Raw genomic sequence first — 72089 nt, 5'->3', positions numbered from 1 at the left:
TGGTCTTCAAAGCCCAATCTGGGCAGACTCTGCGTAGCTTCTGCTTAACTGGTCGGGCCTCAGGGTCGCGAGGGATCCGGTGTTGTACAATCTCAGAATCGATTCCGGGCATGTCTTCGTAGAACCACGCAAAAACATCTTTGAAATCTTTTAATAAATCGATTAAACGCTCACATTCCTCCAAAGACAATGTGGACCCAATCTGGACCAAGCAAGGATCTTCCCTAGTACCCACGTTAATTGATATGATTTCATCTGTACAGGGTTTAACATGCCTCTACTCCTCATGATCAACCAAAATTTTCAAAACCCGAGGAATTTCTTCCTCTTCGTTTAAGTCGAAATTTTGAAAATCAAGATCAGTACAACAAACCAAAGGCACAGAAAAGTAGGCAAAGTTCATAACATTCTCATTCAAAAGGTCCAGATCCTTAGTTATAGTGGACTCAAAAGAAAGCTGAAAGACAACCTGGATAAGACTTTGGTATCCAGGTTACCATTCCCAAAAGTACCAGACTCAGAGTACTCGAATCTAACTCCGACTCCACAGACTCAATGGAATCAAATCCGAACTCACTATCCAATCCAGAACTGCTGATGACGCCTTTTTCGAACTTCCAAACTAGGCGTGGAGCCTCAGATACATCCACGATGAGACTAGTGAAATCTGCTGCCGGTGTAGCCCCAATCATTAAGATAGTGAAACTATCTCCCAAGTTGACAGACTCAGCTCCAGCAGTAGAACTCGTCAATAGGTTAGCCAGTGCTTTTCCCAACAGCTCTTCTTCTTCCATATCAAGGCTTGTAGTTCTGCCTTGATTTGTGCTAGGGCTTAGGTTTGCCTGCTCATCCCTTTCTTCTGGTAACTAGTCTCCGAAGAAAATCTCAAACCCCGAATACCTGGTTTTTGTCTCCCAATCATACCAGGGCTCTGGAAATCCATAGAAGGGGAAGCCTTTCCCGTGGTGAACAAAACGTCCATTCAAGGTTCCCCGCATTGGTTTGTGGACTAACTCGTACTACTTTCCAGCCCTCTTTGCTTTCATCCTTCCTCACAACACCTTCTCCTTTCTTTGCCAATCTGTAGCGGCAGGTTTGTATCCCAACCCAAAAGTGTGAGGGTTGTGACTCATCTCTTTGGCAACAATACCTCTCTGCCTGCCACTTCTACCTAATCCTAATCCAGGAATATGTCTCTATTTGTTCATCATGTAGATGGGCTGAGCGCTCACATAATTTCCATCATCCTCCGCTATGATGGTTTGGACCAGCCGAGCCTCTGCCAGAGAGAAGCCAGAAAGGAACACGTCCTCCTCCCCATGTATGATTTCCAATAATGGCGCGGTAGTTCCTTGGAGATGATGGATCGTAGAATTGCCGTACACAGTAGCAATCCCATCTTTAAAGGGGCACTTTACCAACAGATGGACCGTTGATGACACCACTTTCATCTGAAGCAGCCAGGGCCTTCCCAGTAGTAAATCGAATATGGCCAATACATCCATTATGCGGAATTCCATCTCATGTACTGGCGGGTCGATTAGGATATGGCTCTTGAACGTTCCCATAACATCCCACCTCGTATTGTCATAAGCCCGGACGGCCTAAGTCGTAGGAGAAAAGTCAGTCGGCCTCAAATCGATGGCGTAGGCAGTCCTCACTAGACATACATTGATCGCCGATCTGGTATCTACTAACACCACCGGAATCCAATTTTTCTGACTTTCTAGGGTTATATATAAAGATCGGTTGTGGTTGGCACCCTTAGGTGGTAACTCCTTATCTATCAAAGATATCACTGGCGTAACGTCCCCATATGTAACCAACGATACCAATTGGTCAGTAGTGGTGTCGATAGGCAGTTTGGTCCAGTTCATTGCCTCTAACAATGCTTACTTATGCTCTCGAGAAGCCATTATCAGCCCCTAGATTGATATGTCCGCTTGAATCTTCTTCAGCTATTTCAAGGCCAGGTTTTCTTTAACATCCTTTTCTTTTGATCTCTCAAGCTCTTTGTTAGAAGACTGCGGCTGATCTAAGGCCTTGGGTTTGAAGTACTGACCACTCCGGGTCATGTGATTAATCTCGCCACTATACCAGGTATCATCAGGGGTATCATCCTTTCACCATTCGTCAATGTATGCATGACTTAAGTTATTGTCTTCCCACCACTCTCCTGCAGTCATGGCCGGGCTAGCATCAGGTTTTATCTGGAGCATGTTAACATCACCCACCCCATCATCATACCACTCTTCCTCCACCACAACTCTGGTTTTTGCATCCCAATATTTTCAGAGCTTCCTCAACATCCTTTTCCAGTCACTGGGCTCCCATTCGACCTTTTTGGTAGCTTGGACATCACCTACCATTGTCTCAGGTTTTTCTTTCCCTTTTCTTTTTCCCTGCTCCAGAGCTATCTTTGTCTGGATCTCTTCTACCCTTTCCTTTTGAAATTGTTCCAATGCTTGTTCTTTCTCCATCAGAGGTACAGCCTCAGCCTTGCTACTAGCACCAATTTCCTCTTCCTTTCCAGTCTCTCCTATCTATTTCTTAACATCTGACTCCTCCTCACTCAACCACTCATCGCTTGATTCCGGCTGGCTTGGATCCCACCATCCCAGTTGTACACTACTTGTATCTTCTTTTTCAAAGAAGTAGAGGTTATCTAGATCCTCTTCCAGCTCGGCCAGGTCTTCTTCTAGTTCGGCCAAGTCATTAAGGCTTTGTTCAGGCCAATCGTTCTGATTCTTCCCTAACCGGTTCTCCTCAATAGTGTTAATGCTGAGAAAGTCCAGCAATATGACTATTGGCTTCGGCTAATCGACGGCCATGATGTATAAGCTGGGGTCGTACTCCTCTGCAAGTGAGGCCCCTTTCTCTATGAATTGGGCATCAGGCAAGCCCATCCCTAGTGCACTTTCTGTCTACTCTGTTTCTACTACCACGGGTTCGGGTTAGGTTGGTGGTGGTGTTAAATCCATCACGCACATGTCCGTGCCTTCTGGAATAATCACCTCTGATTTGGGTAGATAGGATGAGGTAATTTAGGCGCTGGGGTTAAAGGAGGGTGGTAGTGTCTGTATTTGGTTAATGTTTCTAGGTGGGGGGGCTTGGTTATGTATAGGAAGCAAGTTGGTAGTTACGTCTGGTTTGGAAGGTGGCAGAATAGTGCTACTGCTAGCATTAGTACTCCGAGAGAATGGCCTTCTGACAAGTTCACTAGTTTTGTGGATGATACCCTTCTTGAATGCACCCTCAATCTGGACCCCTAACTCGTGTAGGGAAGCAAATGTGGACAACGGTGCCTCTATCATTCTCTGCAGCATATCTGGCTCAAGGTTCTGGACCACCAGCCGGACTTGCTCTCTTTCAGTAGGTCTATTTTTCATTCTTGCCACTTTTGCCCTCCATCTGGCAACAAAGTCAATGAATGATTCTTTGAGGTTCTGGGTAGTAGCCTCCAGCTCTCTAATGGTTACCTCTATTTGAGTTTTATAAGAGTACTGGTTGACAAACATCTTGGATAAGTCCTCTCAGTTCCATTTTGTAGAGTCCTCCAACTTAGCGTACCAGATGGCCGCCACATCAGACAAGGTTCTCCTAAACAGCGACAATTTCTAAGCCCTATACAAGCCCATTGGACTTAGCACATCTGAAAACAAGTGGACGTGCATAATCGGATCCCCTCTTCCATCGAATCTGTCGATGTGGGGCATCTTAAATTTCTCCGATAATATGATCGAAGCCTTAGTGTACCCGTCTTCAATATTCGGAATGGAGTTAAAGCCTTGGGGCTTTTTTAATGCTTTCTCTAACCTAGAGATTTTGACCAAGGCCAGATCGATTTCATTGATATCAAAAGGAAAGATTCCTGCGGGGGATCGAACCAAAGGCCTATAAACTGGAGCCAGGGGGAAACATTTCCTAAGAATCTGGGATTTGGGAATTTTCTACTGTGGAGGTGGATCCGGGTTTGGCTGAGCAGTTGGGATCGGATGCACGATTGATGTAAATGCCCCAGATGTACGTCGTAGATCAATGATGACTTCGTCCTGTGCGGCCATCCTTTGGTCTACGGTATCCATAGTTCTCTGGAAAGTCGTCATCATGGCAGCAAATTCCTCCGTGTTCTGTGCCATTGCTAGTCTAGATGAGTTAAATGCTGGTGAGCTACTTGAGTGAGAACAGGGTAGGTGTTTGCTGAATGCTTTGTGCCGATGTTGCTGACTGTCTGTTCCTTCTTTGTCGAGTGACTAATGGAAGTGAGACTAACACAGGCTGGCCACTAACAAGGTCTCGAGCTTTGCAAAGCCTTCCAAAGCGAGTCCATACAACTTGGGGAATATTGAGTCTTTCTGAAGCTATGATGGTAAACTATCTAGCAAAAAAAAAAAAAAAAAACCATCGATCAAAACGGACGGCACTTCGGCCCAATTCACAACAGATAAAACATAACTGAAGAACCCTAACTCCCACTGAACTCTGTTCTCAAACTCATACTGATATAAACCATCCTGTACAATCTCCCTGTAAAAGCACAAGCCAAGTAAAAGAAACAAAACACCCTTATCAGGGGGGTAGGGTTATCCTGTCTTAGATTTTTGACATGATCTAGGCTGCACTATTTCAAACAACAAGTTCACAACATCCTGCAAATGGATGGCATCCTGTCCTAAGTTGGAATAGTCACTATAGCTTCACTATATGCAACTAGGTCAAATGGTTGAAAGGGCACCTCGGCAAGATTACCTAATATACCTCTCACATCTAACACTGACAAGTGAAAGGAGGATCAAGGGGTACAACGATAATCTAGATCCAAGGGTTGTGTTTCCAACATGGCAGAGCCCATGACTGGTCAGCCTTCTGGCAACCCTTTTAGGTAAGCCTTCGACAAAACGTCCAAGAATAGTAGATGGAAAACTGTAACGCCCTCAAAATAATAACAATAAACCCATCAGATAAGACATGCATTTACATATAAACTAACCACATTCTTTCATTCATTAGAGTTCCATTACATAAGTATTACATGTTAACCTCATAACAAAATGCCCTACGGGCTTACAGCTTTCCAAGTTAACACTTGGTTACAACAAAGAGTTCTAACTCGTTTACACATTAAGCCCTTGGCTTGAAATTACATGTAATACATCAAAAGTAAAACGACAAAACTATGCCCGCCACTAGCCTCCCAGCTATGTCCTTGGAGGTGGCATGCTTCCTGTACCTGAAAATGATATTCCCATATAGGGTGAGCCACAGCCCAGTAGAAATACACTAAACCAACCATGGACAATGGCTAAAACATTAGCAATTGATAGTTGGTCAACACTGATACAATCACATAAATTACATATTTATGTCAACGACTTACAAGTCCCAATTACTTTTCATTTTCCCTTTTCAATAGATAAGCATGCTAGCTCTATTATCATTTCCACAGATATGTATAAAAACTATATCTCACATTCTCAACAGATATGTATATCAACAATATCCACAGATAAGCATACAAGCTGTATCCACATTCTACAACAGATATGTATATCAACAATATCCACAGATAAGCATACAAGCTGTATCCACATTTCACTTCACAAAGATAAGCATATGAGCTCTATCTTCACTTCTCTAGACAAGCATATGAGCTCTGTCTACGGAGTTCATCCCCTATCTCCTCCCAATACCTATCCGGTTTAGAGGTACATCCCCTATCTTCCCCTAAACCGCGGAGTACATCCCCTATCTCCTCCTCTACACATAACGTATATAAACACATTGGTTCTATATACAATCACACAATACATACAATTAATGTATTCTATCAACTGTCAAGTTCCATGACACATTCCATTGATTAGTTTCCGTTTACTTAATCATCATGCATTGTCTACAACAATCACGACTATCCTCCACCGATAGCCCAAAGCAGTTATTTCTAAAACAGAAAATAAATGCACAAATGGATGTTCAATCAACATTTCATTTCCTCATTTCTCACCAATTAATTATCCCAATTAATTAAACAATGTAATTAGGCCATTTTCCATAATTACCATTTTAACCCTTAGGTCCCATTTTCATCAATGATTCAACAATCATTCTATTTTTTTTCATGCCTAACATGCATCTAGGTTTATTATGAATCAAACCCCAACTTTTGTATAATTGCACAAAAGCCCCAAACTTTCACAAAATTACCAAACCAAGCCCAACATCTCAAAATACCAAAATTTAAAGACAAAACCCATAGAGAGGAGTAGGATATCCCTACCTTGAAGTTTAAGCCAAAAAGGAGATGAAGACTCCAAGACCAACCTGCTCCAAATCCAAACTTTTTCAGATTAAATCGAAGCTCTCAACGCCCTCTATCTTTTTAACAAAGGCCCTAGGCTAGATTTACACCTTAGGGAGATCAAATCTTAGAGAGAGTGCAAGTTTAGAGAGAGAGAGTGCCGGATTAAGGGTTTGCTCAAAGAAAAGAAGTGAAAAAGTGATGTTTTAGACGCTGCTGTCCGCTGATATAAAACACTCTCGCTCGAGCGAAGGATTGGTCGCTCGAGCGACCAGACACAGAAAACTCTCGCTCGAGCCAAGAAGTTCTCGATCGAGCGAAGAAAAACCCAGACCGCTCGAGCCACGAAAATCTCGCTCGAGCCAGAAACTACAACTCTCAGGTCCAGAACCGGGGCAACACTACTCTCGCTCGAGCGACAGACTCCTCGCTCGAGCGAAGGACCAAAAATCTGGGCAGCAACACTAGGCTCCCAAACACAACCAACCTGTAACAAACCTGCCCAACACATCCCATACTCAATATACAAAGTAAAAAAGGATGCAAACAAGATAATAAACAACATCCAACATCCACGGACACATGTCCGGATCACTGTACAACAAGGGTAAACCCGGGATCGCTATAACCTCCCCCCCTTAAAGAATTTCGCCCCCGAAATTAAGCACAAGTTTTCAAAAACAGATTTTCCTCCATTTTAAACAATGTTACAATTTAACATTCAACAATTCGACCCATTACCGGTCATCCCATCCCTTTAACAAGAGACATATCACAATATGTAAACAACATATGTATTTTCAACATGCATTAACATTATGCACTATCTTTCCAATTTCAACAATATATTCAACACATATAATGTTACATTCAACTTCCATATGAGGCAAGTTCCAAAACATACTTCCAATAACCAAAACATTTTCAATGTTTCACAACTTAAGACATATATAAAAGCTCTTAAGTTCAACAGAAAGTAAAATTTAAATACAAGATTACATATCAACAAACAAGTCCGGATATTTCTCTCGGACTTCCAACTCACGTTCCCAAGTGGCTTCCTCCACTCCGTGATGTTTCCACAAGACTTTCACCAAAGGAATGGTCTTGCCACGCAGGACCTGATCCCGCCTATCCAAGACCCGAACCGGTCTCTCCTCATACGAGGCATCCTCATCTACCTCTAAATCGGTCCAATCCAGCACATGTGATGGATCTGGCTCATACTTCCGAAGCATACTCACATGAAACACGTCATGTACTCCGGACAACTGCGGCGGTAAGGCTAACCGATAAGCAACCTCACCAATCCTCTCAAGGATCTCAAAAGGACCAATAAACCGAGGGGATAACTTCCCACTCTTCCCAAACCTCATCAAGCCTCGCCTAGGTGATATCTTCAGAAAGACATGGTCACCTACCTCAAACGCCAAAGGTCTCCTCCTACGGTCGGCATAACTCTTTTGTCGACTCTGGGCTGTAACAAGCCTCCTACGGATAAGTTCAACTTTCTCCGTCGTCTCCCTAACCAACTCCGGACCCAACAAAGGTGCATCACCCACCTCGGCCCAACAAACTGGAGACCTACACGGTCGGCCATACAAGGCCTCAAACGGTGCCATACCGATGCTAGACTGAAAACTGTTGTTGTAGGCAAACTCTACCAATGGCAAGTGCCTCTCCCACGTCCCACTGAAATCCAGGACACAACCCCGAAGCATATCCTCGAGGATCTGAATAGTACGCTCGGACTGCCCGTCAGTCTGAGGATGATAAGCCGTACTAAAGGTCAACTTAGTGCCCAGTGCACTCTGCAAACTCTGCCACAACCTAGCAGTAAAACGAGGATCTCTATCTGAGACAATCGTCACTGGGACCCCGTGCAATCTCACTACGTCCCGAATATACAAGTCGGCAAGATGATCTACTGAATCTCTCACGCGCATAGGAATAAAGTGCGCCGACTTAGTCAACCGGTCTACAACCACCCAAATAGCATCACTACCCCGTTGAGTCCTCGGAAGACCTACAACGAAGTCCATAGTGACATGCTCCCACTTCCACTCGGCTATAGGCAAGGGTTGCAACAAACCCGCTGGCCTCTGATGCTCGGCCTTCACTTGCTGGCAAGTAAGGCACTTCGATACGAAAACAGCCACATCTCTTTTCATACCCCGCCACCAAAACTGGCGACCCAAATCCTGATACATCTTAGTACCTCCCGGATGCACCGTAAGGCGCGAATGGTGAAACTCTCGGAGTACCTCCTCTCGGCAAGACTTCGGTACAAACAAACGGTTTCGGTATCTCACACTCAGGTCGGGATACACCGTCAAACCCTTCTCAACTTTCCCACTGGAGATCTTCTCTCGGAGGGATTCTACCTCAAGGTTACCTCTCTGTGCCTCTAACACTCTAATCACAAGTGTAGGCTGCGCAACAACAGAAAACAAGGCCGCAGCCTCAACAGATTCGCCCAGTAGCAAATCAAACTCGCCAAGTGCTCCCAACATCTCCCATTCCCGGATGGCTATACTAGCAACATCACTAATGGATTTCCTACTAAGGGCATCGGCCACAACATTGGCCTTTCCCGGATGATAATGTAACTCAAAATCATAATCCTCGATGAACTCCATCCATCTCCTCTGCCTCAGATTCAAGTCTCTCTGTGTAAACAGATACTTCAAACTCTTATGATCCGAGAATACCTCGAACCTCTCACCATAAAGGTAGTGCCTCCAGATTTTCAAGGCAAAGATCACAGCTGCTAACTCTAGGTCGTGTGTGGGGTAATTCTTCTCGTGTATTTTCAACTGACGTGAGCCGTAAGCTACCACTTTCCCCTCTTGCATCAACACACAGCCCAAACCCTCTCGTGAGGCATCACAATAAACCGCATAACCCAACCCTCTCTCCGGAATAATCAACACCGGAGCGGTGGTCAATCTAACTTTCAGCTCTTGAAACGACTTTTCACAAGTCTCACTCCACACAAACCTGACTCCCTTCCGAGTCAGCCTAGTCAACGGTGACGCTAACCTGGAGAAATCTTTCACAAACCGACGGTAATACCCAGCTAATCCCAGAAAACTGCGGATCTCAAATACACTCTTAGGCCGTGCCCAATCTTGCACTGCCTCAACCTTGGATGTATCAACAGACACCCCTTCCCCGGATACCACGTGGCCTAAGAATTTGACTTCCCCAAGCCAGAACTCACACTTCCCAAACTTGGCATACAGTCTATGGGCTCTAAGTAACTCAAGCACCACTCTCAAGTGTGCCTCGTGCTCCTCCTCAGAAGATGAATAGATAAGGATGTCATCCACAAAGACAACCACAAATCGATCTAAGAACTCCCGGAAAACCCGGTTCATCAAGTCCATAAAGACTTCCGGTGCATTGGTAAGCCCAAATGGCATCACCAGAAACTCATAATGGCCATACCGCGTACGGAATGCCGTCTTAGGAATATCTTCCTCACTGACCCTCAACTGATGGTAACCCGATCTCAAATCTATCTTAGAGAAACAACGGGAACCCTTCAACTGGTCAAACAAATCATCTATACGGGGCATAGGGTACTTATTCTTAACAGTAGCCCGATTCAACTTCCGGTAGTCTATACACAATCTCAAGGCACCATCTTTCTTTTTAACAAAGAGTGCCGGTGCTCCCCACGGTGAAACACTAGGGCGAACAAAGCCCTTATCGAGCAATTCCTGGAGCTGAACTTTCAACTCAACCAACTCTGCTGGAGCAAAACGGTAAGGTGCCATAGAAATCGGCGCCGTACCAGGCACTAAATCAATAGAGAACTCTATCTCTCGGTGAGGTGGCAAACTAACAAGATCTTCGGGAAAAACATCCGAATACTCACAAACCACCCTCGGTAATACATGCTGGGTCTCACCACTCTCACCACTCTCACCACTCTCAAAACTAGCAAATAGACTACTAAGCTCACTTCGCCCTCGCGAATCATACCCCGGTGGCAAAACACTACCAACCCGGTCTCCCAAGAAATGGAACCACTCCCCGCTCAAGGTACACAATGTAACCCTCTGGCGGTAGCAATCAATAACAGCCCGGTATGACGATAACCAGTCCATACCCAAAATAACATCAAAACCCTTCATGGGCATGACAACAAATGGAAAAGGAAGCCTATAGTCGGCGACCTCTATATCACATCCTCTAACACCCTGTTTCAGAATCAACTCACCACCCAAAGGCGATACCACACAAATAGGAGATGCTAACTGTGCTAACTCCAATTCCAAAACAGATGCAAATGCAGCAGATACAAAAGAATGAGATGCACCCGTGTCTATCAACACATTAGCAACCGAGTTGCAAAACAGAAAAGTACCTCTCACTACTGATGGAGCCGGTACTAAATCCTGCGCGGTAACAGCATACACGCGCCCCGTAGGCCCCTGGTCTACCTGCTCACCTCTCGGAGCAAAAGACTGCTGCACAGACTGGGATGACGAAGCTCCCGGATTGGCCCTCGAGGCCTGCACAGACTGAGCTGGCTGAAAACCCTGCGTCTGCCTAGAACCAGACGCTCCCGAAGTGGCACTCAACTGTGGGCAAAACCTCTTCATGTGCCCAGGTTGTCCACACTGATAACAAGTCAAGAGCTGCCCCCTGCCCAAACTCTGACTCTGCGGTCTTGCTGAAGAAGAAGCAGCTTTCTGACCCCCACCCTTCTGCGGGCAAACAGATACCTTGTGACCCAGCTGGCCACACTTGTAACAAGTGAATTCTCCCTGACTGCCTCTCCCCGAGCCTACACTAGGCACTGGAAAGGTCGATCTAGAGACTGCACCCTGAGACTGCTGAGGGTTATTACCCTTCTGTCTCCTGCCATCACTCTGACTATCCTGACTCCTCTTGGAGCTTCTCTGACCCTCATCCTCCTCCTGCATCATAAGCTCCATATGAGCTGCAGCGTCCACTAGGTGTCTATACTCTCGAATATAAGACCCACCAATTCTCAACTTGAGGCCCCGCCTCAACTTCCGCTCAAACTCATAGCAACGACGTTCCTCAGACGCCACCAGTTCAGGTGCAAACCTAGACAGACTGGTAAAAGTAGCCTCAAACTCGGCCACTGACAAGCCCTGCTGATTAAGCCGGCTAAACTGATCCCTCAGTTTTTCCCTAGCTGCTGCTGATAAAAACCTCTCCTGAAAAGCATTCACAAACGCCTCCCAAGTACCACCAACACGAGCTTTCTCGTACTTCCACCATTGACCCGCATCTCCCTTCAGTTGGAAGGATGCCAAGGTCACTTTCAGTGCTCCGTCCTCGATGCCAAGCATCTCAAACGTCTTCGTTGTCTGTTCGAGCCATTCATCTGCCTTAAGCGGCTCTTTAGGATCCCCGATAAACTCGTCCGGATTACACCGGAAGAACTCCCTCTTCAAGAAGGAAGGCCCTGTCTCAGCTGCCTGATTCCCAGCTCTAAGAATACCCAAAGCTCCTGCTATCTCTCTGGCCAAGGCACCCATAGCCTGCTGACCCACTGGCTCGGCCACATCGGCCTGCCCAACTCCCTCCTGCACTGCCGGAATCTCACCCGGCAACGGCGCTTCCTGCCTCGCAGGTCTACCACGCCTAACACCTCTTCCTCGTCCTGACATCCTAGAAATTAAATCCCATACCCACATAGTCACATAAGCATGTTATCAAATAAACACATAGCATATGGTACTACATCTACATCTCTATCAAGCGAGACAAACCCATTGTGATACTAATCACTTCCCACGTACCCAAAGTATTCGAACCCGGTACGCTCTGATACCAAGTTGTAACGCCCTCAAAATAATAACAATAAACCCATCAGATAAGACATGCATTTACATATAAACTAACCACATTCTTTCATTCATTAGAGTTCCATTACATAAGTATTACATGTTAACCTCATAACAAAATGCCCTACGGGCTTACAGCTTTCCAAGTTAACACTTGGTTACAACAAAGAGTTCTAACTCGTTTACACATTAAGTCCTTGGCTTGAAATTACATGTAATACATCAAAAGTAAAACGACAAAACTATGCCCGCCACTAGCCTCCCAGCTATGTCCTTGGAGGTGGCATGCTTCCTGTACCTGAAAATGATATTCCCATATAGGGTGAGCCACAGCCCAGTAGAAATACACTAAACCAACCATGGACAATGGCTAAAACATTAGCAATTGATAGTTGGTCAACACTGATACAATCACATAAATTACATATTTATGTCAACGACTTACAAGTCCCAATTACTTTTCATTTTCCCTTTTCAATAGATAAGCATGCTAGCTCTATTATCATTTCCACAGATATGTATAAAAACTATATCTCACATTCTCAACAGATATGTATATCAACAATATCCACAGATAAGCATACAAGCTGTATCCACATTCTACAACAGATATGTATATCAACAATATCCACAGATAAGCATACAAGCTGTATCCACATTTCACTTCACAAAGATAAGCATATGAGCTCTATCTTCACTTCTCTAGACAAGCATATGAGCTCTGTCTACGGAGTTCATCCCCTATCTCCTCCCAATACCTATCCGGTTTAGAGGTACATCCCCTATCTTCCCCTAAACCGCGGAGTACATCCCCTATCTCCTCCTCTACACATAACGTATATAAACACATTGGTTCTATATACAATCACACAATACATACAATTAATGTATTCTATCAACTGTCAAGTTCCATGACACATTCCATTGATTAGTTTCCGTTTACTTAATCATCATACATTGTCTACAACAATCACGACTATCCTCCACCGATAGCCCAAAGCAGTTATTTCTAAAACAGAAAATAAATGCACAAATGGATGTTCAATCAACATTTCATTTCCTCATTTCTCACCAATTAATTATCCCAATTAATTAAACAATGTAATTAGGCCATTTTCCATAATTACCATTTTAACCCTTAGGTCCCATTTTCATCAATGATTCAACAATCATTCTATTTTTTTTCATGCCTAACATGCATCTAGGTTTATTATGAATCAAACCCCAACTTTTGTATAATTGCACAAAAGCCCCAAACTTTCACAAAATTACCAAACCAAGCCCAACATCTCAAAATACCAAAATTTAAAGACAAAACCCATAGAGAGGAGTAGGATATCCCTACCTTGAAGTTTAAGCCAAAAAGGAGATGAAGACTCCAAGACCAACCTGCTCCAAATCCAAACTTTTTCAGATTAAATCGAAGCTCTCAACGCCCTCTATCTTTTTAACAAAGGCCCTAGGCTAGATTTACACCTTAGGGAGATCAAATCTTAGAGAGAGTGCAAGTTTAGAGAGAGAGAGTGCCGGATTAAGGGTTTGCTCAAAGAAAAGAAGTGAAAAAGTGATGTTTTAGACGCTGCTGTCCGCTGATATAAAACACTCTCGCTCGAGCGAAGGATTGGTCGCTCGAGCGACCAGACACAGAAAACTCTCGCTCGAGCCAAGAAGTTCTCGATCGAGCGAAGAAAAACCCAGACCGCTCGAGCCACGAAAATCTCGCTCGAGCCAGAAACTACAACTCTCAGGTCCAGAACCGGGGCAACACTACTCTCGCTCGAGCGACAGACTCCTCGCTCGAGCGAAGGACCAAAAATCTGGGCAGCAACACTAGGCTCCCAAACACAACCAACCTGTAACAAACCTGCCCAACACATCCCATACTCAATATACAAAGTAAAAAAGGATGCAAACAAGATAATAAACAACATCCAACATCCACGGACACATGTCCGGATCACTGTACAACAAGGGTAAACCCGGGATCGCTATAAAAACACAGCGACTTCAAGTAACCATGCAAATGCAATGCAAAGAACAAATAAGTGTAGATAAAATTTCACATCACGAACTTCAAGTCAAGTTCTCTAAATCCCCAGCAAAGTCGCCAGAAACTGTAGCTTGCTTTTCGTACTCCTTTCGGATACGACTAGCCCTACAGTTCGAACTTCCATGGTTCTAATCTGATTTCATAAATGCAATGTGAAATAGTGAAAACACAAAAAGAGTCCAAATCTAGCAATTCTTTTGGAAAATTGATTTGAATCAAATGTCAAAAATGGACTGTTTTGTCATATTACAGAGTTGTCACCTAAATATTTTTGGAAAATTTAGGAAACTTGAGACTCATGCCGAAGGCTACTTACTCGTCATTACCAAAGTGCCTCGGCTCAGGAACTTAGGTACAAGAGGGAAAGGTCATGAATTGAGCACCCTACTGTAGACACCCATTTTTGACCATCCTCAAGACTTGGACGTCATCGTTTGAACACTCGATGATTATCCATGTTCGTATTCGTCTTGAGTTCTCGGAGGTTTCGGCCGCGCGTCTTGCCTCAAGATCTCTCGACTTCCCTGTTTTGTGCTTGGTTGTGGACCAGGCACTTGAGTGTTTGCCTCTGAAGGTAGGAAATGGCTTGTTCGCCATCCCCACACCTCACCGGCCATGGCTTGAGGCCACCGGCCCTGTTTTATTGCCATCGGCCATTAGTGATGGCCGACCGGCACTGTTTTTGGTTGACCGGTCATTTGTTTTGGTTGATCAGCCACCTTTTCTGGCCGAGCCGTTTTCTTGAGGACGTTTGAACCTTTTGAACCCCTCATTTTAGCTTCTTGAGGAAGCTTGAACCTTTTGAACCCTTGGTTTTAACTTCTTGAGGAAGCTTGAACCTTTTGAACCCTTGGTTTTAGCTTCTTAAGGAAGCTTGAATCTTTTGAACCCCTCATTTTAGCTTCTTGAGGAAGCTTGAACCTTTTGAACCCTTGCTCTAGCTTCTCCAAGAAGCTTGAACCCTTGTCTAGCTTCTCCAAGAAGCTTGACCTTTGCTATAGCTTCCTCAAGAAGCTTGAACCCTTCTAAGCTTCCAAGAGAAGCTTGCACCTTTTGCTCTAGCTTCTCCAAGAAGCTTGCACCTTTTGCTCTAGCTTCTCTAAGAAGCTTGAACCTTTTACTCTAGCTTCTTGGAGAAGCTTGAACCCCCTTTGTTCTTCTATAAGAGGGAGCCTCTCCCTCATTAGCAAGGGTTGAAGAAAATTGCTAAGGCAAGAGACATACATATCTTTCTATATCTCTCTACTTTGAGCTCCAAATTGCTTGGTTCTTGGCCCCTTTGCACACCAACTCTTAGCCCAACACCTCCATCATCAACCTAAGGATCTTGGAGGCCATTTTCAGAGGTTGAAGGTCTGGTTTTTGGGTCTCAAAGCCACTGGTTTTGCTGAAGCTACAAGGGTAACACACTTTACCCTCTTTTGGTCTTTATCTTGCTTCATCTTTTAGCCATACTTGAAAACATTTTTGAGCTTTGTTATAAACTGAAAAAAGTCTTATTTTGAGCTCCTTTTGAAGTTTGTTTGAGAACACTTTTGTGTTTGGGGTTGTTTACCCCCTCTTAGGCCTTGTTTGGCCTCATTTTTGTGCTTTTTTTGTGAGCTTCGGGACCACCTTGTATTGGCCTTCCCACCACTGAATTCCAGAGGGATTTCAGTGGTGGGGATGGTGTTTTGAGGTCCTAAGAAGGAGAGAGGTGATCCTCTCCTTTGTTGTCTTGTTTACTAGCATTTTTGGCCCTTCAAAGGAGCCCTTATTTGCACACTTCTTGAGCTCGGTTCAGGCATTTTTCAGTGAGTTTTAGGGCCTTCTTCAACCTTTTCTAGAGCTCTTTTTGTCATTTAAGGCTTGCCTCTTGCATGTGTAGAGCAACCCCTTACATGCCCTTCCAAAGGAGCACGTCATTCTAACATGTGTTGACCATGTTTCAGTGGGTTTTGGGGCTTTATTTGGCATGTTATAGCTCTGAATTTTACTGGTTTAGTTGGCTCTTACATGCTTCATGTACTTGCTTTGCAAATCCTCTCATTTGCTTTAACATTCACCTTGTGTTTAGACCACCATGCTTACATGTTTTGGCTTAACCTCATGAAGATTTTAGCTTTGTTTTTGCATGCTTGAGGTCTGGTTTTGGTTGTTTTGATCATATTTTCCATGATTTGTATAGCCATCATGCATTTTAGCTTGCTAGCTTTGGGTGTATGGGTCACTAGCATGCTTTACTTGGCTTATTCTTGTGATTTGGCATCATTGGAGATCATATTTCAGTCCATGTTTCATTCTTGTATGCTTGCAATTTCCATCCTTTCAATGCTTTGAAAAGTTGATGTCTTATGCTCCATGTTCAGGCCATTGTGTATGCATGCTTGTGTGTGTATTTTCATGCCTTTGTCGCATCATTTTGACTACTGATTTGGGCCTATTTGAGAGCTGCCCATATTGGTTTAAGACCATCCCTTGCATGTTGTTGCATGCTTGCCTTGCATGTTGTTACATACTTGGCTCATTAACATGTTGTTGCATGTTTAATTGCATTTGGCATGCTTGAATGATTGCATATCTTGTCCCTTTACATGTTGTCACATGTTTGCCTTGCATGCTTGAATGTCCATGTTGCATGCTTGAGCTATATTGCATGGTTTGGCATGCTTGTTGCATTGCATTTTGCATGCATGCCTTGCCTCCTGATCAACCATGATAGAGGTTGGGTCCTTTATGTGTTTTGTGTGCATTCCATTTGACATTGAAATTGCATACTTCGGCTCCCTTGGCCATCATGCATCGAAATGCGTGATTGGTGGCCCGAGGACCGAGGTCCACACTCCCTTGAGTCCATAATATGATGGGGAGGGTGGTCGTGCAACATTTTGCTTTGAAAATCCTATGCCATGCACTGTCTGTCCTCTGTTGCAGCAAAACCAGTGTTCTGCAGGAAAAAATGGCCGGTCGGCTACTTGCAGTGCCAACCGACCACCAAAATCCAGCCGGTGGCTTCATTAATGGTCGATGACCAGTTACAGATGGTCGGTGGCCTTTCCATTTGGTCGATGACCTCTCAGCATGTCTCTAAGGCAGTTTAGAAGTGTCATAGAGGTTGGCACTATTTTCAGAGATGCAAAACAGTGCAGATAGAGGCAATAGTGGCATGGCAATGGATTTCCGGGCGAAACCAATCCGAGCTTGCATGCATCCCTCTTCCTGAGGCCATTTTACTGCTCTAAATAGTTTAATTAATTTGTTAATTAGTTAAGGGTTTGTAATATTTAATTAGCTAGAGTAGTTAATTATTTATTCGGTTTGTATTATTTATTCGGACCCTCCGAAAGAGGGCAAATTATGTAATAAGCGTGCGTGTGTGTGATGCATGTCTTCCAACCCCACGCCTTTCTCTCTTTTATTTACCAGCTTACAATGGTTAGATTAGGGCATGTTTCAATTAGCATACTTATGCTTGCATGTTTGCATCATTCACCTGTATTGCATGCACCGAGCTCGGCGCATCATACTAACTGCATTTGTATTTCAATTCTAAGTTGAATACGTGTTAGCTGTAGCATCATCATATGCCATCTTAGAATAGCCAAGCCTATTGTAGTTGCATCTTGCATGTGTTGCATTAGCCATCTTAACATGAACTAGGATCATGCATTTGATTGCTAACTAGTTTCTGTTTTGGCTTGGAGTACTCGGTAAGCATTTACGCTTTAGCATCCTTGCATGTGTGTGAGTGTTGCCATGATAGTATGCTTACCATGAGGCTATGTGCTTATGTGATATATCTGCCTGAATGCCTATGGGTGAAGGTTGGATTATCTGAATTGGAAAAATGCATTGACTGTGAGTTTTAAGCCCACTAAATAGTGGCAAAACCATGTTTTTCTAAGCCCACCCGAGGGTGGCAAAATCTACATTTTAGCCTACTTACAAGTAGCAAACCATTTTCAAAACAAACATAAAATGTTTTGTTCCAATTCAGGCGACCCAGTCTATACTTGTATGCTATGTGCATCACTTAGTAAATCTAGGCTAATAACCGGAATAAGACCACATAACGTTTTCAAAACTCGATATCATGGTTAGTAGAGGCCGATAACGGGGGTGCTCATAGCTGACCTTCCCCAATCGTACCCAAGTTCCTAAGCCGAGGCAACTTTGGTGATGACGGACACGTGGCCTTAGGCAACGAGTTAGGGTTTCCTAAATTCCCCCAAAAATAAATATTTAGATGGCGACTCTGTATCTGGCAAAGCAGTCCATGTTTGGCACTTCTTTACAAAAATTTGTTTTCCACAACGATTTGTCGGATTTGGACTCTTTTGTGATTTATCAATCTCACATTGCACATTGTGAGATCAGATTAAGAACCGTGACAATTTGAGTCCGAACTGTAGTGAGCCTAACGAACAAAACGGGGGATTCCCTCCCGGGACGTTCGGAGACGTCTACAGTTTCTGGCGACTCTGCTGGGGAGTTAGAGAACTTGACTCGGACTCGTGATATCTTGTTTTGACTACACTTATGTGTTTCTTTGCATTGCATTTGCATTGGTGCGCCTAGGACACTATGTTTGCCATCTGTTATTCCTGAGCGGTTAGCTTGAGGCTCCGTGCCACAAGGTTGACCGGTTACGGGCTCTGCCAGTATGGGAACACAAATCCCGATTTTACCGGGGCACCCTTTTTGACCATTCGACCTAGTGTATATTCGAAATCCGTAGTGACCATTCCAAGCTAGGACAGGTTGCTTACCCGATTATAGATTGTTTGAAACCGCTGCGTGCGTAGTGAAACCCTAGCTCCGAATAGGACAGGGAAACCTTACCCCAACATAGGGGTGTTTTGGCTCTCACTTGTTTGCTATGTCCTCTAGAGTGTATCTCTACAGGGAATGCATGTAACAGTTTACAAGTCTGGGTATCAAGCCTGTGGGCATCAGTATTTGGGGAATCAGTTTTACCTAAGGGTATCGGTTTACAGGCTAAATTTTGGGCAGAATTCAGTAGAGAGCACAATCGTTCAGCTATGTGTATACCTGTTCTGTTGAAATCAAGCTGAGATACTGTCTGTTTTCTCTTTTGCAGGGTAGTCCTAGAACTATAGCTTCAGAAGGCTCCGACATTCCTCGGGTACATTGAACATGTGTTGATAGACTTTGTCAGGTCGGAGATTCAGTTCAAGGGCAAATCAGTGTTCCTTCGCCAGAGGTAGGGTAAAAGGGCCAGTCTGGCACAGATCACCAGTTCAGCAGTTACCAGATCAGTGGTCCTTATCCACCCCACCAGTGAACAGTCAGGCTGAGGTCTTAGTTTTTACCACAGAGATAGAAATACCGGTCAGTCAGCCGGAACAGCAGAACATGGCAGGGATGGGGGAAATAATGCGTCAACTCCAAGAAAGTATGAAACTCATGTAGTAGGACGTTGTCCTCCAAGCGGAATTTGCCAAACAGCAGGCTGCGATCATGGCCCAGCAGGCAGAGCTAATCACCAGGTTGCAACAGCAAAACTGAGCATCTGCTTCGCATCAAGCTCCTCCACCACCAGGGGTTCCGACACCCGAGGAAACACCAAATGTCCAGGAAGGTACGGACATTTCGACAGGGCCAGCTTCGCCCCCAATCTTACCCCAGCTGTCTAAAGCACCAATCAACCTACCGGACTCTCCCTTTGAGTTCGAGGTATACCATACATCGTTGAAGTTGAGCAAGCTTGAAAAGTTGTTCAAGAAATCCCAAGGGTTAAAGTCCATCCCGGACATTGAGGACGAGTACACCGACGCAACTGTGACACTGCCAGATAGGTTCAAGATGCCACAAATTGACTACTTTAACGGATCCGGGGATCCTATGGTACATCTACGGTTGTTCTCAGACATACTACGACCAATGGGCCTCACCAGACTACAGAAGATTTCATTATTTGGCTGGACCCTGTCGGGTGTGGCGGCCATCTGGTACGCAAAATTGGAAGATGATGTCAAGAGGAATTGGGATGAGATGGCCGAGGCCTTCGTTGCACAATACTCGTATAACACGCAAATCCATATTACGACCCGTGATCTTGAGACGACGAGACAGGAGCCTAAGGAGAGCTTCTAAGAATTCGTGGCCCGCTGGAGGGCCAAAGCCTCAGTGATGACCATTAGGCCAATGGATAAGGATCAAATACAGATGGTTGTGCGTAACCTCCAGTCCAAACTAATGCAGAAAATGATCGTGCTCCCTTTCCCTACCTTTTTAGATTTGCATGAGATGGGGGTACATATCGCGGATGCCATGAAGCAGGGCCTTATTGACCAGGAGAAGGAGCAGCCTAGGCGGGCATTTTCCCGCAGTTCGAATGCGACCACCAGCGGTGATGTAGCTGCAAGATCTTCTGAAGTGGGCATGGTTATCGCCACCACATCAAAAAAAGCTACCCCATTCACCGGTGTGTCCTGAAGTAACTCACAGAAAACCAAATATCCACCTCGAGTCAAGAGGGTTTTTACCCCACTTTATATGCCTTTGTCAAAGGCTCTAGAGGTCTTAATCCGGAAAGGACATCTGAAACCATTGGAACAACGGCCTTTACCTGATCCTCTCCCTCCAAAGCATGACCAGACTAAGTACTGTGCGTACCATCAACAAACTGGTCATGAGACCAATAGCTGCTTTCGTCTGCGCCATGATGTACAAGATTTGTTTGACAACAAGGTCATTGCTGCACCAGTCTAGCAAAGTCTATCGTCATTGGATCAGTGAACTTGTGGGGGATAATGTGATTATGTGATCAGGGGATGAACCACCTGCGGATGGCGCTCAGTTTACTCCGGATGTAGCGTTTGGCATGCACTGTTTTGAGCATTTGCGAATGCTAGTTTTGTAGTTTCTGACTTGGGTGTTGAGTCAGTTCTGTTGTTTTGTTTTGAGTCTGTCTCTTTGTCCTGAGTCAGTTGGGTCTGTCTTGTTGTACTGAGTCAGTCCTATTTTGTTGGAGTCGGGTGATTTCGGGGATGTTACCTCGGACATCACTTGCTTTGTTTTGTGTTTGTCTTTTCGTTTTCTTTTGAGTCTATTTCTGCCTTGGAGCCAATTACACCAGAAGATTTGAATGAACAACAATGATTTTCACACCCTTGTGTTTGCTTCTGCCTTGTGCTAGTTGTACCAAAAGTTTTGAATGAGACGGCAGTATCTGACTAAAAATTATGTCTTCTCTGTGCCTTGAAATCATTACATTGACCTGAGTTTTTCAAAACTTTTTTGAACACTGTGGTAAAAACGAAGAGGAAGGAATTCCTCGGGTTTTGCAAAACTTGATCAATTAAGAGAAAGACAGGCGTGCTAAGCGCTTAATGAATGAGATCATGCTTGTTAATGTGAGTACTGAGAAGGATCCTAGCTTGATCCAGATTGGTTCTACACTGTCTTCAGTGCGAGTGATTTGTCGCTTTCTTAAAAAATTTCAAAAAAATATTTTGCGCGGTCCTGTGAAGACTTGTGCGGAATCGCTCTTGAGATTGTGCAGCCTAGGATCGCTCTCAGCCTCAAGATTCAACCCCTTTGCTCTCAAAACCTTGAACTTGGAATCAGAATGATCAATGGTCAACCATCAATGTAAGGCCTGTGTGGCCAGATTTAAAGCAGCCCTCGAACAAGAGGCACCAAAGTTAGATCAATAAGATCAGTTGTGATCAAAGGAAGCTTGCAAAGCTCAATCAAAAGCACCCCTCGAACTAGGGGCAAAAGAATTTCAAATGTGCTCGAACAGTCAAAGATGAAGAACGGCAAGAATGCCAAATCCCAGAAGGGAGGAAAAAAGAAAGCATTGCTGAAGAACAACTAAGTTCCTATCCACAACACTAGGGGCAAATTCACCCCCCAGATGGACGTCTACATCATCAGCGAACAGCGGCCACTCTCTTGGATCCAGATGGCTTCGAGATCTCAAAACCATTTGACATGGACAAAGCTACACTTTTACCAATTAAATAACCTAGGACAACCCTAAAATAGTCCCTAATAGGTGAAAAACGGTGGCTCAAAGTGCATGAAAAGAGCCCAATAAGGTAGACAACAAGCAAAGAAAATAAGGATAGTAAGCAAGAACAAGGAGGGGTGGCTAACCCCTCCACTTTTGAAACCTCAAAGCATGATTTTTAACCTCTTTTAAACTCTGAAAATCAAGTTGGAAAGCAAAGAAAAGGGTGTAAGACAAGGGTTTGAGCTATAGGTGAAGGTGCAAGAAAGAGTGTTAACTCTCTCTACCCTTTGGTAGCTATCCAAACCCAAGTTTAAATACTTAAAATGGATTCAAGACAGCATAAAAACACAAGAAGTAGATAGCAAGAGATAGCAAAGAGAGCAAGAAAAGAGGTAGTAAGCTTATACCTCTCAAAGAAGCAAGCTTTTGTTCATAACACAAACTTGGTTCAAGCACACTCTCAAGCTTGAATTGTGATTCACAAATCTCAACCAAGGTTCTAAGGTTATGATCTAAGGTGGTAGATGATGTATGGATATTGATCAAGAGAGTTAGGTTGGCTCAAAGATGACTTGTATAGGAAGAATGAGCTCTCTCTTGTGTTTATAGGTTCTTTAGAAATTTTCTAGCCCTCAAAACAGAGGTATAACCTCGTTTTTATAGAATTTGAGCAAAACAAGTCAAAAATATGTTTAAAAAAAAAACAGCTGGCGGGCTCTCACCCAGAATAGTGTGTATCGCCATCGAGGCACGGCTGGCTCCCAATTTGGCACAGCCGGGCCCTAATGTGCTGCCCTGTTTCTCTGTTTCAAACTCAGTGCAGGTTGACTCAAGGTGCAAAAATGAATTTCTAAGGTATAATCAATGCAAATATGAAAGGTTTGGGATCGGTTGCAAAGCTCAAACCTAAATTCCTTCGTTGAGAACTCGAATCACACAATGCAATTTTCATCATCGAGTGCATTGGACCAAGCACCTAAGTCTTACAGGTGGTCAAAAATGGGGTGTCTACACCAACGCCTCGCTGTTTCTAGAGTCGGCAAATGTAAAATTATTTTCTACATATATATATATATATATATGTTGATGATGCAGTTATTGATGGTAGGACAGGTTGGACTGATCCACGCTCCTCAAGCCTAATGTCCTAATGACCAAGCCCACCAGAGAACCTGCACAAGATTTCAATGGAGAACGAGGAGTCCCCCAGCGAACCCTCTGACGAGCAAGTTAGAGAGAGAGAGTGGAATATGTAGATAGATTAAAGATTGAAAAGCTTAACCTTCTTCTTGTCTTCAACGTTTGCTTATATCATTTGGTAATCATTTCGTTGTCCCTTCCGACCTGTCACCTTGGCCAAAAGTCTATGTTGTAGCTTACCTTGTTCAGGGTGAGGGCGTGCTGTCCTGACGGAGAGGTGTTGTCGTAATAAATGTAGTGAGGGGCTGCATTAATGGCGATGTGTAGTGGTAATAACTTTGCAGATCTTTGTCTGCTGATGTGGCTTGCCCTTTACCTGCCACGTGTCTGAATATCATTAGTCCTTCATGCCATGTTGACTTCCAGATGGTGCTGGGCCTTATCAGTTGGGTTATGTACTGGGCCCTAAGTGATAGGCTTGGGTTGTTCATAGTGGGTTATGGCCTCTATGGGCCTACCCACCTCATATGTAATTGTGGTGTACAGCTCTTGTATTGAGAAGTCATAGCGTACTTATACTCCATGTTTTGTATGAGAATTTGTTATTGACATGACTTAGTTTGGCATCATGGTTTTACAAAGGAACGGGGCATGAGTTTTTCTCATCTCTTGCATGGCATGATCATATGTATCTCGATTAATTATATAAGTTGTTAATGGTATTTCCTACTGGGAGATTGATCAACCCAAAACTAACAACCTTTTAGGGGATGATGTTGACGTGCTACCTAAGTGATTGGCATCGAGATGTATTTTTGGATGGGACCACGGAGGCTCTTTTGTGTGCAATGTGTTGAAGCCTCAGGCTAGGGCTATTCTTTTATGATGGAAACTATATTCCTTCTTTTTTTTTTTTTTTTTTTTGTGTGTGTGTATGTGTCCAATGACACTCCTTGAGAAAATGTTGCCTTAGGGAATTTATATTTTGTATTATCTCTTATCCATTGAACTGTTATTATTATTTAAATAATATAATTATACAATGATATAAACACATGAATAATTCAAGGGGGAAGAGATGATTTTTGAGCCATGTAACAGATATTTAATGCTTTAACTTGATGCCATTAGTTATAATGTTCTTAAATTAACACTATGAATTGATGATGAAATGCCAGAGTGTTACAAAAATACAATTAATCCTTCATTTTTGACATAATAAGGTTAAAGCATTGAAACTAATTCAGATGATAGATAGACATTGAAATAATAAAGATAAATATACATTTGAGTATAAAAGAGATGGAAATATTCTTTTTAATTCATATGGCTAACAAATTATTGATGAAAAATGATCTAATTATTATGTAAATTAAAATCTCAAGAAAGATTAGCATAGTTATGTTAAAAAAGTAGGGTTAATTGTATTTTTTTAAAAAAAATTAGGAGATATGTGAGGGAAATTCTATTTCCACACACTTAATTAACTCAGGACACACACTTAATGGAATATTAATTTAATGACAATTATATCCTAAACAAAAATAACCATAATAGACATCCACTAACACCCATAATATTATGTAGAAAAAAATCTATGTACACATCTTTTAAGAATAAAAAAAAAAATCTTAATATACACCTTTTGAGCTTAAAAAAAAAAAATCATAGTTTTTTCATTGTTTGCTTTACTCTCTAAGTTTACACTCCATTGATTATATCGTTTTGTCATTAGAATCCACCATAATTCTTGATTTTTGTGATAGAAGAGTTGCAAATCAATGCAAATTCAAATTCAAATAACAATATGCCTAGTTACGACAAAAGCAGTTATGAAAATGTAAGTTTTTTTGTGCAAAAATTTTTTCATGATTTTAATTTAGTAAACCAGTGCCGAAACATGTTACTTTTTTTTGGATATCAACTGTCAAAATTATTAATTATATTCAAAAATTAAGTTCTGAATTTGGATTCGGAACTCAAGTTTCGAATTTAAGAATTTATTTTGGAAACCAAGTTCCGAATTTTTGATACAAAACGATGCTGTTTCAAGATCTATGTTGATACAAATCGATGCCAATTAATGACTTTTTCAATGTTGACTAAATTGTTGATTGAAGGAATCAATTTGATGATTTAAATGAAAATCAAATAAGGTAGTTTGTTAAATAATCTGAAGATTCATGGAACGATTTGCTCAAGGATTTCTTATGAAAAATGTTGCTGTGTTTTCAAGGTAGGTGGAATAGAAAAATAGGTCTACACCATTAATTATTTGTGGAACAAATGGTTTTCAAGGTAGGTGGAATAGAAAAATAGGTCTACACCATTAATTATTTGTGGAACAAATGGTTTAAGTGGTGTGTGTAAAAGGATGTTAGTTTAGGATATAATTGGAACATGTGAGGTTGTGGACTGAGAACAAAAATATAAAATGAATTTCATAAGGGTGTACATTGAGAAATTATGTACACAGAGATAAAAGAATGTGTGAAAATAAAATTTCCCGATATATGAGTGTAATTCATTTTGTTGAAAAGTCATAAAGGCAACTAAATAATCACTTCCCAAATACCTAAATGATTAGTTAAAGAAGTATTTTTCCTAACCAAAAAGTTAAGGCAGCACTACGATTAATTTAATTCAACTCTACATTTTATATGCATTAAATATTGAAGATTATACATTTTATATGTATTTATGTCTTTCAAGAAATCTTATTTTTGTAATTTAAAGATATTTATATTTTCTATAACTATACATTTATTTATACTTATTTTTTACAATATTAAAACATCTTACAATATATAATACGATACGATATGTAATTATAAAAAAAAAAAAATTGATATATTTCATCCATAGTTGAGTGTTAGATGGCCATCTTTGTCAATTGAATCATTATTTTTTTTTTTTTTTTTTTTGTTTGTTTGTTTGTTTGTTTGTTTGTTTTGTGATTGGATGAGTGTTTGAGTGTTTGATGAGTCAATTTGAATACTTTCTATGAAATTACAAATTTATTTTTTGTCTGCCTCCCAAAAGTGCCAACACTGTCAATGGATTCTTGTGGAATTCCATGAACAATGGACACACTTTCCTTAATACTGTGTTTGGTTGGAAGGGAAAAGGTGTGTGAAAGTAGGTGAAATATAAGCATGTTTTATTCACATTTCACCTACCTTTTCCATTTCCCTTTCCAAATCCCTCCCTAAATCTCCCAACTAAACACAGCATAAAAGATTCCTTTTGATTTTGACAACACAAGCAAGCAACCCGTTTCTCGCGGTTGTTACCATTCTCCTGCACTCTGTTTTTCAGTCACCATTCCGTATTTGATAATAATGACTAATTATTAAATTGTTATCTTTAGATGAAGTGTTGGACAATAATTGAAAGAAAAAAGTGTTAAAGAAGATTTGGATCTATATGGGATAGTCATTACCAAACGTCCCCATTATCATTATTGTCGTCGAAACCCCTTTCGACCACACAATCAAACGCATTTCTCACGGTTGTGACCATTATTGTTGTGGAAAAAAATTTCTCTTTCTCATCATTCAACATTTGATTAAAGATCGCAAAATATAATAATGATTAACTGTTAAATTGTGACATTTAAATAAAGTGTTCGATAATAATTGAAAAAAAAAATGTTAGAGAGAAACCAGATTGGTTTGGAAAAATCACAACCTGATGTCTTCATTGAAAGTCAACACTGTGAGTCATCCACTAGTTTTTGATTAGCAAATCAGTCAACACTGTAAGTCATCCACTAGTTTGTGATAAGCAAGTCTAGAAGATTCCTTTTGATTAGACAATCAAACGCATTTCTCACGGCTGTTACCATTAAGCACTTTATCCAAATATTGCAAAATATAATAAAGGTTATTTTTTGGTAAATTCTCTTTTTAAGTGTTTGATTTCATCTAACACATTTTTTTATTTTTTCAATATTTCATTTAGTCTGGTTTAATGTAATATGACCAAATCATCCTTTCTAATTTTTTGCACATGTTTCTATTTTGAAACTAATACATAATAATAGTCAATTATTTTATGGAGAAAATCTCTCTCTCTCTCATTCTAGAAAGAAAATCTTTCCTTTATTCCATGGAAAAAATCTCTCAAGAAAATATCTCCCGCATTCCATGGCGAAAATTTCAAATTATGAATTTTGAACCTTTTTATAATTTGAAAATTTTAAAAATAACACAACAAAAAATCTGAATGAAAATCAAAATACAATGTAAATGTTCACAGTAAAAAACAAACATACAACTAACTTTTGAAAAGGAGCGAATTACACTAATAGTCACCATAGTTTGGGACTCGCTTGACTTTGGTCCCTGACTTTTCAATTGTGACATATTTGATCCTGAATTTTGAATCTTGTTCCAAATAAAGACAATTAAGATACCATTACTCAATTTCAAGGGCAAAGTCATCAATTTGATAAAATATAAACTAATGTGACAAAAATAAATGTCAAAAAATATTTTTGAATTTTTAAAAATTATTTTTACCCACCAAAAATAAAATTATGTAAAATTAATAAATATCTTAAGCATTTATTTATTTTTTATTTTACTAAATTAATTTTTATTATTTGTTTGGATAGTAATCATGTAATAGGTGGTTGTTAGGCTTTTTAATGTATAATCGATATATTTAATATATGAAATGTTTTTAGTTTAGATTTTTTGATTTAATGGATTGGTTTAATAATGATATCACATATTTGACTTTTGAAAAAATAGAAACTAATTTAATGAAAATAAAAATAACCACACATTACATGATCATCATCCAAACACATAATAAAAATTAATTTAATAAAATAAATAAATAAATAAAAGATTTATCAATTTTATATAATTTTATCTTTAATGGGTAGAAATAATTTTTAAATATTCAAAAATATTTTGCTGACATTTATTTTTGTCAAATTAGTTTATATTTTAATAAATTGACGAGTTGGTCCTTGAAATTAAGAAATGGTATATTTAATTGTCTTTATTTGAAACAAAATTCAAAATTGAAGGTCAAATGTGTCACAATTGAAAAATCAAGGACCAAAATGACACAAGCCCCTAACTATAGGAACTGTCAGCGTAATTTGCTCTTTCAAAAAATAAAACACATACTAAAGTATAATGTAAATGTTCACAATAAACAACAAACATACAACTAACCTTCAAAAAAAGATAAAATTCATACCAAAATACAATGTGAATGTTCACAATTTATAATTAACATACAACTAGCCTTAAAAAAATAACTCCTACCAATGTAAACATTTACACTGTAACATTAAAACATAAAACAAAATTGAAAAAAGTAAAAATTGACTATTTTAATTGTTCAATGGTAACAAAAACGATTGTTCAACTAACAAGCATAGTAACAAAAATAACAAATATACAATTAACTTTTGAAAAAATAAAACTTATATCAAAATACAATGTGAATGTTCACAATTTACAATTAATATATAACTAGTTTTTATAAAAAAAAAAAAATAAACCCATACACTACAACGTGAAAACATAAAATAAAATTAAAAAAAAAAGAAGTGAAAATCGGCTATTTCGATTATTCAATGGTAATAAAAATGATTGTTCAACTAACAAATATAGTTTAAAAAAAAAAAACAAAATACAACTAACTTTTGAAAAGAAAAAAAAAAAAAAACTCTCATACCAAAATACAATATGAATGTTCACAATTTATAATTAACATACAAGTAACCTTAAAAAAACTAACTTCATACCAATGTGAACATTCACACTACAACATGAAACAAAATTGAAAGGGAAAAAAATGAATATTTCAATTGTTTAATGATAACAAAAAATGATTGTTCAAACAAGTATAGTAATAAATAACCAATAATTTGTGAACATTCACATTTCCAAAATATATAATTATGTCCATATCTATATTTCAACACTTATTTCTCAGACTTTCAAACAATGTGAAATGTGAACATGCACACTGATTGACAAAAACCTAAAAATAATGACAGTAATAGAATTAGAAATACAAAAAAAATAAAAATAAAAAAAATCAATCACTCTAAAAATAAAAAATAAAAATATCACCCACCTCCTCATCTTCATCATCATCTTTATCATTATCACTATCATTAACAATCTATGCAATTTCACCTTTCCACCAATCCAAATCAAACCAAACCCACTTTTGAAGAATATGTTTGTAACAAAATTGACTGGACATAAACATAGTTTCGACTTGCTACAATGGAAAAACATAGAGTTTTGAACACAGAGCAATAATGGACGAACACAGAACTTCAAATACACAGTGACAACGGCGGAACACAAAGCTTCACCGCAACAATGAAGGAACATAATATTATTTCTCCACCATGCGTAAATTAGAGTTTCTAAATCTTACCAAATAGAGAGTTTCAAAATCCTAGCATAATGAAACAATATCACAAATGTGAATGAAACTAATCAAAAAGAAAAATGTGAATAATGGTAACTACCAAAATAAAGGTAGCAACGAAAAAGAAATGCGTATATCCTTTTTCTATGTAATACATATCAACAATAGATATAAGGGTATAATAGTCCAACAAACAATATAAATCCAAAAAAGAAAAAGAAAAAAGAGAGGTCCTCATAGAATAAAAGTATAAATATACGGAACTAACTAAATTATAATTTTTCTTAGTGGACTTATTGGGTTAGAACACCTCTAACTAAGATTTATCAATAATAAAAATATAAAAAAGAAACCATATAATAATGATTTTTGTTGAGTTGTGACATTTGAATAAAGTAATGGATGATGATTGGAGAAAAAAAGTGCTAGAAAAAATTCAAATGCGTTTGTGGCAGTCACAACTGTTAGGTTTTTGTATTTGGTAATTTCGTTGGACAAAATTATATTCAGTTGTATTTTTATTCGCTTTATTGTATCTGTGAGTTATGAGAATTTAGATGCGAATCCAACTTGAGTTGTGCCTGTGTAGAGAAGTATGTGTTGATATTCCGATCTTGACTTGAGCATTCCTTATTTGTCACTTCGTTGATTAAGCACTGGGATTGAGCAGCCTGGTCAGCTCACGGGGTCCAGGAGGCAACGCTCCTAGCAAGTCCGGGGCAGCACCCAAGCAGGGTCGAGGGATAGCACCCGCGGGCCGCGAAGCCAAGAAGAAGTCAAAGTTGGTTGACCACTCAAGTGGTCATTTGTGTGCTTGAGCAGTGAAGTGGTTTATCTAATATCTCTGCCTGTGTCTGAACTTCTAAGGGCTTGAGCGGTTGGCCTATATGTCAGCACCGCCTTTACTCACACTACTCGAACAGTAAAGTGTGCGTTCAAGCGGTCTTCGTGGCTCTGTTTAGTATAAAATCACGTCGCTTGCTGTTTTTAAGGTAAAACCCCTACATATTCTCACAGAGGAGTAAAATACAAAGTGTTCTATACTGGAAGGTGGTTTATATGAGTTTTCTTGATACATACAAGGTGATCGATTGATCAACGATTTCATATTGACAAGCACCGAGGGTTGATTTAGTTTTTTTCACTCACAAAAAAGAGGTGCTCATTGATGGATTTCAGGGAACTTGGGCCTGAAGTTTTGGTGAATTGCAAAGTGGCTCATCATCGTGGATTCGACATTGGGATTGTGGATTCAACGTTGTGTAAAACAATTTTGGGGTGAAGATGGTGGTGGAAGAGGCACATCAGGTTCATTTCAATTGAGTGTTCTCGTATGTAATTCTTTTTGTCTTCTTAGTGGATTGTTCTGTGACTTTGGCCTATGATTTTTTTTTAATCACAATTGAAGGAGTCTAATTATGGTTTTTTTTTTTTTTTAAATCGTTGTGCCGATTTGTTGTTGATTATTCGATTGAGATTTCTATTCATTGTTTAAATTGAATCGTAATTACAAATCAATATCTTGAAAGTTTTTAAATTTTTCAACAATGAAATGTCCTCATTGGAAGTCAAATACTGCTTCAAGCAGTAGCGACACAACAACGCCTTCAACGGTTAACATCTATGGAGATAGGTTGAAACTGAACTTTTTTTTCTTCTAATTATCTATTTCTTCCTTCTTCTTCTCCTTTTTGTTTCTAAAATAAGTGACTTACAAAATATATGAGTGTGTATATATATCCTATCAAACATTGAAAGTCAAAAAAATTTCTAAATATCTATTTCTTCCTCATTCTTTTTTCTAAAATAAGTAAACTTTCATAATATATTACAACTTACTATTTTCAGTAATCCAAGAATTAATGGATTTTTTGTTTTTTAATATTTATTATTATTATTATTATTATTATTATTATTATTATTATTATTATTATTATTATTATTATTATTATTATTATTATTATTATTATTATTATTTGTGTTTAAAAAAAATGTTTAAGAACATCTTCATTCTTTTTTTTTCTTTTTCTTTTTTTTGAAAAGTTAGGAATACAAATTTTTTTGGAAACAATTTACAGTTTCCCTACGTTTTAAAGAAAGATAGAACAAAGAAAAAAAAAGAAAAAAAGAATTGAAAGCACAATGAATAAAAATTTCTTTTCTTCTTCTTCTTCTTCTTCCTTTTTTTTTTTTTTTTTTTTTAACCTGTTAAATCAATGTGCAAAAAGACACAAAGAACTTTTCTTTTGAAGAACACAAAGTCGTAAAAACATTTTTTTAATATATATTTAAAATGTACACAAAAAAATTATATAAAAAATATATATTTATAATCAGAATGATAACCTATATAATTTAAATTCAAGTTTGTACTGTAAAATGCACATCTATCTATGATATGTATGAAGCATCTAACATATACGTGCACAAAATCTGTAAACGAAGAAAATAAAAAAAAAATACTCACGAAGATAATATACACAAAATTTGTACAATTATTTTTATTTTTTTCAATCAACGAAATGAAGAAAATGAAAATGGATTTTTATTTTTTGCAATGAACGTAATGAAGAAATAAGAACTATTAAAAAATTACAGAATTTACACACACACACAAAACCAAACAAATAAACAAACAAAAGCCTTAGTCATTGTAATGTCCTAAAAAGGGATATAAATAAACCACACACAAGATCTATGAATATACTGAAAAGGTTATACATTCATATCCATCAGAGTTTATATTAGAAAAGGTGTTACATGCATTACACTTTCATAAATGCTCATTCTGAAACTACAACATGTAACACTAATTGTTAACAACAAAATAAATGCCCTATGGACTTACACCTTTCCAAGATATCTCTTGGTTACAACAAAAGAGGCCTAAGCTCTATACAAGTAAAGCACTCGGCTTGAATAAACACTTAATATGAAAAGAAGAACAACAAAAATAGAGCCTTCAGCCCCAAGTCCTCCCAAGCTATGCCCTTAGAGGTGACATGTCACTTGTACCTGAAAATGGTTTCCCAAGTAGGGTGAGCCAAAGCCCAATAGAGATATACTAACGCAATGTATGAAATTTAACTAAGATATGAGCATTAGATAAATGTTCAATACTTAAAACCAACCGACCCCTTTTCATAACCAATCAATAATGACATTAATATCTCATTCCATTTCCATTCATTTATTCTAATCAACTGACATATATAGTTCCTTGTTGTCTAAACAACCCCAAACGAGACTACAACTCATTTGTTAACACTTCAATAGAAACCATTATTCAAACACTTCGATTTTCTTGCTATTTTACGAAATTCTCATCCGAGGGAATCGGCACACATATATATATGATTTCAAGACTTTCACCCTAGGCACTCCGGCCAACTTAATTTGCAATGGAGTCCATCCCCTATCTCCTCCCACGCAATGGAGTACATCCCCTATCTTCTCCCTAACAATAATACATATACAATGTATTTAAGTACGTGTCATACATAATGACTACCAAATTCACATATTCAACAATTTAGTCAAATCGTCATATTCAATGACATAATTCATATGATTAGTTTTAATTTACCTAATCCCCATGCAGTTTCTACAACAATCATAGCTATCCTCTACTGATAGTCCAAAACAGATATACAATCTATTAAACAGATAATTTATCAAATTTCCATAGGTGAGTGATTTAACGAACCCAACTACACCATTCATCTATATACCCATCCAATTTCATATTTTTCCATATCAATTTCTTTATATGTACGATATGAATTATTTAACCCAAATTAGGACAAATTTCCCTTTTTCTCAAATGTCAACCCCAAGGCCAAATTTCCTATTTAATTAGAAGAGAGCTACATATTCAAAGCCCCAAAGTCATTTTACAACCCAACATGGAAAACCCCTCTTTTAATTTGTACCCAAACCCTAGTTTACCCAAATCGCTCCCAAATCCCACCATTTATACATAACATCAAATACCTAGGTTAAAAACCATACTAAAGTGTAGAATATCCCTACCTCAAGTGTAGAAGCTCAAAGGAAATGAAAAAGAAACTCAAAAGTGCCCAAACTTGATTTTGCCCGGATCAAGAGGAAGCCCACAAGATGCTCTAACTCTTTATCAAATGGAGTAGGGCGGAGAGACCCTTAGATCATTGAGTATTTGAAGAGAGAGAGAGTATTTTAGAGAGAGAGAGAGTGAGACAGTCGATCTAGGGTTTTTAGCAAAAAGAGATTCAAAAAGTGATGTAAAACTCCTTTGCTGCGAACTGATATACGCGACCCTCGCTCGAGCAAAGGAGTTGTCGCTCGAGCGACCAGACACAACAAGTGACCTCGCTCGAGCGCAAGAAGCGTTGCCCGAGCGTAAAATGCAAAGCTTCAGAAGTATAACAGATGAACACGCTCGCTCGAGCGTAGAATACATACCTTCAGGTGCAACACAGACGCATACCCTCGCTTGAGCGCAAGAAGCCTCGCTCAAGCGAAGAACTTCATCTTTCCAGAAATGTTGCGTCTAGGAAGAAAACCTGAGAACCCTCAAAGCTCGCTCGAGAGCAAGAAACTTCGCTCAAGTGAAGAAGCAAATTACACAAGGCTCGCTTGAGCGCAAGAAGCCTCACTCGAGTGAAGAAGCCAAAATCTGGGCAACAACAATCTAGACCAACTAACAACCAACCTGTTCCAAACTCGCCCAACAAGTTCCAGAACTCAAATGCAAAGAGTCAAAGGGGTAAAACAAGACATGGATACAATATTCAACCATGGATCCCGAGTCCGAAACACAATGAAGGCCGGGGCAAAACCGGGGTCGCTATAACCTCTCCTCCTTAAAGAATTTCGCCCCCGAAATTTTACTATAAGTTTCAAAACCATGTTTACCAAATTTTCAAATTGGTCACAATTCAATTCTCGTTACCATGACCCACCTACCGGTCATTCCATCTCCTCACAAGGGAACAAATCCACAATATATATATAGCCCAACATGTTTTACCAATATGCCTTTTTTTGAAATTTAACTAATTTCAATACATATATTCCATATCTCCAAAATATATTTAATGTTTGTGATATATTTGCATTTCCGAAACTCAAACAACATATACAATGTTCAAATTAAACTTACATTTCCGAAACACATTCAACATATACAATGCTTTCGTAATTCAAAACATATACAATGTTTTTATAGTTTATAAACAAAACTAAAATCTCAACATATACTCAAACATCAACAAATAAGTCCGTATATTTCCCTCGGACTTCCAATTCACACTCCCAAGTTGCTTTCTCAACCCCGTGATGTTTCCACAATACTTTGACCATGGGAATTGTCTTGTCTCGCAAGACTTGGTCCCGTCTATCCAAGACTCTCACCGGTCTCTCCTCATACAAGACATCCTCGTCTACTTCCAAGTCAGTCCAATCCAACCCATGCGATGGATCCGACTCATACTTCCGGAGCATACTAATATGAAACACATCATGTACTCCAAAAAGTTGTGACAGCAACGCCAAACGATAGGCAACCTCCCCAATCCGCTCAAGCATCCCAAAAGGGCCAATAAACCGATGGGATGACTTCTCACTCTTTCCAAATCTCATCAAACCCCGCCTAGGTGATATTTTCAAAAAGACGTGATCACCCACCTCAAATGACAAAGGTCTTCTCCTACGGTCGACATACTCTTTTGACAACTCTGAGCTGTAACTAACCTCTTACGGATAAGTGCCACATTTTCTGTCATTTCCCGAACCAACTCTAGACCCAACAAAGATGCATCACCCACCTCGGCCCAACACACTGGATATCTACACGGTCGGCCATACAAGGCCTCAAACGATGCCATGCCAATACTCGATTGGAAACTGTTATTGTAGGCAAACTCCACTAAGGGTTAGTGTCTCTTCCATGACCCCTTAAAGTTAAGGACACAGCCTCGAAGCATATCATCAAGGATTTGAATAGTACACTCGGACTACCCGTCAGTCTGAGGATGGTAAGTAGTACTAAAGGTCAATCTAGTACCCAAGGCACTCTGCAAACTCTGTCACAACCGAGCAGTGAAATGCGAATCTCTATCCGAAACAATTGCCACAAGGACTCCGTGCAATTTCATTATGTACCAAATATACAAGTCAGCAAGGTAATCTACCAAATCTCTTACGCATATAGGAATAAAGTGCACCGACTTGGTCAACCGGCCAACTACTACCCAAATAACATCATTGCTCCATTGAGTCCTTGGAAGGCCCACAACAAAATCTATCGTGACATGCTCTCACTTCCACTTAGCTATAGGCAAGGGTTGTAACAAACCCGCTGGCCTCTGATGTTCGGCCTTCACTTGCTGACAAGTAAGGCATCTCAATACAAATACGACCACATCCTTCTTCATTTGGAGACTCAAATCATGATACATGTTCGTGCCTCCTGGATGCACCGCAAGGCGTTAATGATGAAACTCTCGGAGTACTTCCTCTCGGCAAGACACCGGCACAAACAAATGGTCACGGTATCTCACACTCTGGTCGGGAAACACAATTAAACCCTTCTCTACCTTCCCACTGTAGATCTTCTCCAAGAGGGAGTCTACCTCAAAGTCAACCTTCTGCGCTTCTAACACTCAGTTCACAAGTGTAGGTTGTGCAACTACAAAAAACAAGGCTGCAGACTCAATAGACTCGTCCAGATACAAGTCAAATTCACCAAGGGCACCCAACATCTCCCATTCCTGGATAGCAATACAGGCTACACTACTAATGGATTTCCTACTTAGGGCATCGCCCACAACATTGGGTTTCCCTGAATGGTAATGTAACTCGAAGTCATAATCCTTTATGAACTCCATCCACCTTTTCTGCCTCAAATTCAAGTCCTTCTGTGTAAACAGATATTTCAGACTCTTATGATCATAAAACACCTCAAATCTCTCGCCATACAGATAGTGCCTCCAAATCTTCAAAGCAAATATCACCGCTGCTAACTCTAGGTCGTGAGTAGAGTAGTTCCTCTCGTGGGTTTTCAACTGCCATAAGCCATAGGCTACTACCTTCCCTTCTTGCATCAACACACAACCCAAGCCTTCTCGTGAGGCATCATAATAAACCGAATAGCCCAAACCCCTCTCTTTGATAACCAAGACTAGAGCAGTGGTAAGTCTAACCTTAAACTCTTTGAACGACTTTTCACAAGTCTCACTCCACACAAATTTGACTCATTTCCTCGTCAATTTAGTCAAAGGTGAAGCTAATCTGGAAAAATCTTTTACAAACTGATGGTAATACTTGGCCAACCCCAAGAAACTACAGATCTCGAAAGCATTCTTAGGCTGTGCCTAATCTTGCACTGCCTCGATTTTAGATGAATCTACAGTCACCCCTTCCCCGGATATCACATGGTCTAAGAACCTAACGTCTCTTAGCCAGAACTCACACTTCCCAAACTTAGCATACAGTTTATGGGCTCTAAGTAACTCAAGCACCACTCGCAAGTGTTCCTCGTGCTCCTCCTCAGAGGGTGAGTAAATCAAGATGTCATCCATGAAAAGGACCACAAAACAATCCAAGAACTCTTGGACGATTCGGTTTATCAAGTCCATAAACACAGCTGGTGCATTGGTTAGCCCGAAAGGCATCACCAGAAACTCATAATGGCTATACCACGTACGAAATGCCATCTTAGGAATATCCTCCTCCCTTACCCTCAACTGATAGTAACCCGATCTCAAGTCTATCTTAGAGAAACAACGGGATCCTTTCAACTAATCAAACAGATCATCTATATGAGGCATAAGATACTTGTCCTTAACCGTAACCTGGTTTAACTTTCGATAGTTAGTACAAAATGGAAGGCTCCATCTTTATTTTTAGCAAAGAAGGCCGGTGCTCCCCAAGGTGAAGTACTAGGGAAAATAAAGCCCTTATCTAGTAATTCCTGGAGCTGAACCTTCAACTCACTCAACTCAGCTGGTGCAAAACGGTACGGTGCCATGGAAATCGGTGTCGTGCCAGGCACTAAATCAATAGAGAATTCGATCTTTCGGTGAGGTGGTAAACTAATAAGATCCTCGAGAAAGACATCCGAGTACTCATAAACCACTCTTGGCAACTCAACTCGTACTTCATCATAGTCACTATTCAAAAAGCTAGCAAGAAGACAACTAAGTTCACTCCGTCCATGCGAACCATATACCGGTGATAAGACTCTATCCACCTGGTCTCCTAAGAAATAAAAATAATCACTGCTCAAGGTACATATAGTAACCCTCTGACGGTAGCAATCTATAACAACCAGGTATGACGATAACCAGTCCATACCCAAAATAACATCAAAACCAGACATGTCTATCAATACAAAAGAAAAAGGAAGTCGACGATCGGCGACCTCTATATCATAGCCCCGGCACCCTTGTTTCAAAACCATCTCACCCCTAACAGGTGACACGATACATATAGGAGACACTAACTGTGCCAACTTTAATCCCAAAATAGATGCAAAATGCAGACGAAATAAATGAATAGGATGCACCTGTATCAATCAATACATTAGCAACCGAGTTGCAAAACAAAAAGGTATCTCTCACAACAGATGGAGTCGGTACAAGATCTGGCATGGTAACAGCATACACGCGCCCTATTGGTCTTTGATCTACCTGCTCACCCCTAGGAGCATAAGACTGCTGCACTGATTGAGCCGAGGAAGCTCCCTGATTGGCTTTGGAGGCCTGTACTGACTGCGCTGGCTAGTGACTCTGTGTTTGTCTCAAACCAGACGCATCAGGTGTGCCACCAAACTCCGAGAAAAACCTCTTCAAGTGCCCCGCCTTCCCATACTGATAGCAACTGAGCGGCTGGCCTCTGCCCTGACTCTAGCCCTGAGAACGAGTTGAAGAAAATGCTGCCCACTGCCCTCATCCTCTTTGCGGGCAAGCTGGAGACTTGTGGCCCAATTGACCACATTTGAAATAGGTAATGTCTCCCTGACCACCTCTCCCTGAACCTGAACTCGATACTGGAAAGGTAGACCTCGAGTGTGCCCCATGGGACTGCTGGGAGTTAGAACCCCTCTGCCTCTTACTATCCTATTGGCCATCTTGACTCCTCTTAGAGCCCCCCATCCTCTCCTCCTCCGCATGCATTATGGTCTCGAGATGGGCTGCAGCCTCCACAAGGCAGCCATAGTCCCTAATCATGGATCCAGTCACTCTAAACATGAGTCCGGTCCGCAACCTTTTCTCAAACTCCAAACATCGACGCTTCTCGGTCACCACCAACTCCGGTGCAAACCTCAACAAACTAGTGAATGTGGCATCAAACTCGGCCACTGGTGTATTCAACTGCACCAACCTAGAGAATTGATCCCTAAACTTCTCCCTTACCATAGCAAGTAAATACTTGTCCGGGAAAGCATTAACAAAGGCTTCCCAAGTCCCACCAATGCGCCCTCGCGTATATTTCCACCACTGACCCGCGTCTCCTTTCAGCTGGAAGGATGCCAAGGTCACTCTCAAAACCGCGTCTTTGATGCCGAGCATCTTAAACGTTTTTGTCATCTGCTACAACCACTCGTCAGCCTTCAATGGCTCCTTGGGATCACTCAAAAACTCGTCCAGATTCGAGAAGCTAATTCACTCACGTCCTAATATGATGAACAATTGTAATTCACTCCACATAAGCACATAATCACATAGGCACATATGAATTTCATTTCCAGATGATGACCGTCCCGCAGTGCTGCTAGAGTTCCTGTTAGAAACGGTAGTGATCAAGTCCCTTTCCAACAGGACATCCAGAAACCCATGGACTCGGTCAACATCCTAGAAATTAAATTCCATACCCATATAATCACATTAGCATGTTATCATATAAGCACATATCATCCATACTTAAGTCTCTAACAAGCGAGACAAACCCATTGTGGTACTAACCACTTCCCACGTACCCAAAGTATTCAAACCCGGTACGCTCTGATACCAAGTTGTAACGCCCTAAAAAGGGATATAAATAAACCACACACAAGATCTATGAATATATAGAAAAGGTTACACATTCATCTATCAGAGTTTATATTACAAAATGTGTTCCATGCATTACACTTTCATAAATGTTCATTCTGAAATTACAGCATGTAACACTAATTGTTAATAACAAAATAAATGCCCTACGGGCTTACACCTTTCCAAGATATCTCTTGGTTACAACAAAAGAGTCCTAAGCTCTATACAAGTAAAGCCCTCGCCTTGAATAAGCACTTAATACGAAAAGAAGAACAACAAAAATAGAGTCGTCAGCCCCACGTCCTCCCCAGCTATGCCCTTGGAGGTGGCATGTCACCTATACCTGAAAATGGTTTCCTAAGTAGGGTGAGCCAAAGCCCAATAAAGATATACTAACGCAATGTATGAAATTTAACTAAGATATGAGCATTAGATAAATGTTCAATACTTAAAACCATCCAACCCATTTTCGTAACCAATCAATAATGACAATAATATCTCATTCCATTTCCATTCATTTATTCTAATCAACTCACAGATATAGTCCCTTGTTGTCTAAACAACCCCAAACGAGACTACAACTCATTTGTTAACACTTCAATAGCAACAATTATTCAAAAACTTCGATTTTCTTGCTATTTTACGGAATTCTCATCCGAGGGAATCGGCACATATATATATATGATTTCGAGACTTTCACCCTAGGCACTCCGCCCAACTTAATTTGCAATGGAGTACATCCCCTATCTTCTCTCTAACAATAATACATATACAATGTATTTAAGTACGTGTCATACATAATGACTACCAAATTCACATATTCAACAATTTAGTCAAACCGTCACATTCAATGACATAATTCATATGATTAGTTTTAATTTACCTAATCCTCATGCAGTTTCTACAACAATCATAGCTATCCTCTACTAATAGCCCAAAACAGATATTTCTAAACAGATATACAATCTATTAAACAGATAATTTATCAAATTTCCATAGGTGAGTGATTTAACAAACCCAACTACACCATTCATCTAGATACCCATCCAATTTCATATTTTTCCATATCAATTTCTTTATATGTACAAGATGAATTATTTAACCCAAATTAGGACAAATTTCCCTTTTTCTCAAATGTCAACCCCAAGGCCAAATTTCCTATTTAATTAGAAGAGAGCTACATATTCAAAGCCCCAAAGTCATTTTACAACCCAACATGGAAAACCCCTCTTTTAATTTGTACCCAAACCCTAGTTTACCCAAATCACTCCCAAATCCCACCATTTATACATAACATCAAATACCTAGGTTAAAAACCATACTAAAGTGTAGAATATCCCTACCTCAAGTGTATAAGCTCAAAGGAGATAAAGAAGAAACTCAAAAGTGGCCAAATTTGATTTTGCCCGGACCAAGAGGAAGCTCACAAGATGCTCTAACTCTTTATCAAAGGGAGTAGGGTGGAGAGACCCTTAGATCATGGAGTATTTGTCGAGAGAGAGTACTTTAGAGAGAGAGAGACAGCCGATCTAGGGTTTTTAGCAAAAAGAGATTCAAAAAGTGATGTAAAACTCCTCTGATGCGAATTGATATACGCGACCCTTGCTCGAGCGAAAGAGTTGTCACTCGAGCAACCAAACTCTACAAGTGACCTCACTCGAGCGCAAGAAGCATCGCTTGAGCATAAAATGCAAAGCTTCAAAAGTATAACAGACGCACACCCTCGCTCGAGTGCAAGAAGCCTCTCTCGAGTGAAAAACTTCATCTTCCCAGAAATGCTGCGTTTGGGAAGGAAACCTGAGAACCCTCAAAGCTTGCTTGAGCGCAAGAAACCTCACTCGAGCGAAGAAGAAAATTACACAAGGCTCGCTCGAGCGAAGTAGGCAAAATCTGGGCAACAACAATCTAGACCAACTAACAACCAACCTGTTCCAAACTCGTCCAACAAGTTCCAAAACTCAAATGCAAAGAGTCAAAGGGAAAAAACAAGACATGGATACAATATTCAACCACGGATCCCGAGTCCGGAACACAATGAAGGCCGGGGCAAAACCGGGGTCACTATAGTCATTGAGAATTTTTTTTTAACAAAAAAAAAAGAAAAAAAGAAAAAAAAAATCCAACAGTCTTAGATCACTTACAATTAAGAGAAACAAAAGATAAATATTGATAAGTAACTACTTGAAAAGTTATTTCTTTTGAATAACACAAAGTTGTAAAACAATCTAGAAAAAAAATAAATTATGTATATAAGTTGTAAGACAACCTTTGGAAGAAGAAAAAAGAAAAAGAAAAAATTGTATAAATTTGTGTAAAACAACCTCGAAAAAAAAAAGAAAAAAAAAGGAATACGAATACGAATACTTTTGTTCTTCCTCTGCAAACCCAATCAAAACTTTGGAATTTTGGCCCCAAAAAACCTCTTTTTTAATCTCTAAACCTAATATCTGTTCTTCTTTTATTACATCTCTTTCTTCCTCAATTTCTCGTTTTTCTTCGATCCATTTGGGCATCTTTAGCAAACTTAATCGCCTTCTCTGAAAAATGAAAATATTAAAAAAAAAATGATGTAATAGAATTATAGTAAAAGGAGAGGAAGAAAAAAATAAACAAAATTTAGGAGGACTTACGTGTAGGCCCTAATAGATGTACTTATTGTCTAATAAGTCTTGTGAGAATTAATGACGTTTTTCATCAAACACTATCAAAAAAGTTACAAATTGTTAATTTTTAGCAACAGTTCAAAAATTGTCACAAAAAATGTCCCTAATTATAAGTTTTAGTGATAGTTAAAAAAAAAAATCATCACAAAAAAGTCACTAACTTTCAACTTTTAGCGACAATTGAAAAAATTCATCACAGAAAGATATTACTAATAGTAAGTTTTAGCGACAATTTATAAAAACCGTGACAAGAAAAAGTCACTAATTGTCAATTCTTAGCGATATATGCAAAAAATCATGACAAAAATTTATTTTTAACGATGATTTAGTAGGACTTATTTTTAATAAGACTCGATGAGAATTAATTCTAACGGTTAGGACCTATTAGTAGTTATAGCGACCCCGGTCTTTTTCCATTTGATTATTGTATCCGGACTTAGGTTCCGTAGATTCTGTCATTGTATAATTGTTGTAGTTGTCCTTTATTTTCTCTTTTGGAATTATAGGATGTGTTGGGCAGGTTTGTTTCAGGTTGGTTGAGCTTAGGAACCAAGTTTAGTTGCCCAGATTTTTGCTTGTCCGCTCGAGCGGGGGTTTGGACGCTCGAGCGGGGAATACAACCATCCAGTATGTCCTGTGTAGTGTTGGCCGCTCGAGCGGGGTATTGGACGCTCGAGCGGGAAGTCGTGAGTGACGCTCGAGCGGGGAGTTGGGCGCTCGAGCGGGGACCTGTCTGCAAAAACTTCTGGGAGTGTGCATTCGCCGCTCGAGCGGGAGTTGGGCCGCTCGAGCGGGAGTCTGTGAGTGGCGCTCGAGCGGGGGTTTCCACGCTCGAGCGGGGCGACTGGTATAAAAGTCCGAGATCCGACTTTCTGGATCATTTTTCATCTCCTTTTTGATCTTAAAACCCTAGAACCGTCTTCTTCCTCTCCCTACACACCTTCTCTCTTAGGTTTGATCTACTTAGAGTGTATTTCTACCCTAAGTCCTTTGTTAAAAAGATAGAGTGGGTCGAGGGCTTCCGTTTAATCTGAACAATCTTGGGTTTGGAGCACTTTGGTTTTCGTCATCTTCTCTATTCGAATTCTTCGCTTCAAGGTAGGGATTTCCTACTTCATTTTATAGGTTTTGTTCTAAGTTTTGGTATTTTGATATGTTGGGGATACTTTGGTAAATTTCGGGAAAAAACCCTAGTTGTATTATTGAGATAATTTGTATAAGAAATTCATGGAATTGGGAAAAGAGGGTTAAATTCATGGAATTGGGGAAATTCATTGATTAAATGGCGTAATTGGGTAATTGGTATCATTTGTCTATTGAATTGTTGACATAGTTATTTTCAGTTTAGAAATAACTGTTTTGGGCTATCGGTGGAGGATAGTCGTGATTGTTGTAGACATTGCATGTGGATTAGAAATAACTGAAACTAATCACATTGGTTAAGTCATTAATTTTGACTATGGCATTGATACAGAAAATACGTGTATTGATTGAGCATTGCATTTGCATACATTGTTTTGTGTGTGGGAGGAGATAGGGGATGTACTCCACGGTTTAGGGGAAGATAGGGGATGGACCTCTAAACCGGATTTTTTTTGGGAGGAGATAGGGGATGGACTCCATTAGCATCACTTTTATGTGTGCTTATTTATATAGAAGTGTTTTATTGATACAGCACTAAAATGTGTATCAATCTGGAAGTATGAAGTGTTTGATTGAGCTTGAGTCTCATTTGTTTTGTTGATATTGGAAGGATGTGAATATTATATATGTGATTCACTGATGTAAGTTTGGCCAGGTTCTGAGCCATGTTGATAAAATTGGAAAGTAAAACGTATCTTAGACAATAGTGTCATGAGACTATAAAATGAAGTAATTGATTATCTTGGTTAACTATCTGTTGAATGCTATTGCTTTATTCATTGCTTATAAGTGGTTTAGTATATTTCTACTGGGCTGTGGCTCACCCTTTATGGGAACATCATTTTCAGGTTCAGGTGATAAACTACCTCCAAGGACTTAGCTTGGGAGGGTTTGGTTTCTGGATTGGAGAAGACTACCTTTAGTTAATTGTCTTTAATTATTAGTACATGTAAACATTCAAGCCTAGGGCTTTTCTTGTATTGAGTTAGAACTCATATTTTTGTATCCAAGTGTTGGCTTGGAAAGATGTAAGCCTGTAGGGCATTTTATTCGATGTTACATGTAATGCTTTATTTAGTAATACTCTGATGAATGAATTAATAAATTGTCTTCTTTAAATAATGCATGTCAATGATTTATAATGGGTTAATTTTGAGGGCGTTACAGTAGTTTATTCTAAAATTTATACCAATAAATAAATAAATAATTTAGTCGTTGATAATATAAAAATTGAAAACTATTCGATCACTTATCATGAAAGTAAAAAAAATAGAAAAACAAAAATAAAAAAAAGACAAAACAAAACAAAACAAAAGATAGTCTTATAATGGTTTGTACTTCCTTTGCCATAATTCAATCAAACAGTTTTATACTTTCTTTAAAAGAGAAAACCATTGTAGAAAGAGATGAAGAAATAAAAATAAAAAAAATTAGTAAAATAGAAAAATGATAAAAGTAAATTATTGGAGAAGAGAAAAAGTTATTGTAGAGTAGTTATTTGGAGAATGTCGTGGAGTGGAAATTTATTATAGAGTAGTTATTTATTTATTTATTTATTTATTTATTATCTAAATGTCACATAGTAAAAGTTTCAAAAAATCAAAAAATGAGTTTACTTAATATAATAATATAGATAGATTAGTAAATAGTCTACATTATTGTTGATGTGGTGTTTTCAGTTAATAAACAATTGTAATAAACACAAAGTGAGTTATTATTGTCTTATATAATATTCCTATGTGCTACTCATAAATTCTGTCACAATGCGGTTGATTTAGATCATTAGATAGACAATGTGATACGATCTTTAAAAATGATAATAATTAGCCATTTTAGTAGATTTGAGGTGAATGATGTGATAGCACCGTGCTGTCATACTTTGTAAGGCTTGTTTGGACTATATTTTGATAATTTGATCTGTTCATATTCTAAGTTCATTGATTATATCTTTCATATAAAAATAAAATTAATTGGACAAATATAATCTCATCATCAAGCCGAATAATTACACTAAGAAATTATCAAAATCATACTAATCGTTTATTTTTCCTAAATATAAACGTGGTCTTATTATGAGTTATAGATGTCTAAATAACTTGAATTTTTTTTACGAATAATCTATTCAACAAATCCTACACTATAAACAATAATAAATTCGAAACGCACCCTCACAAACTTACAACAAAATTATATGTCTACAAGGCACATCAACAACCATTTTAGTGGGTTAAATTATCAAACATCTAGTGGGTGCCCACGCATGGGCACTTGCTTAGGTCTTTGTGGTATACTCGAATTCAATTAACTATGATGGAATATTGGATGAGTTTACACGATATGGGCTATCGCTACTATAGATACTTTTTAAAGCGTAAGACAAAAATATCCAACATTTTAATGACAAGTCCTATTTTACAAAACTATTGGAGGTTAGGTCTCAATAGATTTTATCCCAATAAAGGTAGTTAGTTCATATTTTTTCAAGAATTATCCACATATGCAAATATATGTTAATAGCAAAAAATTATTGGGCTCTCTAAGGGCATTATGTGGCAATGTTATTCATCAATCACCAAACATCATGTCTTAACAAAAAATTATGGGTAGAGATGGTCATTTTCTCTTGTCGCGTCTGGCCTCACATAGGTTTTTCCCGCCCTGATGAGGAATTGAGACGCGGATGGGTTTTACTTCCCTTGTACCATTCTACTCGACTTCCACCCCCTATTATATTTATTCAATATATTTATATACTATATATAATTTAACTTTTTCTTTATAATAAAATTAAAACACTAAAATATTATACTTGATATTAATTTTTACTCATTTAATTTTTTATCTTATATCTTATAATTCTCATTAACTATAGACCATTAACTTTAATATACTATGTTATTTATAATTTGTATTAATATTTTCAATCTACGATTTATAAAATTAACCCGTCTACTATTGCGCGCTCGTTCCTACCATCGCCACTGCCATCTCTCAATTTGCCCCACCCCCGATATGATATGACGCGGGGATGGATTACTACGAACTCCATCTGTGACCATCCCTAGCCCCACTCTCTTACCAATCACAACTCTCCTATGACACCATCTAATTATACCCCAATAGAATGAAATAGTCAAAAAGTCACTACAAGTTGTTACATCATTCTTTTTACTTTTTTGCTTATTTTTTTTTTTGGGTAAAAATCAAAAGGTCAACTAGGATAGCCAATTCCCAAATGAGGCCTAAATAGCTTCTTCTAGCAAAGTGACCATACTTCAAGAAGCTGATGTGATATTTACTTTTATTTTTGTTGTTTCAAAGTTTTTAGGATAAATTACACTGCTAATCCTTATATTAGGGCCTTATCTCATTTTGGTCCCTGTAATTTTAATTGGCTCAATTTTTTACTATGAATTTTTTATTTTGTCTCAAATTAGTCCAATTGATTCTAATTGTTAGTATTTTTGTTTTGAAAATACGCACATGAGCGGGATGCGTCATGGTTTTAGCAACAATTGTAAATTTAATTAATTCAATGACTTAAACCCAACAAATTCAATAATAATTTTCCATTAAGAATCCTAACGATATTATCTATTGGATCAAATTAATGCAAAATCTAAAATTAATGATCAAAATTGAGTCAATTGAAATTATAGGGACTAAAATGATACAAGCAACAAAATTTAGGGACTACTATTATAATTTGTCCAAACTTTTATTATATACATGTGGGCAAGTTATGATGATAGTCCTAGTACTTTGATGATTGTGTCATTTTGGTTCTTGTAATTTCATTTAGCTTGATTTTGATCATGAATTTGTGAATTTTTTTTAATTTGGTCCGATTGATTGCAATTTTTAACATTTTTTTATGAAAAATACGCAAACAAGTGTCACATGTCACTTGAACCAATTTAGTGATAATTTTTCTTAAAAAAGCTAACGATATTATCAATTGGACCAAATCGATACAAAATTTAAAATTAAGGGTTAAAAGTGAGCCAATTGAAAGTGTAGAGACCAAAATGACACAAAGAGCAAAACATAAGGATTATCGGTATAATTTTTCCATTTGTGTTTAATAAAATTTATATTTCTGGAACCTATCTAATGAGATCAACGAACAATATAGAATAAAAAATTTGTAAAACTAAAATATTACTTTTTTTAACTGTACGAAACTGAGGTTTTTCTAAATTTTTCCTAGTTTTAATTAATATTTTATCAATTTCGCATAACAGTGTTATACACAGTTGTTTCACTAAAAAATTATTTTGTATTTAACATTGATCTTGATATATCTTAAATAATAAATTTTTAAAAATCAAATGAGTAATATAAAAATAATAAAATTTCACCACATTAGCAAAGTTGTTATCCTCTGTCATGTTTTCCTATAGCGCCCTTTGTAGTGTTTTGGGGAATTTTGTTTTGAACAAATTATGTAAATGGTCCATATAGTTTACATAATGTGTCAATTTGGTCCATGTTATTTTAATTTGTTCGATTTTATCCTTTAATTTAACAGATTGTGTCATATTGGTCCAATAAATGATAGCCGTTATGCTTGGTGGACGGAAACTCAAACGATGTATCAATTTGGTCCATGTAGTTTACACGATATGTCAGTTTGGTCCTTGTAAAAATTGAACAAATTAAAACAATGGGTACTAAATTGTTACATTGTGTAAACTACAGGGGCCAAATTGGCAAGTCATTTGAGCACGTGACAACTTTCAGCCCATCAAACTTAACAGCCGTTATTTATTGGACCAATATAACACAATCCATTAAGTTAAGGGATAAAATCGAGTAAATTAAACAATATGAACTAAATTAGCATATCGTATAAACTATAGGGACCATTTACATAATTTACGTTTTTTTGTCCTTCCGTTATTCATTTTTCTTGTTTCTCACAACTTGCACATCTCCATCACAAAAAGTTATTTCATAGATCTGAGGTGTAATTTGGGCGAGGTTAATCCAAATAACTTAAGTTCAGCTTGAAATTTTTTAAGGCTTGGAAAAAATATTTTTAAATTCGTTATAAGTTTGAACAAAAATCTGAATTAAATTTGAGCGGGCTTGAGTAAAAATATCAAACAATCTAAGTAGCCTGTAACCCGAATTATATATGTAAATGTAAAGGGCAAATTACCAACACCCCCTCGAGGTTTGACTAAAATACAGATTCCCTCTGAGGTTTGAAAAATTACAAATTACCCCCTAAGGTTTATATTTGCATAACAAATGAGGGAGCAATTTGTTATGCAAATATAAACCTCAGGGGGAGAGATGTAATGTCTCAACCTCAAGGGGGAATCCGTATTTTAGTCAAACATCGATGGGGGTGTTGGTAATTTTCCCATATATAAAATATTAAATTTACATATAAATTATTAACCATTAAATGATATTAAAGTAATTTAGATTGTTAGGTCATATTGCATATATATTACATACACAAATAATACAATATAAAATTTTACTTATTTATTTTTTCGCACTCATAAATTGTAAATATCATCATAACGAAAGATTTCTTACATTATATAAATTAATTGTTTTGATGTTATTAATGATTTTATAAAAAGAAAAATTATAAATAGTCTAATGTTAACAAATTAATTAACTTAGCTGAGCTTTAAAAAAAAATAAAAGAAAGAAAGAAAGAAACTGCTAACAAGTAACAATAGAGTATAAATAATAAAATCTATATTTTCGTGAAAATAGATAGCAATATCTTAAAAATATCCATGCGTAGTGCCATGGCCTATTATAGACAAATAATGCATATTTTTTAAAATATTCATGCAAGGGCAGGATGTAAAAATTATGAATTACAATTCAAAAAAATGCCTAAAATTTGTAAAGTCCAAACCACTAGATCAATCGTATCCATCCCCCAATACACACGGCTTGCTCAATAGGCATCTGCCAAACCAGTAAAAGGATACAGATTGAATTTTTACAATCCACCTAATTTTAGACGAATGGCGAATGGAATATCACTCAACCCAACCCAAACTTCATTCACCCGTACTCCAACGTGTGCTCACCTCTGATGTGGATGAGTTACATTACTTTTGTGTATTTTATTGAGAAAATTATCATTCAAAGGAGAGATTTTTAAAAATTATTATATATTAGTGAAAATGTTTATCATTTTAATTATTAATGTTTATAATGTTTATTATTATTTTGTAAATAATTTTTCATACTATCAGTGGTGAGTAATTTTCCTAATTTTATTATTAATAAAATATTGACACATTAAATAATAAACTAATGAACTAAAAATATGTTTCTAAAAATAATTTTTTTTTAAGAGATAAATAAGATAAAATAATAACACTACATTATTAAATCAATTTAATTTTTTTAATAGATGATATAAACAAAAGACCTTACAAATTGAAGCTCGGATAATCCAAAAAGAACTCATGGTTGGCCCTACAAATCCCTTAAGTTTTCTAAAGTTCTAATTTGAACTTGAGAAAAGCCAAACCTTAAACAAAATATGTATAAAATTTGAACTTGGCCGTCATGTTAGGTCTAGTCTTGATTTCGATAATCCGAACCATTCATTTAGTATGGTTTTTCTATATATATCATTCCTAGTAAAAATTAAGTCAATTTAATGATCATAACATTTTAATTTTATTGTGTTTGTCTCCAAAAGAATAAATCGTCTATTTTCAAAAGGTTAATGCTATGGTACGATACACAAATTATGACATTTGTAAGTTTGATTATTACAAATATCGTAACTCAATTATATGAGAGTCATAGCTAAAAACAAAAAGAGTTATAATATAATCAAAGAGTTTTTAGATCATGACCAAAATAATGTCACAATCAACATCGCATTGAGTCATAATTAGGCCAAGTTTGGCATATGATAAAGAATCCATCTTTTTATCTTTTTTTCATCACATCACTTCTCTACTTTTCTACACATCTTTTCGTAAAAAGATAAAATGTACACTTATTTAGGTCATTCCAAACAACCCCTTAATATGACAATATGTATAATCAACTCATAATCAAGTCTTAACTAATACCTCTATAGGTTATAATCAAAGTCATAACTATTCCCTATTGAAAAGCATATTTGTCGTTTATTTTATCAGAAAAAATGAGATAAAAAAAATAAAATTACGATTATCAAATAGATTTAATTTTTTCATAAATAATATATAAAAAAATACTTTATAAAATCAACTATTCAAATAATCAAAGTGGAACTACCCGCCCTAACACAGACGGGCAAGTTTTGTCTCTTTAGCCATTGACATAACTTGACTCTGGCTCACCTGATCACATTATAAAACCAACCAGCAGCTTCAAGTTATGAAACACCTATCACTAGCACTTCCCAAGCTAAGTTTCACCCATAAAAACCCGCGAAACCCACCTCTAAAATGTCCAAAATAACCCCAACAACATCTTTTCAAATCCTTCTCTCCATGTTCGCCCTCCCACTCCTCATCCTGCCCTTGCATGGAAACTCCCAATCTACTGATTCAGAACAAACAATCCGACTCAGACTCAAACGACACTGGTCCAATCCACCCTCCATCAACCACTGGACACCATCACCACCAAACTCCAACTCCTCCACCCACTGTAATTGGCCTGAGATCACCTGCTCCAATGGCTCCGTCACCGGACTTTCCCTCATCGACAAAACCATCACCGGGCCAATCCCACCGTTCATTTGTGACCTCAAAAACCTCACCGCCATTGATCTCCAGTACAATTTGTTGGAGAAAATACCAGAAACTAAACAATATTATTGATAAATGATGCAAAGAAAATGAGATACAAATAGATCAGGCTGAGGCACGGATATCTCGTTTTCTTTAAGGAGATCAAGCCCACTGCGGTAGGAAGAATCCAAATACCGATGCAGCAGTCATAACACTATGACTTGTCCCCTCCAGGATACAACAGCCCGACCACTTGTCGTATGGTTCAGGCCAACTCTGCACAAGATGGTGAACCCAAAGCTCCACCAATAAAACACCCTTCTTTGCTAGTAATCTCTCTTGTATAGAAAATAGCTTATCTCTATAGATAGAAAAGAGTAGACTATATATATAGGCTATAAGGACCTTACAGTTACACCAAAAATAATGACCATTAAACAAGAAAATGGTTACACCAAAATAATGACCATTAACCAGGTTCATGAATTCTATTTAACCTCCATTTATGACCAAGAGGTTACCAAAGAAATAAAACCCCATTATGAAAAAGATAAACCAATAAATAAATATAAGATATTAAAATGGTCCAACAATCCCCCACTCATTTTAATATCAACAAGGATAAAAATAAAAATAAGAGAGATTACCAAACAAAGATAGATTAGTATGCATCATGAAGGTGTGCTCTGCATTGAACCTTCATTAGTGAAACAACAACCTCTACTCCAGAGTCAGTAGTGGTCTCAGACTTGAACTATGACTGCTTAGGGGAAATAAAGTATTACTGCTCACACATAATAGTCCAGGTGTTGACATGAGCTTTAATAGCCAGCACATTACGGCCTTGTGCTAATCCCAGTTTTCATGAGCATATTTGAGAATAAGCCTAGTTCTCATAGAAAGCGGCCCCACTTTCATGCTCACATAGGTGAAATCTGTCAAGGATGTTCCTGTAATTTACACACCCCACTCAACAAGAGCTACAGAATTTCATTAAGAGTATAAAAACTCAACCCTCCAACATTACAGGACAAATGCACTTACATCATAGGGATGGATAACAAAATATTAAAGAGTGCATTTTTACAACCACCATATGATTCGTTCTTCCCATTGAACCTAGTTACAGGATCTCTGGTCCCTAGGTTGGGTATCCTCATACATGGTTTTTGATTTTATAGGCTTCAAACCCATCCCCCTCGATGTATTCCAGACCCTATCTCTCGCCAAGGCCTTGGTTAATGGATCCGCAAGATTATCACAAGATCTTACATAATTCACAGTTATGATGCCATTACTCAAATAGGATCTCACATTACTGTGTTTCCTTCTAATAGGTCTGGATTTACCATTATAAAAATGAATGTTCACTCTACCAATAGCAGCAGTGCTATCACAATGAATTAACACAGGAGGAATTGGTTTTTCCCAAAAAGGAATTTCATGTAACAAATCTCTTAACCAATTCGCTTCCTCACATGCTGAAGCTAACGCTATAAGCTCAGCTTCCATTGTAGAATTAGCAATTATCGTCTGTTTTTTAGACTTCCAACATATAGCACCACCACCCAAGGTAAAAATAAAACCCGAGGTAGAGAGAGAATCACCTGACAAAGTGTTCCAATCGGCATCACTATATCCCTCAAGTACCGCAGGATACTTGTTATAAAACAAACCATAATTTTTTGTTCCAAATAAATATCTCATAATTCTTCCCATGGCTAGCCAATGATCTCGACTTGGTTTGCTAGTAAACCTGCTAAGTACTCCAACAGCATATGCAATGTCAGGTCTAGTACAGTCAGTAGCATATCTCAAACTACCAATCATACTAGCATATTCCTTTTGATTAATCACTTCTTTTTCATTTGTTACAACAGATAAGTGTATGCTTGCATCAAAAGGAGTAGCAACATGTTTACAGTCTAGAAAATTATATTTCTTTAACATTTTCTCAACATAATGCGACTGATCAAGAAAAATGCCATCCTCAGTCTTGGTAACTTTAATTCCCAAAATAAAATTAGCTTCACCAAGATCTTTCATATCAAAGTGGCTATTAAGCATATTTTTAGTCTCATTTATAATATGCAAATTAGAGCCAAAGATAAGTAGATCATCCACATATAGGCTAATAATCACATGTGCATTCTCACAAGTTTTATAATATATGCACTTATCACATTCATTAGTCTTATAGCCATTCTCAAGCATGCAGGAATCAAATTTCTCATGCCACTGTTTAGGAGCTTGTTTTAAACCATAAAGGGATTTAGTTAGCTTACACACTTTGCTTTCTTGGCCAGGCTCCACAAAGCCTTCAGGTTGGTCCATACAAATCTCCTCATCTAGATCTCCATTTAAAAATGCTGTTTTTACATCCATTTGATGAATTTTTAAATCATGAATTGTAGCCACTGCAATCAACAGTCTGATGGATGTTACTCTAGTAACCGGAGAAAAAGTATCAAAGAAATCAAGATCAACTTGTTGCTTAAAACCTTTAGCGACAAGCCTCGCTTTATATTTATCAATAGTTCCATCCGGTTTAAGTTTTTTACGAAGGACCCATTTACACCCAATAGTTTTACAACCTGGAGGTAAATCCACTAACTTCCATGTTTTATTTGAAAGTAGTGAGTCTAACTCATCATTTACAGCCTCTCTCCAGAAAATAGCATCAGGTGATAATAAAGCTTCTTGTACCGTATGAGGAATTTCTTCCACATTGTAAAGATAATAGTCAGGGCCAAAATCTTTTTCAACTCTAGCTCGTTTACTTCTTCTTGGTTGAATTTGAAAATTTTCTTTTTCTTGAAAAACTTGAGAAGGAGTAGAAGAGCTAAAAATATTTTCAGATATTATTTGACCCCCACTATTTCTAGATTTGAAAGGAAATTTATTTTCATGAAAAATAGCATCACCTGATTCAAAAATAATATTATTTTCCATATCAAAAAATCTATAAGCTGTACTATGCAACGCATATCCAAGAAAAACACAAGTGGTAGCCCGTTCACCCAATTTAGGTCGTTTAGGATCTGCAAGCCTCACAAAAGCTAAACAACCCCAAACCCTCAAATAACCTAAATTTGGTTTATGCCCTCGCCACAACTCATAAGGGACAATTTTAGTCTTTTTGTGTGGCACTCTATTTATCACATGGCAAGCTGTCAAAATAGCCTCACCCCAAAAATTTGAGGGAGTACCTGAATCAATAAGCATAGCATTCGTCAAGTCAATTAACGTTCTATTTTTTCTTTCAGCTACGCCATTTGATGAAGGTGAATATGGTGGAGTAGTCTCATGAATAATTCCCAATGACTGAACAAAAGAGTTGAATCCTAGAGATTCATACTCCCGGCCTCTATCACTTCTAATTCTTTTAATCTTTTTACCGAATTGATTTTCCACTTCAAGAAGGAATTCTTTAAATTTCTCAAAAGCATCACTTTTATTTTTTAATAAATATACGTTTGTATATTTTGAAAAATCATCAATAAAAGTGATAAAATATCGGTTACCACCCCGAGTTAAAATTCCTTCAAACTCACACAAATCAGTATGAAATAATTCTAGCAATTCGGTATTTTTTTCAACACTTTTATGAGGCCTCTTTGTAACTTTTGCTTTACTGCAAACTTCACATTTCTCAAAAATTTTTGTCACTTTAGGAATTAATTCTAAACTACTCATGATTCCCACATATTTACTATTTATATGACACAAGCGAGCATGCCATAAATTAATAGAAGACAAAGTGTAAGTGGTGTCATAGTAATAATCATAAAATTGATCAGCAAGGCAATTTAAGAGATAAAAGCGACATTTATACTCATCTGTATTATAAGAAGCCACTTTTGCCTCGTAGTCTTCATCATTCATCTCTTCGGTTGGGATTTTGTTCGGATTCTTTTCTGTAAGAACATATGCAACTTTCAAAAGGCTAAAGTAAAAAAGAACTTTTCCTTTCCACCTCTTAAAATGAACTCCTTTGAACTTGAAAGGTTTGTTGAGATCTCCAATTCCATCATTGGTTTTTTCTGGTACTTGTTCCATGTTTGATCTCCTTAAAATTGTTGGAGAAAATACCAGAAACTAAACAATATTATTGATAAATGATGCAAAGAAAATGAGATACAAATAGATCAGGCTGAGGCACGGATATCTCGTTTTCTTTAAGGAGATCAAGCCCACTGCGGTAGGAAGAATCCAAATACCGATGCAGCAGTCATAACACTATGACTTGTCCCCTCCAGGATACAACAGCCCGACCACTTGTCGTATGGTTCAGGCCAACTCTGCACAAGATGGTGAACCCAAAGCTCCACCAATAAAACACCCTTCTTTGCTAGTAATCTCTCTTGTATAGAAAATAGCTTATCTCTATAGATAGAAAAGAGTAGACTATATATATAGGCTATAAGGACCTTACAGTTACACCAAAAATAATGACCATTAAACAAGAAAATGGTTACACCAAAATAATGACCATTAACCAGGTTCATGAATTCTATTTAACCTCCATTTATGACCAAGAGGTTACCAAAGAAATAAAACCCCATTATGAAAAAGATAAACCAATAAATAAATATAAGATATTAAAATGGTCCAACACAATTACATCCCCGGACCCTTCCCTACGGCTCTCTACAACTGTACCAAGCTTGAACATTTAGACCTCTCCCAAAACTTGTTCGTGGGCTGCATTCCAGGCGATGTTGACCGGTTGTCAACTCATCTCCGGACCTTCAACCTCAGCGGCAACAACTTCACCTGCGATATCCCAGCAGCCATCGGGCGGTTTCCGGAGCTCACAACCCTTCGGCTTTATCTAAATGAGTTTAACGGCTCTTTCCCGCCAGAAATTGGCAATCTGTCAAGGCTCGAAATGCTGGAGCTGTCGGACAATGAATTTGCACCGATGGCGATATCATCCACCTTTACCCAGTTGAGGAAACTTAAACAACTATTGATCAAAGATTCAAGTTTGATCGGTGAAATCCCGGAAACAATTGGGATTTTAGCAGAGCTCGAGGAATTGGACTTGTCAAACAATAACTTGACTGGTACAATTCCGAGTGGTTTGCTTCTGCTGAAGAATTTAACAATAGTATATCTCTTCAAAAATCACTTGTCCGGACCAATTCCTCAGCTCATTGAAGCTTTGAAGATGGAGGAATTCGATTTATCCGAAAACAACTTGACAGGAACAATTCCGGATGATTTTGGTACACTAACAGAGTTGTCAGTTTTGTCTCTATTTTCCAATCAACTCTCGGGGGAGATACCGGAAAGCATTAGTCACCTTCCATCACTGAGATATGCAACATTGTCCAGCAACAATCTCTCTGGAACATTGCCACCGGACTTGGGGCAATATTCCATTCTTCAGGGGTTTGATGTCGCCCAGAACCATTTCACCGGTAAGGTGCCAGAGTACTTGTGCGCTAATGGTGGACTAATAGGAATTGCGGCATATGATAACAATTTGAGTGGTGAATTGCCTAACTCACTTGGCAATTGTTCGAGTTTGTTGATTGTTCGGGTTAATGGTAATCGCCTTTCTGGCAGTATTTCAGCTGGTCTCTGGACATCAACCAATCTGACATTGTTGATGCTTAGCGATAACTCCTTTACCGGTCACCTTCCAAGAACACTTGCACCAAGTTTATTACGACTCGAGATCAGTAATAACAAGTTTTCCGGTGAAATCTCAACTGGGTTGTCTTCTTGGAAGCATTTAACAGTGTTCAGTGCAAGTAACAACCTCTTTGTTGGTACGATTCCCCAAGAATTGACAACACTTTCTCAATTGACAACTCTGCTGCTCGATGGGAATCTATTTTCTGGCCATCTTCCATCAGATATTGTCTCATGGAAGTGGCTGACCACTCTGAATCTCAGTCGAAACCAACTCTCGGGTTCAATTCCTGCCAAACTTGGTTCTTTACCAAGCCTCACTGTTTTGGACTTGTCAAGGAATGCGTTCTCAGGTCAAATTCCAACTCAGATTGGCCTTTTAAAGCTAACTTCCCTCAATTTGTCTTCCAACTGTCTCACTGGAAGAATCCCATCTGAGTTTGAAAATACTTTTTTCAATGCCAGCTTCTTGAACAACACCGGTCTTTGTGCAAGTAATCCATCACTCGGCCTTGAGATCTGCTCTTCTAGATTTGAAAACTCGAGCAAGTTATTCTCCAGGCTTCTCGCTATAATCATAGGTATAGCAACAGTCTTACTTGCATCAGCTATGCTACTCACATTCTTCCTAATTAAAACCAAGGGCTGCGAATCGGATTCCAAGTGGGAGCTCACTTACTACCAGAAATTGAATTTGAGTTTCAAAGAGTCAGACATTTTGTCAAATTTGACTGAAAATAATGTGATCGGAAGTGGTGGGTCGGGAAAATTATATCGTGTTGAGTTGAACTGTTCAAGTGAAATTGTAGCAGTTAAGAGGATTCAGAATATCAAGTTGGATCAAAAGCTGGAGAAGCAATTCCTAGCAGAAGTTGAGATATTGGGCACAATTCACCATTCCAACGTAGTGAATTTGTTGAGTTGCATTTCTAGTGAGACTACAAAACTTATTGTTTATGAGTATTTGGGAAACCATAGCTTGGATAGTTGGCTCCATGGAAAAAAGAGGCAAAGCATATCGGATTCAGACCTCGGTGTTGTCTTGGACTGGCCTAAGCGGTTGAAAATTGCCGTGGGAGCTGCCCGAGGGCTATGCTACATGCACCATGATTGCAAACCTTCAGTAATTCACTGAGATGTGAAATCGAGCAATATTTTGTTGGATTCTCAGTTCAATGCAAAAGTTGGAGATTTTGGCCTAGCCAAGATATTGGTAAAGCATGGAGGGCCTAATACGATGTCAACTGTGATTGGCTCTTTTGGCTACATTGCTCCAGGTAATTAACATATAAATTGATTTATTTTTAATTTATTTTCGTATTTAATGAAATTTTAAAAAAAAATTAAAGTTAGACGTTTTTTTTTTTTTACCGTTTTTTAATTTATTTTTAAAATGGTTTATTTTTGTCATTCATAACATTTTTCAAATAACTAAAAAAATAAACCTCTGAATTGCAAATTGCGATCAGAGCTGGCAGGGGCTAAGTTAAAAAAAATTTTAAATGTAAAAGTTTCTTTGAAATTGGTTTAAAGACAAAAATATGTTAAATCTTGTCCAAAAAAATCTGAAAAGGTTTACTTTTTTCTTTAAATAGATGTTTGGAAAATTTTCAAAATTTTAAAGATTGCCTAGTAGAGATGGACGAAAATATTTGTAAGAAAATATTAAAAAAAAAAAAAAAACTCTAGAGTTTGATCCTTGTAATAAAAAATGTCCTGAATTTTTAATTTTGTCAATTTAAACAATAATCTGTTCATTTATTGTCAATGTAAACTATCAACCTATTTCCGTTAAGCAAAACCTATGGTAATTTGTGTTTTACTCATTAAATTCAATATAGGTTTTTATAAAATATCTAAAATATATTTTTTCATTGAGTTTAATGACTAAAATACTTATTTTTTTCTTCGTCAATTTTCCTTAACGAAAATAAACAAATGATTTAGATTGAAACAATCAAAAGATTATGATTTAAATTAAAAAAAATTAAAAACTTAGTTTATTTTGTTACATAAGTCAAACTCTAATTTTTTTTTTCCCCCAAAATTTAAAATCTTGGTTCCAAATCACACTAAGAGTTAGCTAGGAGCTGAGTTAAAAATTAAGGAAATGTGGAAAAATATTGAAACAATCTACTATACATGAAAACAAGTTAAATTTTGTTGAAAAACACCTAAAAAGTTTATTCATTTTTGTCTTTAATGATTTTTTTTTTTTTGAAAATTAATTTTTTTTTTTAGATTTGTCTAGTCTAGATTGATGTAAAATGTATAAAATAAAAAAATTACCTCAAAGAAATATAAGACAAAAAAACCAGTCAACTTATAAGCTGTAATTAAAAAAATTCTAAATTTTATTTTACATTAATTTTTGACATTCATATTTTAAATTATTTATGACTTTCAGAGTATGCTAGGACAAGCAAAGTGAATGAGAAGATTGATGTCTATAGCTTCGGTGTTGTCCTTCTAGAACTAGTTACTGGTAAGAAAGCCAACGATGAAAATGAAGGTATGTGCCTTGCCGATTGGGCATTTCAATATTACAATCAAGAAGGAAGCCACATAGTTGATGCCCTGGATGAGAAGATTAAAGAACTTCATTACTTGTATGAAATGGCTTGTGTTTTCGAGCTTGGGATCATTTGCACTAGCCCACTTCCCTCGAATAGGCCTAGCATGAGGCAGGTTTTACAAATCTTGCTCAATTGCAGCCATCAATCGGGATTTTGAGGGGGTAATGTTGGGAGTGAGAATTACTGCTGTTCTGACTTCTCTGATGATTTTAGGCAGGGGAGCATTTTTTAAGGTGAGGATGGTAGTTTATTTTCCATTGTTTAGCTACTCTTTTCATTCTTGACTATGGCATAAGCATTCGCAATTACTACCACAAGAAAGCCACCCCCTATCTCTAAAGGGGCTCATCACTTCGTCTGTAGACTGCAGTCGACCTTAGTGATTCCTTTTGTAAACTTAACTTGTTTGGTGCCCTTCATCGGTTTATTCCTTCCTTGAGTAGAGCGGCAATGTGGCAGGACCGCCCTTGTAAAACAAATCAAGTTGCTCATTCTAGGCTTGTGAAACCCTATTTCAAGATCAACTCACTATGTAAATTTTTGAAGAAATTATAAAAAGAATTTCAAAATTGGAGCCTTACAATAAAATAAATTCTAAATTTTTAATTTTGTCAATTTAAACCTTAATATTGTAATTTTTTTTTCCGTCTAAATTATTTGCATATTTTTGTTAGGTAAAAGCGATTACAAATGACATTTTTAGTTATTAAACTCAATAAAAAAAATAGTATTTAAGACATCTTCCATGTACCTATATTGAGTATAATGACTAAAATATTATTTTTCCGTTACTTTTATTTAATGAAAATATGCAAATGATTTAAATTAAAAATAAATCAGAATATTAGAATTTAAATTTACAAAATAAAAAATTTAAGATTTATTTTAGAGATTTTAGGTTTTTGTAATTGGTAATCCCGTTTGACAAAACTCCTATCAGTTGTAATTTTATTCGCTATTTGTTTCAGTGAGGTTAGGAGTGCTTAGATACCAATCCAACCCCGCGATGTGCCCGTGTAGAAGAGTTTGTGCTGGCATTCAGTATTCCTTGTTTGTCACTTCGCAGACTATAATAACTAAAATTGTTTGACTGCTCAAGCAGTGGAGTGGTTCATCCAGTATTTCAGCCTTCATTCAGATATTGTTGAAAAGTCCAAGGAGAGCATAAATTATGTAATCACATGAAAGATATATAGTAAAAAAAAATATGTATATATGTGTGTATAGGCTTCCTACTTTTTTACATATTCACAAGAAGCAATCGTAGCTCTGAAGCAAGGAAATTACAGAGGAAACAATTCTGAGAAGCACAGAGAAGCGCTGATGCAGCGATTATCAATGGTTTATACTCTAAATACTTGATTTCTATTGTTAAAACAAGCATTAAAATCAGATTTCAAGCTATTTTGTGTATATAACAAGAATTGAGAATATTATTGATTACGGTAATGCGATTTGAAGATGATTTTTGAAGCTTGGTGTACGGGAGCGAAATATCTTCTGCTTTCCGTACTCCTTGTACTCCAAGCTTCTCTTGACGGTGTGTACCTGGTAACACAAAAAAGGTGAGCTGCCCGGCGGTGGTGTGCCGGATAGACCCTCTGACGATCAAGTCAGTCCACTTGAGGAAGGAGAAGACAGATAGAGAGAGAGTATTTTCTTTTGGGTGAGAAGTTGCATACCTCCAACGTTCGTCCTCCTCCCTATTTCAAGGCTGGCTATGCAGCCTCAAGATTATGCGCGCACTACCTCTGCTGTCCTTCCCAAGACAGGTGGCAGTGCTCGCCTCTCACCACCTTACGCGTGTACAGGCTTAGTCCTCCCACCAGTACACGCAGAACTGTCTAACGGTATTGAGGCATGCGTGGAGCAGATGTCCTCTCCCTCGTGCCATTGGCCCAGGTGGCACACCCGACCGCAGTACCACGACCAGCCTATCTCCCGCGAAGAACTATCACTACAGGCACTCAACCGCGCTATTCCCCACCGGACTGCCCCTTCGCAAGGGGCAGAGGGGTGATGCTCATGGGGCGGGCTGGTATTGACTGGTTTATCATGGCATACCGATCACGAGGCATGCCGGCCTCCATCTATCCTACCTTCATCCGAGGTTATCTGGAATCTGCCCATCTCGGCTAACTGGTCAGAGACGTGCCATCCCTCACTTGTCCATAGTTTAGCCCGAGCTACCCGTAGCCCAGTCTTGCCACTTGGCTGTGTGCCCTGCCGAATGTTTGCTAGTCGCAGCTCGGCCAGGCTTAGATCAGGCCCGGTCAGCCGATCTTTTCGACCGAGCAAAACAGACCCACCGGCCCTCTCAATAGAGGAAATAGCACGACGCCGTGAGGTCTGTCACGACCCGCCCTATCTTAGCTCGGCCGTACTAACGGCGCAAATCTCCCCTCTCAATTGCCCCTTAATCCCATCCGAGTCATCATGATTGGGATTATCTCCGTGATCGAGCCAACGGTTAGTGAATTGCATCATTTCTTGGCCGAGCATGGTTGAGGCGATATTTGTCGCCGAGCTATATCATTTGGTCGGTCATTTTCACTGCAGTCTTGTCAAGCGTCATATCACCATACTGACAGCCGCGTTTCTAGTGCCACGTGGCTCCACGCCACTAGGTCGCACAGCCAGCTGTTCTGCACGCGCAAAATTCAAACGGCGCAGCCGTTTGGGGTTCCTTTCCCCCTCTTTTGTATTCCAACGAAGGGCCTAAAACCCTTCACTTTTCACCTTCTCTTCCACACAAACCCAAAACCTCCCAAACCTTCGAACCCCCAAGACCACTGCCATTGCTGTTTCTGTGCTACATCCTCCATTTCAGATCCTTTCGAAGGTCACAATCGAGCTCTCGAGGTTGCGGTCACCCTCGCATCTGTCCCCCTGGTAAGTCACACTACCCCCCATTGCATCTTTTGCTTCTACTTCTCAAGATTTTTCATACATGTTCTTCATCTCCGTGCCACTGTGCTTCGTATTTTTGTTTATTTTTGTTTTGTAACCACCAGTGCCCTCTTTCTTTGCTTAGAACCTGCACATCCTAGGGCAAATGGGAACCTTGAGAATGGAAGGGGGCCTCTGAACCCCCCGTTCCTCCCTGGATCAAACGAGTTCGCCCCACTTCTGGGATGAACAGTTGAAATCTGGGTAGAACCGAGCTAAATGCTCATTTAGATCCATAGGTAGAGCTATAGCCGAGCAAAAGCTGGTTTGTGGCTTCTTGCCGAGGTCACAACCGAGCTGAATACTTTAATTAGACCGGTAAAATAGGAATGCACCGAGCTGAATACCCTAGTCGAGCTGAATGCTCCATTAGATCTGCAAATAGGAATGAACCGAGCTAGGAAATCGACAAAGTGGTCTAGCCGAGGTAGGGGTCGAACCGGCCAAACACTAGTGACCCTTTCATTGAGCTAGTTGCAATAAGAGCCGCGCAATTTTTGCCGTGCTAATCCTTGAAAATTATTTTTAATAATGCAGAACACACTAGGACCGTCCAGGCCAGTCCAGAACCATCATTGGTGGAGCTCAAGGTCCGAGCAAATACACCATCCTTTTTAACCGAGATAGTAAATAAACCAAATAAAACCGAGATAAATGGGGAAGTACCGATTTATGGTCAGCTCGCCCCGTGCGATGGCGGAGTTTCGAAGGGACTACAACATCCCAAATGACGTCGTCTTAGAGCTCGCCAAAAAGGGAGACACCCCTTGGGGAGACCTAGACTGGTGCCCCTTTACCATCGTATCGATAGTAGAGGGAGGGCTCCGCTTCCCTGTTCAACCCTTGATCTGCGAGTTTTTGAGGCAGACAAGGCTTTGCCTAACCCAAGTTTCAAATAACACTTACAAAATAATAAATGGGGTCGCCGAACTAAACCGGAGGCTCGGTCTCAATCTCGGTTTGGCTGAAATTTTCCATCAGTATAGTCTTAGTAGAAATAAGAGCGGGTTTTGCTGGTACCTCAAAGTGAAGAAGGGCCGAGCAAAATTAATAGAGGGTAACCCGGACAAGGAGACAAACGACGACGACTTCTTGTGGGTGTCCGGTCGCTATGAGGACACCGAGGCACCCATACCGGGATGGTATATTAGAAAGGATTTTGGCAGTGCCGGTGAGTCGCTCGGATGACCGCGCTATTTTCTTTTTGCATCACTTACTTTCCATGCCGATCTAACACTTGTCTTCTTTTTGCAGATAAGCACCTAGCAGCAGACTACTACCGGTCCAACCAAGAGGCTATCAGAGTCCTGCTGCGCCATCCTGCCGAGGAGAGGGAGGCTTCAAAATTGCTTGGCTTCGATCAGACCTACCACTACACCGCGCTGCACAAGAGCCGGGTTACTAATTTTCTGCGTGCGCCAACCCCAGAACCGGATCCAAACTTACCACCGATCAGGCTTATTCCACTCACCGCCGAGCAAGAAATGGCGAAAATCAGGGCCATCAAGTCCCTGATCACTGGGGAAGAAGACGAGTCCCAAAGACAAGAGGCAACTGGGGGGACATCCTCCACACCCGCCGTGCAGCAAGAAGGGGCAGTACTGGCGCTTGCCAGCGAGCAGCCGGCTGGTCGGTCGATGAAGCGGCCGAGGAACGAGCAAATCGGGCCGCATCTGGTGGATGGTGACTCCACCGACCGCGTCTCTACCGAGCTCGGGGACCAGACCGAGCAACCACGGACCAGCAAATCCAAGGGCCTAGCCACCCCCTCGGTCTGGGCGCCCGAGTTCAAATACCAGGGCCGAGCAGTTTCTACTGAAGACTCTGTCTACGCGGACAAGGACTACTCGCTTGGTTTCAATTTGACCAAGGGGTTGATCTTGCTCGCTGATATGAAAAAACATGACGAGCTTTCCGACCTCAAGGTCCTCCGCTCGGCGGCGAAATCCATAGTTCTGGTAAGGTCTCCATTTTTTACGTCAAACTGTTTGCTTGTTTTTGCTCAGTTTTTTGAATACTGACGATCTCTCGCTTGTTTTCAGGCTGCGCAAAAGAACTATTTGGCCCACGACCGAATGATCAAAGTGCGGCAGAGCCTGCGGGATGCCATAACGGAGAATAAGGCACAAAAGACCGAGATAGCGAAGCTTAAAGCTGCGCAGGAAGCAGTTGAGGCCGAGCGAGATATCTTGAGGCAAAAGGTTGACCGAGCTAACGAGGACAAACTTCGGGCCGTGAAGTCGACGAAGGCTCGGTATCTCGCCGAGCTGAGGAAACTGGGCGATGCGCACAAAGCCGAGAAGGACAAGGCCGTTGATGATGCAGAAGACCGGGGATACGCGCAGGGTGAGAAGACCAACGAACGGCAGGTCCAAACGACCAAGGACATCTTTTTCCAGTGCGGCTGGAAAGCTGCCGTGGAGAAAGTTGGTCTTGGTCAGGATTCTGACATGTTCATCAATCCGCCTGCTGCCTATATCCCGGTCTATATACAGGCATACTCCAAGGCCACCCAAAACCGGCTCATCGCGGACGCAAGGAAAGAGGCCGAGGAAGAAGCCGCCGCCGCGAAACAAGCCGAGCAAAATCCTCCCGAAGCATCTCCAGATGTGGAGGAAGAGGCTGATTGGGATGTTGCCGTGGTGGAAGGCACTGACGATGACGCCGAAGAAAACCTGCCCGAGCATAATGGGGAGGAGGCCGAGCAAACTGTGCAAGTCGTCGAACAAATGGTTGACGTAGAGTTGGATTGGCCCCCCCCTTTTTTTTTTTTAAATGTAACCGGGCTATGCCCCCCGTCTTGTACTTAAATTCCTTTTATCAATGAAAATTTTCGACTTTTTTCTCGCTCATCTCCTATTTTCGTTTGGTTTGCGCCTGCATGGATTCCTTGATTCAATTGTTGAAAATTCACAACTACCAGGCCGGCTGTGCTGTATAGTTTGCCGAGCTAAAATCAGCTCAAACGTTTGCTAGTAGTTCAGTTCCATGAGCTCTCAAATGAACTGATATTTTAACTCACCCGAGCAAAATCTGCTCGGCCTTCATTCGATTGTAAATTTCATGCCATTTCGACGTGACCGAGCAAAATCAGCTCGCTTTTTAAGTTGGGTAAGCCGCCAACATTTCTTTTAGGCCGAGCAAATTCAGCTCGGCTTCTTATTGGTTGGATAAAACTCCAACACTCTGAATTCTGCCGAGCAAACTCCGCTCGTTTTCCATATTGGGCAAGACACCAATACGTCCACTGGGCCGAGCAGAATCAGCTCGGCCCTCACACTGGGCAAAACACCAATGTTTTAGTTGAGTTGGTCATGACGCCAACACTTCAACTGGGCGAGCAAAACCAGCTCTGCGGCCATAAAGCCAACTACATCGTCGGACAATGCACCAACTGTTTGTGCGGTCTGCATTAATTCCGACAAGAGGAAATCAGTCCGGTCCCATTCAGGTCGATCTCTTTCCCCTAGTATTCATAATTGCCTTGCGTCCTTGCGAATCCATTGTACAAAGACGTAATTCCAAACAACAAGAGGGCTATTTTTCATTACAAAAGCATCGCTATCCTTTACATTAAGTGCCAAAAGGCTAAAGGTCTAAAAAAGCTAAACAACACAAGTAAATTACATCTTAAAAGTAAAAGACCTTAAGGTTGGCTGCATTCCATGGTCTGGGGACAACCTTGCCATCTATATCTTCCAGATGGTACGCCCCTTTACCGGCAAGACCAATCACCTTGTATGGTCCTTCCCAATTTGCACCGAGCTTTCCTTCGCCAGGGACCACTGTGTTGCCAAGCACCTTTCTTAATACCCAGTCCCCAATCTTGAACATCCTGGGGTGCACAACCTTGTTGTACTTTTTGGAGAGTTCTTGTTGATAAGCTGCTATATGGATCAATGCTCGCTCCCTCCTTTCTTCAGCAAGGTCCAACTCCAATGCCACCGCTTCACTATTCAGATCTAGCTGGAAACCTTCAGAGCGGATGGTTGGCATGCCAATTTCCAACGGGATGACGGCCTCCATGCCGTAGGCCAAAGCAAAAGGTGTTTCCCCGGTCGACCGCCTTGGCATAGTGCGGTATGCCTAGAGCACATTAGGGAGTTCTTCAGCCCACTTGCCCTTAGCCTTCTCAAGCTGCTTCTTCAGCCCGTCCCGGATGGTCTTGTTTGAGGCCTCTGCTTGACCATTTGACTGAGGATAGGCCGGCGTCGAATTGTAGAACTCGATCTTCAACTCTTCGCAAAATCCGCGAAAGAGTTTACCATCAAATTGAGCGTCGTTATCCGAGATGAGGGCCTTGGGTATACCGAAATGGGTGATCACGTGTCGCCATACAAACTTCTTCACGCCCTTTTCCCTTATGGTCGCTAGTGGCTTGGCCTCAACCTACTTGGTGAAATAGTCGGTAGCGGCGATGAAGAACTTGCGGTTTCCTGGTGCAGCTGGGAGTGGCCCAACAATATCCAACCCCCAAAGCGCGAACGGCCAAGGGCTTGTGAGGGGGAGCAAATCTCTAGCTGGCTGGTGGATCTGGTGGGCGAACTTCTGACACTTCTCGCACCTGCGAACATATGTTTGCGCATCTGTCTGCATGTGCGGCCACCAATAACTGTGAGAAATTGCTCGGTAAGCCAAGGATCTGCCCCCAGTATGGCTGCCGCAAATGCCCTCATGTATCTCATAGAGGAAAGCCTTCACCTTGGTGGGGTGGACACATTTCAAATACGGGCTGGTGAAAGATTTCTTGTACAAGGCCCCAGATGGGGAGAGCCAAAACCGCTCTGACTTTGTCCGGATCTTGTGTGCCGCCTTCTTTTCTTCTGGTAGAATTCTATCTTTCAGGAAGGCGATGATAGGATCCATCCAAGAAGGGCCCAGGTCGGTGCAAAGTACCTCAACTGATTCTGGCTCCTCAATGCTTGGCCTTGGTAAAAATTCTATCATCAAGGGGTTAGGAAAAGCTGTCTGAGCAGAAGCAAGTCCGGCCAATTCATCAGCCGTGCTATTTTCCTCGTGGTCGATTTGTTCCAACCTTATTGCAGCGAACTTCTTGATCTTGGCGCGTACCAGCGCCTGATACTTGGCCATTCTTTCGTCCTTTGCCTCATACTCCCCTGAGACCTGATTGACCACCAACTTGGAATCACTAAATACCATAAGGGCTGTGGCTTTCATTCTCAGCGTGCTTCTTAGTCCGGCAAGGAGAGCTTCATACTCAACCTCGTTGTTAGATACTGGGAAGCCGAGTGTAATTGCCTGCTCGATGATCAGCCCACCCGGCGAGTTCAGCACAATGCCCAGCCCGGCCCCATGTCTGTTGGACGCCCCATCAACGAAGAGCTTCCACATCTCGCCAATAAATAGCTTCTAGCAATCAGAGGGGTTTTGGGAGCTCCTCATTTCCAAGTCTTTGATCGGTTTATTCTGGTCCCTTTCCTTGTCTTGGTTGGGTTCATCATCGTCGGACTTTGTTGGTCCGGTCGTGCTCGTCCCTTTTCCCACTTGCGAACCAACACTCGTTTCTATTGCCAGAACCATGGGTTGTGCTAAATCCGCACTAACCAAATCAACCGGGCATACTGGATGCATCCCAGGGGCAAATTCCGCGACAAAGTCGGCAAGTGCTTGAGCCTTGATTGCGGTGCGCGGTCGGAACTTGATGTCATATTGTCCTAATTCCACGGCCCATTTCAAAATTCTCCCAGTGAAGTCTGCCTTTTCAAAAAGCACTTTAAGCAGGAACTCGGTTAACACAACTATTGTATGGGCATGAAAATAGTGTGCCAGCTTTCTTGATGCCATCATTAGGGCCAGCGCCAATTTTTCCAAGGGCAGATATCTCGTTTCGGCTGGGAAAAGAGTCTTGCTTACATAGAAGATCGGTAGGTGCTGGATGCCTTTAGCACGCACCAATACCGCGCTGACTGTGTGTTGAGAGACAGCCAAGTAGAGGTACAACTCTTCGCCTGGCTGAGGTGTGACCAAAATAGGGGCTGAGGTGTGATGGGTCAGCTTCAATCCCTCGATTTGTGACCAGAAAACCCAGAAACTTTCCGGTGCCAACTCCGAAGGCGCACTTTGTGGCGTTCAAACGAAGCTTGTGGAGCTTAAGTATGGCGAACATCTCTGCAAGGTCGGCGAGGTGTTGAGACTTCTCCTTACTCTTCACCACCATGTCGTCGATATAGGCCTCCATGGTTCGGCTCAGAAGAGGAGCGAACATCTTCGTTACCATCCTCTGAAAAGTCGCCCCGGTGTTCTTTAGTCCAAACGGCATGACTTTGTAGCAATATAAGCCTCTGGGGGTTGTGAACGACGTGATCTCTTTGTCTGGTTTATACATGGCTATCTGGTGGTAGCCGCGATATGCATCCAGGAAGCTAAACCTCTGATGACCAGCGGTTAAGTCCACCAGCTGGTCAATTCATGGGAGAGGAAAGCTATCCTTGGGGCAAGCTCGGTTGACAGTCTTGTAATCAACGCAGACTCACCACTTGCCGTTCTTCTTCGGAACAACCACCGTGTTGGATATCCACCGAGGGTACTGCACCTCCTCTATGGCCCCAGCTTCCAACAAATTCTTTACTTCTTCTGCGACCACTTCAGCATGGTGCAAGGCTGAGCGGCGCGTCCTTTGAATGACTGGTCGTGCATTAGGGAAGACATTCAACTGATGACAAATGAAGCTCGGGTCGATGCCAGGCATGTCGTAAGGCGTCCAGGCAAAGGCCTCCAAATTGGAAACCAAGAAGTTGACATAATCCATCCGCTCGGCGCTAGACAAGGATGATCCCAAGAGGAAGAATTTAGTTGGATCGTTCTCGTCAATGCGCACTTCCACCAAATCTTCGACCGACTTTTCCTCAGCTTTTCTTCCTACGTCTTCAAGGACCTCTTTACCCTCGGGCCCTTCAATCATTTGGACGAACCCTTTGGCCGCTCGGCTGCCATTTACCACAACGAAGCATTGTTTCGCCATCATCTGGTCCCCCCAAACTTCCTCTATTTGTCTGCTTGGTGCCGGAAAGCACATGACTTGGTGGAAGGTCGAAGCAACTGCTTGCATGGCGTGCAGCCAACCCCTGCCTAAAATCAAGTTGTAAGTTGATGGAACTTTAAGCACCGAGAACTCTACTTGCTTTATGACCGATCCGGCTTTGACCGGCAAAATAATCTTTCCGATTGGCCATTCTAGCTGCGAGTTGAAGCCGACCAAAGGGGACGTTGCGGGGGCCAAGTCCTTGTCCTCCAACTTCATTTGTTTAAACGCGTCATAATACATAATTTCTACCGAACTCCCCTGGTCGATCAAGATTCTCTTGATGTCAAAGTCTTTGACGCGAAGAGTGACTACTAAAGCATCATTGTGCGGCATCTGAACTCTTTCCAAGTCCTTGGTTGAGAATGAAAGGACATCCCTTTCTTCGGTCTTTCCCTTCTTCACAGCAGGCTGAATAGAGAGCACTTCCCTCATGTGCTCGGCTTTCTTGATCATCCCTCTCAGCTCGCAAACCTTGGCCGGTTCAATGATACCGTGGATGACGTTGATTACACCTTGCGGGGGCACCTCTAGGGCGGCCAGGCCGTTTGGCTCAGCTTGGTCCGCTGGCGTGGCCTTGATGCCCCCATCTATGTATTGGTCGAGATACCCCGCCGCCACCAACTCCTCTAAGTGTTGTTTGAGCGGCAAGCAGTCCTTTGTTCGGTGCCCCCATTCTTCATGAAAGGTGCAGCGATATTTTGAATTGAAGCCCCTCTGCGCAATCCCCAACTTGGCCGGCCAACGGACGAAGGGTTCACCTCAAATCTCGCTCAAAATGCGGTAGATGGGGATTTTGAATACCGTGGTGATCCCAGTCCGCGCCTTCAATTTTCTTTTGGCATCCTCCGCTGCATCACGGGGGGTCAGCCCGGTCATTTCGGCGGCCCTTGTTTTTGTCATCACGGTTTGAACCATGGCGCTGGTCTTTCGACCGGTTGTTTGGGCAGTTATCCTCCTGCCCAACCGAGTGAACTTTCCCCGCAACCCTTCTGTTCGCCGCGACCGGATTAGCCTTCTTGATCGCAGAGGCGGCATCATCCTCCACACGAATGTGCTCATTGATCCGCTGCATCAATGACTCCATGATTGTGGGTTGATGCATCATGAGTGAATCTCGCAGCCTATGTCTGACTGGGAGACCCCGTTTGTATTGAGTGATCGCCAGATTGGTGGGGTAGTCGAGGATCTCATTGTAAGTTTCCCAGTATTTCGCATTGTATGCCTTCAATCCATCTTGACGCTCAGGAGATGGTCGACCTCCTTCGGCGTTCGTGTGTTGGTTTTGAATCTGGTGACGAAGGCTTCCGCTAGTTGCTGCCACCCCTCAATACTCCCCTCCGGGAGCCTTTCGAACCATTTCAAACCTAGCTCTCCCAAGCTTGCTAGGAATATGAGGCACATCAAGGCGTCATTCCACCGGTGTCCAGCCATTACTTGCCGGTAATGGCTCACATGCATGTATGGATCCGTCTTGCCGTCGTACAAAGTGAACTTTGGCTGGTGGAATTCGGCGGGGAGTAGCATACTCTCAATCTCTGGAGACAGCGGCGTGGCTGTAAGTCACGCCAGCTCTTTGTCCACCAGCGCAGGGGCCATCACTTTGGGGGCTGGCATCGCCACTTCCTCACTGTAACGAATTGGAGAGCTTAACCTCTGCAATGCCGGTACTCTCCGAGCCTCCCGACAGCACGCCCTCTCCTCCAATACATCCCTCAAGTCCTTGGAACGTGTGGAGAAAAAGGATCCCGACGTCGACGTCGGGCGTGAGGGGCGGTAGGTGCTGTCGTGAGAGAGGGACCTGTCCTCTCCTTGGTCGGAACCTCTAACCCCATAGTTCCTGGTGATGGAGAGAGAGTGAGTCCTCCCCTGGCGACGACTGCTACAACGAGGGGACGGGGTGTGCTCATTGAGGTTGCCCTCTCCAGCAACACCTTTCCCTTTGATCTGGCGTTTCAGCAGCTCCATCTCTGCCGCCATCTTGCGAATGACGACGTCTTGGTCCTTGAGTTTGTGCTCTAGGCACTGCGCATGGGACTCCCCCCGGCGTCGGCGGCCCTCAGGACTCTGCGAGCGATCAGTACTGTTCCCGCGTTTGTCTCGCACACTTCGCGAAGGAGTCTCTAGGCCCGCCATGGCTGGAATATTCGGAGGACCTTCTCTCAAGCGGACGTACTCAGGTGTGACACCATCGATGACGGATAGTGGGGCTTTGCCGTTGTTGGCCATGGAAATGGTCGAAGAAGATCTAAGAACAAGGGTTGAGTATCAAAAAACTTCTCACAGACAGCGCCAATTGTACGGGGGCGAAATATCCTCTGCTTTTCCGTACTCCTTGTACTCCAAGCTTCTCTTGACGGCGTCTACCTGGTAACACAAAAAAGCTGAGCTGCCCGGCGGTGGTGTGCCGGATAGACGCTCCGACGATCAAGTCAGTCCACTTGAGGAAGGAGAAGACAGATAGAGAGAGAGTATTTTCTTTTGGGTGAGAAGTTGCATACCTCTAACGTTCGTTCTCCTCCCTATTTCAAGGCTGGCTATGCAGCCTCAAGATTATGCGCGCACTAACTCTACTATCCTTCCCAAGACAGGTGGCAGTGCTCGCCTCTCACCACCTTACGCGTGTACAGGCTTAGTCCTTCCACC

The 72089-nt window shown here is 40.0% G+C and overlaps 2 protein-coding genes across 2 annotated transcripts; one reads left to right on the top strand and one right to left on the bottom strand.

Moving 5' to 3' along the window:
- The first annotated feature begins 50897 nt into the window (after window positions 1-50897).
- On the top strand, window positions 50898-59698 carry LOC114323976 (uncharacterized). The gene is given in 3 exon segments (XM_082902974.1): window positions 50898-51282; window positions 55850-58153; window positions 59284-59698. Coding segments are annotated over 3 exon segments (2967 nt in total). The 5' UTR covers window positions 50898-50945; the 3' UTR covers window positions 59610-59698.
- A 6333-nt stretch (window positions 59699-66031) lies between these two features.
- On the bottom strand, window positions 66032-66427 carry LOC145805587 (uncharacterized). Its single transcript, XM_082900752.1, has one exon. The coding sequence runs from the start codon at window positions 66425-66427 to the stop codon at window positions 66032-66034; it is 396 nt and encodes a 131-aa protein (XP_082756878.1).
- Window positions 66428-72089: the final 5662 nt, after the last annotated feature.

The sequence above is a fragment of the Camellia sinensis genome, chromosome 13, assembly GCF_055761805.1.
Source record: "Camellia sinensis isolate YWXY chromosome 13, ASM5576180v1, whole genome shotgun sequence".
NCBI classification, from domain to species: Eukaryota; Viridiplantae; Streptophyta; class Magnoliopsida; order Ericales; family Theaceae; genus Camellia; species Camellia sinensis.
The sequence above is the reverse complement of the archived record's forward strand: the minus strand, read 5'-3'. Positions and strand labels throughout refer to the sequence as shown.

What these genes read in the sequence shown, in the direction of transcription:
- LOC145805587 (XM_082900752.1), bottom strand. Translation starts at nt 66,427, where the DNA reads ATGGAGGCCGTCATCCCGTTGGAAATTGGCATGCCAACCATCCGCTCT.